The following is a 68,687-nucleotide window of genomic DNA, read 5'->3' as shown; positions in this document are numbered from 1 at the left end:
CGCAGAAGGCAGAAGGCCAGGAATGTGCCGGGTGGGCTACGAAAAGGGGGCAAAAAACTGGCTGGTGACCTGGGGGCTGCGTGAACTCGCCGGCCTGTCAAAGTTATCTCAGGAAGTTTTACGTTGGCGGGGCCTTTTCTCTAGTGGCCCCCGGGCAGGGCCCAAGCAGAGTTTTGGGTGGCCCCAGCACACCCAGGGCCCCCCCCCCACAGTCCCAACCCCACAGCTCACCGTCTCCTGAGCGAAGAAAGGAAGCGTCCTGTTTCAACTGAGAAAGCACCTTCTCTGCCTTTCTGGAATTAAAGCGCGGCCACATGGGGGCTTTCTGACGCGCCCCAACAGGCACCCACGGGCGCACCAACCCCTCTGGCTACTTCCGGGTAAGGCGGCCTCCACCCTGAAGGCCAGCAGAAGCATCCCGGCCACACTGGGCCCAACGGGGGTCGCATCTGCTCTCCGCTTGGATGTTTGGAACCAGCAGGACAGCGCAAGCCTCTGCCCACGAGCTCAGCCTGGCTCAGCCGCCGCCCGGCCTCACCGGAGCTTTGCCCAGGCCACGTCCTTCCCGGGGCCATGCGGCCTCCCTTGGCTTTTGAAGGGCAGGATTGTGGTTGCCTTTGGGGGGGGGGGGTGTTTGTGTGTGTCTTATTGGGGTATTTCAGTTGTGGATGCTGTTTACCTGTTACCTGCTCTGGGATCCCTAGGGCAGAAAAATGGCTTATACTTTTCAAAACAAACTCCTGGAAGAGGCCAGGTCAGGAATGAGCATAATCCGTGGCACCGGATTCATGAAGCGCTGTCTGTTAAGGGGCTGCCTGGCCACCCAGCTAGTGAGCCCCGGGACTGATGTTTGCCCTCCACGGGCAGCTGCATGCCCCGGTCCAAGGGGCGCAACCCAGCCCCCGCTTTGGCAGATGAGGCACGGCTCGGCCACCAGCCCGAAATGACCCCAGGTGGCCACGTGTGCCGGCAAGGAGGGTCTTGCTCACTTATCAAGGAGGAGAAGGGTTGATGCAGATTAAAACTGGTTGTCGAGCATTTAAAGTGATGGTCTTGGCAGGTCTGAATGCCCCGATCTTGGCTGCTCAACCCCCGGTTGTTCCAAGAATGGCACTCAGCTCTTGACCCGAAGAGACACTTCGCTTGCGGGGGGCAGCCCCCCTTCTCTCCAGGCACACGCACGGCATCTCTGGAACGCTGCGCGCAGAGGAACCACGCCACTCAGTAAAGGGCGCCGAAAATTAATCTCTGCTGGACTTCTTCCTTCCTTCCTTCTTCTCAAAGCATCCTTTATCAGCTTAGCTTTTTGAAGCATCCGCCTGGCAGCTACAAACTGGGACAGCTGAGCCGGGAGAGGGGCTTTGCAGGCGCTTGGGGGTCGCGAGCCACTTCTCCCACCCCTGGGCCCCTCCGAGGCAGAGGTGCAGGGATGCCCCCCCTGCAAAAGAAGAGAGGAAGCCGACGGCAAAGGGAAGTGTGTGCAGGCAGGGGTCCAGAGGAGGAGGACTCCCGGGCCGCATGCTGAGGAGGGCTTTGGGGGCGGCGGCTGCTTTTCAGCATCCACCCCAAGGATAATTGGGGAGATGACGGGGATGAGATTTAGGGGGCGGCGTCATCCACCGTCGCGCGGCCCCTGCTCGCCTTGCAGGAGCGCATTCCGTCCAGGCAGCCGCTGAATCAACCACTGGATTTTGCTCCCCGTATGCTTTAATTAATTCATTCGTTAATTTGATGGATGTAGCAGGCCACAATTGGTCTCTCTGCACGGCTCACAATAAGCTTTAAGAGGCTGTTTAAAACATACAGGCGAAATGGAGTGCGGTGGATTTAGCACGAGTCGCTTCACGCCCCTGATTTCTCCCTGCCGCCCAACCCACGGGCCGTGCTTGCGGGGGCAGGCGGGCGGGCGTGTTTCGGATGGGGCGCCGTCTGTGCCGAGTCCACCAGAGCACAGGGGGCAGAGGCCTGCCCTGCCAAGCTTGCACACGAAGCGTTGACACCAGTGGGCAGGGGTGGGCAGGTGGCAGAGGAAGAGGACGCGAGGAAGGGAAACCGAGAAATGTCTGCAGTTGCTTCAGGTACGTGGACTTGGCTTTGCTGGGTCATCCTTCCCAAACATGCATTTTTAAGAGATGTGGAAAGTGGGGGAAACCAGTTGGTGTGGGCACCGTGTTACTAAATCTGAACTGAATGACCACACTGGAGACTTTCAAAACATGAGGAGGGGAGAAAGATGCATTTGCTGTCGGGGCCTCGGAACCTCAGGCCTGGGCTTGCCCAGGATCCAAAGTTCCCCAGAGGGCCATGATCCCTCCTCCGCTGGCTGAGTGCTTCCCTGGCCTTTGCGAAACCCACGCGCCCAGGCTGTAAGGCGAAGTGCCTCTCTTACGGCAGGGGGAGTGGTCCGCTAAACTAGGCTGGCGTGTTGGCTCCGCCCCTTACCTTTGGCCCCACCCACCACAGAAGGGCAGCCCCGTTCCCAAATGGGATTTGACCCTTGGCTAAAGATGCTCCCTAGCCCCTGGTACAGCCTCCAACCAGGGCTGGTGAGCAAGATGAGGATGCCTGGGCGAGCTTGCAGTTAGGTACCCCCAGGTGCTCCTCTTGGGAAAAAGGTAAATGCAGAAAAGAAGGGAATATCGCGGCTGTTTACCCAGTGAGTGCAAGGAGGGGGAGGTATTTTTTTCTTAAATCTGAGACTGGATCATTTCCCCCCTTTGGCATCCAAAATGCCGTATTTTAAAAACCTGATTTTACCAAGCGATCACCAGATCACCCTGGAATCTAATTTTTCAGATCAGCCTTTGAATATTAACCACTCCCCTTCTTGAGGATTCCTTCTGGAGCAGGTTCTGCTGTGTCCTCCGAGGTTCCCAGGCAGCCCCAGCTGCCCCCCCCCCGTGCAATTCATGAAGGAGCCCGAAGAACAGAGCGACAGGGGCCACCTGGGTGGGTGAGTCCTGCTGGCCCCAACACCCCACCTTCTCTGCCAGCTTCTGCTGTCTCTAAGGCTTTGGGGTTTGCTTACCTTTCTGCAAAATGGGTGCATGTTGAAAAGGAAACACAAGCACATTTTATGGCTGGGAAGGAATGGAGGCGTTTGCACCTCTGTTTGGTGCACCCCCAGTGACGCTCAGTTCGCAGCTTGGCATCTGCGCCCAAATTAAAATATACACAGTCTCGCCTTTCCATCTTCTCTGTCACCGATTTCTTTTGGCAGCTTCTCTCTCTGTTACCAGCTGCACTTTGCTGCTTTTGACAGCTGAAATTTAGAAAGAGGTTGACCAGGTGAGACTGCATTTCTCAGAGAGCCTGAAGGCGCACCGGCATGCCTCTGGAAGGCCACCAAACGTTGCTCGCACCAAGGGGCCACTGGGACACTTCCACCGGGCTGTGGCACGGACTGGCATTATGAAACCAGTCTCCGGGACTGGACGGCACCATGACAACCCACCGGGGGTAGGACAACCCCACAGCAATCCATGGGTTGGCTGGGTGATTTCTTCCCCCAAGAATGCTGTGGGACATGCTCTGGATTCTCCCGATGTGACCAATGACCATGCGTGACCACTGACCACTATGGGGGGTGCCACATTGTTAATGGACACAGAAATCCGGGACTTACCGCATTTTACATGCTCACACACAGAGAGCGCTGGAACCTGTTTCGGTGCTTGGAGAATCAGTTTGGGCTTGGAAGTAGAACGAACCTGGAATCAATAAAATAACTGTTTCAAAAGATGAATATTAAACTAAAATATTCTCTAGGCATTTAGTGCTTATATCGGCATGCAAGTAATTATGCACACACACTCGAAGAATTAGGAGGAGATAAATTTGACAGTTCTGGCAGTTAATTTCAGATTAGGAGAATTTATTCTAAATTACGCTTTTACGCACTCCCCCTCACGTAGAGGCAAAACACATCCGGGACGCCCTGCAGCCATTGGGGGCGATCGACACGCAAGCCTCGCAACAGTGGGGTGCAGTATTTGTGCATGCCATTCAGCCTGGATTCTGGTCATGCTTCCCCAACCTGGCGCCCTTCAGGCATGTGGGCTGCAGCTCTCAGCCATCCAGAGGGCACCGGGTTGGGGAAGAGCATCCTGGGTGATCTCAGAGCGCCTCCCAGCGGGGCAGCCCTGCCTTCGGGCCCCGGAGGGTCTTTTCCTCAAACAATTCCTTTCCATAATAAGCAACTCTGTGCGTGCCCTCGGCAGAGCAATGCTTGTTCCCCGGCTGCTGCCTTCATCATTAAGCCAGGGAGGAAAGGTAATTACAGAACACTTCTTGGGTAATTGTTTAGTTCTATTTTGGAGGCTTCCGTTTGACACTGCAGCAAGCGCAAGGCAGTGACACCATTTATCATGTTGGAGTCGGGGCTCAGCGCTGCTTTTTAATCAGGAGCGGTTTGGCCTTTTCGGTGACAGGAGAACACGGCTAACGAGGTGGCCTTGGAGGGAATAAAGCCCACTGCCAGGAATAATGGGCCTGCGTAACTGAAATGGAACACAGGGATTCTGGGAGGGATTCCTTGCATCTTTCTCGCCCCACCCTGCCCCGGGCTTTTCGGGAGAAGTCGCCGGATCACAGACGTGCCTTCGTGCCTGCAGGATGCGCAGCAGAGGGGATGCTGCGAATTAAAGCCCAGCCACCCGCTCTTGGTGGCTCATGGGGGCCCCGCTCTGGCTGTTTTCCCGCAGGGGTGGAATCGCTGGTGGGCGTTCGGTGGCTGCCCAAGGACGAGGGCCCCGTCTCCATGTTCCGGGGCAAGGTGTTTTCCCATTCACTCCCTGCGCGACGTGACGGGGCAGGCCCTTCCCAAATCCAGTGGCGCCTCTTGCTGGCCCTTCTGGACATGGGACTGGAGGGGACGAACATGACCTTGAGAAAAGAGGCGGCGCCACGGGGCTTGCTCCTCCAGGGAAAGCGCACTGGGGAGGGAGGCGTGCCGCCTGTGTGAGAGACTGTGGGTGCGTTCATGCCACAGCTTGAGCCCAGGGTGGCACGGCCTCCGGCAGGGGTCCGCAGGTACCCCCTCACCCTCTCCCCCTCCCTCCTCCAGCCAGTATTCCAGGGACACCCGGGGGCGCTGAGGGGAGCAGGCCACGGCAGCGGCAATGGGCAGTGGCCGAAGGCCCCCCCGTGGGATCGCGGGTCCAGGCCCTTCCTTCCTGCCAGCAGCCCTGGTGCGGCGCGGGGGGGGGGGGCTGTGCTGGGCTTCCCAGGTGCAATGACGTAGCTCGTGCCCCTTCCCCCCACTCAGCTGCCCCCCACCCTGACTGGCAGGGCTCTTGCTTGATGCTCCAGCAGCAGGATCAGCCCCCTCCCAGCCGGACTCCTGAGGAGAGCTGGGCTGGGCAGGGCTGAGTCGGCCTCTCCGCGCCCGCGCACTGGGGTGCTGAGGACAGAGTCACCTCTCCGCCAGAAGAGCGAGGACTCCTCCAGTGGGGCCGGCGGACCCCTCCCGCTCCCAGCGCCCCTCTGCCCCACGCGGCAAGCTGGGCTTCCGGCAGCCGAGGGGCCGGGCAGCCGGGCTGCTCCCTGCGCCGCAGCCGCTCTGGGGCTCGGCTGCGGTTCAGGGCGCGACCCGCGTTCAGATGACACGCTGCAGCTGGGAGGTCTCCAAAGCGCGGCCCGCGGGGTGCTTGGCAGCCACACGGAGGGGGCGAGGGGGCTTCGCGTGCCATGCCGAGCCCCTCCCCGGGCCCCAGAGGGGCCTCCCGGGACGCCCGCAGCCGGTCCCTGCCTCTCCCGCAGCCTCGCCGGCCCCCCGAGAGCGCCGCGAAGGGAGAGCGGGGCAGCCCCTTCCGCGCACCTCGGGCCCTCGGACGGGGCGGGGCGCGCAGGCGTCGGGACGGATTTCCACGAGCAGCGGTGCCATCTGCGTGGGGGCGCCGTTCCCAGGCTGCCTCCCTGTAGGAGTGCGGGACTGCAGTTCCCATCACCCCCAGCCGGCACGGCCGCAGCGCGCTGCGGGACGGAGCTTCGCGGAGCGAGAGCAGGCAGCGAGCACTAGAGGGCGCCATTGGCTCTGCATCGGGAGACCCGCAGGGCGCCGCTTCCGCTCCGGCGCCGCTTCTCCGAGTCGCGCGTGCAGATTTAAAGACGCCCCCCCCGCCCCCACCACCTTTTTTTTAAGCGGAGCGGACCGCTTCACTTCTGGCTCCGTAGAGCCGCTGAGGCGGAGGGTTGCCAGCCACAGCATCCCTGCTAGATGGCGAGCAGCCTCAGCTGCAATGCTTCCAGCAACGGAGAACCCCACAGCTGCTGAGCCTTCGCATCCCGCTGGCAAGTAGCTAGTCCTCATTGACGGGAGCCTTCTCCTAACCCTGCACTAGACTCGGCCTCTCTGCAACTTCCAGCCCTTGGTTCCAGGCAGCGAAAAGTTTAAAACTACCTCGCGGTGGGCGGTGGAAGGGGTGTTGCAAACAGTCTCCAAGCAGGGCGCTCTGTGGTGGTCATGGCTGTTTTTAAGGAGACAGGAATTCCTGCCGGAGGTCAGCTGCAGAAATCGCGCACACGCACCCACAAGCCTAAGAGGCAGGAGCAAGCCACTGGATCCCAGTGTCCCTGCAGCTCCTGGCTTGCACGTTCATCGTGAAATATTATCACCACTAGTTGCTGCTGTGAAAGGTGGCTTTGCAAGAAACGAGCTGATCCAGCAGCACAGCCCAGTGCGTATTTTGGTCCGGAAAAAGTCCTGGTTGCAGCACAACTTGGCCCCCCTGCTTGGAGGGATGCTGGACAGTGCAAGCGCTTTAGAAACAGAAACAGAGAAGCAGAGCAAGTCAGGAGGGGCCTCCTGGGCCATCTAGTCTGACCCCTGGCTCCAGCTGGCTCCGCTCACGACATGCCCACCATGTGGACGTCCAGCCTGTCCTTGAACACCCGCACCGATGGGGCCTCAACCACCTCCCGTGGAAGCCCATTCCACCCCTCGGGGTCCTGACTGTCAGGAAGTGCTTCCTGGCACCCAAACTGAACCTGGGCTCCCTGAGCTTGGCTCCGTTGGAGCGCATCCTGCCTTCCTCTGCAGGGGAGAACAGGTCTCTACCCACCTCCATGTGATATCTCCTCATGTACCTGCATGTCGCCAACGGATCCCCTCAGAGTCTCCTCCTCTCCAGGCTGAAGAGGCCCAGTTCCCTCAGTCTCGCCTCATACGGCCTCCCCTGCAAACTGGCCTCCATCCTGGCTTTAGAGAGAGACGAACGAAGAAGAACACGTGGTCACTCAGCCTCCACATTCGGCAGGCTGCTGGCTGCTCCTCGCCGTGCAGAGTGAGGTAATCATGAGCTCAGCTGCCCTGGACTGAACTCATTCTGACAGCTTTGGGTTTGCGTGGAGGCTCAGCAGCCCCGTCTATGTGGCCGTATCACACACAGCACGGCACCCATGCCAGCCCCCCCCCCCCATTTTCCAGGGGTGATTTCTGGGCTTGTGGGCTGCAGAGTTCTACAGTCAACTTCTGCTTTGGTTTTAGTGGCGTGAAAAACCCATCACTGAAATCTGATTCCATTTATATTCCAGCCTTGAGTAGCATATTTCTCCGGAAAATCCATCTGCCTTCTGTTTTGGCATATTGACAGCTGCTTGCTGTACTTTAGAGTTCTGGGTTGGGTTTGGTTGGCACGTGTGCATGCATAGAAACGTATGTTTGTCTCTCAGCCGTGGTGACACCCTGAATTTTGTGGTTTCGACTCCATCGACTGTGTGTCATCAGCCTAAATTGGGTTTCACTTTTGAATGAAGACAGCCAGATACAATGCCTTTAAATTCCATGAACATGGAGACCTATTGCATAAAGGTCAAAAGACTGCAAGAGCATGGGAAGACATGGGAGTCATCGCGGGAAGCAGGAATGTTCCAGCAAAAGGCACATTTCTCAATTTTCTGCCATTACTTCAAGATCAGGAAGCCTCGATATTCACCCGCCTCCTCTGCTCTGGGGTCTGGTCTGTCTGTCTGTCTGTCGTAATTTGGGACTCAAGTGTATTTGTTCTTGGCATTTCTCTCCACAGGAGGGCTGAAATTAGAAAGCAAGCAAATGAGCGACGAGATTTTAATTGCAATTATTTCCCATTCTTCAGCCTTCTGCTTCATTTGGATGAAATGAGAGGGGAATTCTTACGAAGGGGAGGAAGTAAAAGATAACCCACAGGAAATAAGGAACTGGTCCAGTTATAGCATTAAGGGTGGGCGATTAAATTCAGCGAGGAAGGTCTTTTGTATCTGCTCTGTCCAGAAGGGCTTGAGCTCGAGGAATTGTGTGCTCGAGAAGACGAAGACGTGCCTCAGGGGGCAGCTGCGCACGGTCCCGGGGGCTGCTGGCTGTAGCCCAGCTGCTGAGCCCTTCCGACCACCGGTGGGCAGGCACTCCTCACGGTCTCAAGAAAAGGTCTTTTCTGCCAAATCACCAAGGCTCCCCTGGGGGGTCTCCGTGCCCCTCAGTCTCCCTCTTCACGGGGTTCAGGCCCCCAACTTCAAGCTGCCGCTCCCTGCAGCTGCCCTGCGTGGAGTCGCGAGCTGCCCTGGGAACGGTCCCATGGGGCTCCACACAGGAAAAGTCCTACACTCCCCAGCATCCCCAGCCTGCAATGCAGGACTTTCTTCTGTCTAAAATTGCACAAGATTGCAGCCTGATGAATAAGCACAAGTCCCAAATGGGGTCAGAGAGGAATTGATCATCTGGCGAGGACTCATGAAACAACCCCACCCTTGTGCCACTTCCAGGCACCCTTCCGCACAGGACTGAGCTTGCAAAGGTCCAGCTCCGAGTTGCCTGCACCTTCCAGTCATCAGGCAGCCCTTTTGCACTATGGGACGCCCCCCAATTCACTTTCGCAGTCCGTGAAGTCCTGGCTTTGAAAGGAGGCCTCCAGCCGCATGATGAACTTGGGCCACCCTTCTGGCCTCTACTTTTTCTCCTGCCCATTTTTTGGGGTCGTGAGCTTGTCCTGGATTTGGAGCAGTTTTATTCAGGCATCCCCTTCACTTCCTCTGCTTTTTGTTTTAAAGCTCCCTTGATTTTCTTTGGTGAGAGGGCAGATGCCAAATCCTTGATTATTCGTAATACACTAATTCCGCCACCGAATGTTGCTATCCAGATTTGATCTGGAGACACTGTAAACAAACAAACAAACAGGATCCTTGTTGAACGGTTTCTGAGTCAATCATGGGAACTCATCGTTTGCCAGGCCCAATGTCTGGGGGGTTTGAAAAACCCCCAATTTCAACCAGAGCTCCCCTACCCCAGAACTAGGAGTTAGGAGACCGCGTCCGCGATTCCCTCGCACACGCGTCTAATTTCCGCTGAAGCCGGGCACGGGGCGAGGAGACGCTGCTCCTCCGCTGCTCTTCTCGCCAGCAGACGAGCTCGTCTTCCCCACCACCAAAGCCAACAGGGATCTCTTGAGAAGCGAGGAGGAGAAGCCGCAGCCGCTGCTCGCCCGGGAAGCAGGAGCAGGCGACTCGGGCGCTGCCAGTCGCACCTCCCGCGGCAACCCGGGGACAAGCGCGGGTCCGGGGGGCTTCCGCTCAGCACGGCTGCTCGCACCAGGGACGCCCTCTCGCCGGATCGGGCCCGCGCCCATTAGCAGGCCGGGGGGGGGGGCGTGCGCGTCGCGCGAGCTGCGTCTCCGGCCAGGCCTTCCCGAGGCGGCCTTCGCGGGGCTCCTGCGCCCAGCCGAGTCCACCGGGGCGTGGGGCTCGCCCCGGGCCCGAGAGGAGGGGAGGCTCCCCCGCACTGGGGCGCTTCGGGCCAGCGGGGGCTTCCGGCTCCAGAAGGCCGGGAAAGCGCCGCGGGGACTCCGGGGATGGGGCGTGTTTGGGGACCAGCGCTCCGGCGCCGAACGACGGTCTTGTTCGGAGTACGGCCCCACTGTTCCTAGACAGCGCTGGCTGGGCATGATGGGAGCGGTAGTCCAACGCATCCGGTGGACGCCGGCTGGCGAAGGCCGTCTGTCGTGCGGCCGCGCGCCCGGGGCTGCCCGGTTGCCAAAGCCCCGCGCCCTGCGGCCCCGCTTTGGAGTTCAGGGCGCCGGGACGCGCCTGCAGGCAGCGGCCCCCTCGGCACCTTCGGCGCGGGAGCCGCGTGGGGGCTTCCCGCTGCCCTCTGGGCGAAGGCGGCTCGCCAGCGCAGGAGAGGCACTCTGCACGTGGGCAGAGGGGCCCCGGGGGAACTGCCGGGGTCTCGCACCGCCTCCCCGGCCTCTTTCGGGCGGCGCGCTACAGGTCGCTCGGCGAAGGGCTGCGCTTGGCGCTCCCCGCGCGGCGACGAGGCGGACGGGCCAGCCCGGCTGGGGCCGCGGGGGGGCGGGGCGCCCCGTGCAGGGCGCGTCACCGGCGGCCCCCTCCAATCAGCGCGCCCGCGGGCGGAGCCGGATCCGGCGCGGGGAAACGGGAGAGGGCGGCCAGCCCGAGCCGGGCAGCTCCCGCAGCGCGGCCGGGGCGGGCTGCAGTCGCGCGGGGCGGCCGGTTCGGTGCCAGCCGGGCGCGCGTCGGGCAGCGGCGGCTGGCGCCCAGCCGAAGGGAGCGCCGAGCGGGCGCCTCCTGCGGGCAGGGGGCGGCTCCGGGCGCTCCGCCCGCCTCGCTCCGCCTTCGCCGGAGCCCCGCGCGGAGCCCGAGTGCGCCGGCCCTGCGGTGGGAGCCGCTGGCCGCCCGACGCGGGTGCGGGCGCCGCCGTCCCCCTCCGGGTTGATGGACGGTGAGTAACGCGCTCCGGCGCCGCGGAGGTGGGCGGTGCGGCGGGAGGCGCTGCCGGGCCCGGGCCCGCCCCTGGAACTTTCCGGGCCGGAGTCGTTCCGCGGCGCCGTCCCCGCTCGGCGGCCCCCAGGCGTGCCGGGCGCCTCCCCTCTCCCCGGCGGCGCCTCTGCGGCCGGCAGGGGCGGGTCCCGCGCACCTTCCTCTCCCCAGGCGGGCCGCGCCGCGCCCCGCCCCGCCCGGCCGGGACTTGGGGCCGGCGGCGGGCTTCCCTAGGAAGTGCGCCCAAGCGCGCTGCCGAGGCGCGGGGCGGTCGGAATTGACGGCGGGTGGGAAGGGGGCGGGAAGGGGCCGTGCCGTCCCCGCGCCTCTCTCGCTTTCGCGGGACGCAGTCCGCGGCTCGGCGAGCGTCCGCACCGGCCAGCCGCGGGTGTCAGGAAGAGGGAGAGCCACGCGCGGGGAGAGCAGGCGCTCGGCCGGCCGGCGCGCTGCCCCTGCGGCCCGCAGCCCTCCCGATGCTGGCCCTCCCGATGCTGGCCCGCCGCGAGCGTGGCCCGCCGGCGGCCTCCCTGCCCGGGCACCCGAGAAGCCGTTGCGCCCGCGCGCCGCGCTGCCACGGACGTGTCGCGCCAGGAGGCATAACTTCCCGGGCACTGGCTTCCCCGCAGAGCGGAACTGCAGGACCCCCGAAGGAAGCGGCCCCGGGGCTGGAGGCGACCGCGGTACCCTCGCGCCCGGCTCTCGAACATTCCTGCCCGCAGCCGTCCCGACAACAGCCCTGTAAGGTAGGCGCGCGCTCCTCGCTTCCGCTTGAGCCGGGGACACGCCTCCGAGAGGCGCGGGAAGGACTGGCCCGCCGAGCGCAGCCCTGCGCGGTCTGGCCCCGGTGGCCCTGCCGAGGCGGCTCCGTTCCTGCTCCCCGCTGGGAGCCCCGGGCCAGTGCCGCTGCATGGCGCCCCAGGCTCTCCACTGCCAGAGGGAGCCAGCTGGTGCCTCCGGGCCGGGCTCGGTGCTCCCGTGGTCTGCTGCTGCGGGGGGGGGGGGGCAGAGCACCCCATGCCTCATGGGCCCGGGCCCGACCCAAGCCCTCTGGTGGAAAGGAGGCCGCCCTTCGTGGTCTGAGCGCCTGCAGATGCTTGGAGTGGCGCTTGCTGGCTGCAAGGCCGGCCGTCTGGCGCCGCGCTGCTTTGCTGCGTATGCAGAGCCCGGCTGTGCGTTATATTTTGTCCCCCCTCTGTAAGGAGCTTGGGTGGCTGCTTTCCAATCTCATCCTCGCCAGGACCCTGGGAGGGAAGTGAGGCCGAGCGCCAGGGGCTGGCCAGATACACCCGGGGGGCAGCGTGGCTCAGTGGGGACTGGCACCCGGGGGTCCCGAGCCCCAGCCCATCACTCCAGCGGTGGTCTCACATGTTCAGGCAGAGGCAGGCACTCTGCTGTTTGCCGTTTGCGCGCACCGATTGGCTCGTTTGTAATTTCTGTGGCTCCCCTTCAAGGGGTCCCCTGGTGTCCATAAGTCATGAGGGGGGGGCCTGCCTCATCCTGCCGGAAGCCGAGAGCTGCTCAGTCACGGCGCTTGATCCCAAGGGGGGCCTGGAGCAGCCCTTTCTCCGAATAGCTCGGCCCTCCCCTGTCGCCGGGCATTTTCTGGCCCCTCTGAGCTCTCACGACCGACCGACCGTGTGCTTGAAAAGCGTGTGCGCTGTGAGTTCTGCTTGGCACCTGTTTCCTCAGTCCCGCACTTTAGTTTTTCTAATGGTGCTTTAATAGTTTGCTGATCTCCATGCAGATTTATCTTATGCACATTTTAGCTGAAAGGGGCTCTGGCCAGGTTTGGGAATAGTCACGTGGCTGTTCCCTCCTTGGCTGTGGCAGACGTGACGGCAGCGCCTTGAAATTAAAACTGCACCCAAGAATGGGGCAGGCGGAACCGGGTGGGGAAGGGGCCCTTCTGCTTTGTTGGGGTAAAGCGGAACGTGCCAGTGAGCAAGCAAGAGGAGCTCCCCTTCCACTGGGATGCCCATCCGCCTGGTTTGCCTCTCCGTTTTCCTCCTGTGCCAGGTTCAGTTACACCCCTAAGATGTATTTATTTATTTAAGGCATTGATAAACCAGTTAGTTAGCAACAGCTCTCAGAATATGAACTATTAAAAAAAATCTAACAACATGATCTACATAGACTATCTCACAAGGCAGTTAACTTCACTGGGGCACATCATTCACCAAGAGCAATAAATAGTGATAACAATATGTAATACAAGAATAAAACCACAGCAGAGAATACCAGTGGCATATAAATAAAATCAGTATAAAACCAATCATGTTATCACTATCATTAACTTTATAGCATTCGAGCATTAATTAACAATCAAAATGCCAGGAACATAAAAGGGGTTTGCCCCGGTGCCAAAATATAAGATGCGGGTTTTTGTTCCCTTCTTTTTCCCGCCTCACAGTTCCTGGCCCGCACTTTTGGGTATCCCCTCGCAGGCAGGGTGTGCGCCGCTTCAGACTTCGGTACGCTGCCACGCCATGGCAGGCTCTTCTTAAACAAGCGCAAGGGTGCAGCTCTGGCAGGAGAGCGGGGTGGCTTTTCCCAGGAAGGATGAGTCAATGAGACGAGGAGGCTTGCCGAGAAGCAGCTCATCAGGAACCAGTTCTGCTCCTTCCGCAGGCCGGGCATTTCCCTGTGGGCCCCAGAGGTGGCGTAGCGCAGGCTGCAGCCGTTGCCCCGAGGAAGGACCTCGCCTTCACTGGGGGGGGGGGGTCTTGAGCCCTTTGGGGGCCTGGGAGGATCCCGGAGCTGGAGGGAGCCGCTCAGCCTGTGGAGACCCAAGCTCTGCTCAGTGCACGAGCCCCATTTAAAGCGCCCCTGACAGATGGCTGCCCATCATCTGCCCGAATGGCTCCAGGGGTGGGGAGCCCCCGCCTCCGTAGGCAGCCGCTTCCACGGAACGACTGCTGTGGCCACACGGAATGTTTTCCTGATGTTCAGCTGAAGCTTTCCGGTAACTTAAGCCTGTTATTTTGTTTCCTGGATGAAAGAGAACAGGTTGTGTTCCCTTTGTGAGTGTGATCATACCTCGTCTTCCCAAGGCTAACCTTGCCCAGTTCCTTCACTGCATGAGACAAGACTTGGCTTCTGGCCTCCTTCGCCAGACCCGTTGCAGTTTCGCTGACCCCCCCTTGGAGCGCGGGGTCTGATACTTGGGGGGGGGGGCATGCAGCTTCCACCTCAGCTTTGCACCTCACCTGGGCCGTCATCTGAGTGGATGGTGTGTCTCGGTGTCCCGCAGCAGCAGGGGTTGGGCCTGGCGGCCTTCGCGGCCCCTTCCCGCTCTGCTATCCTGTGATTCTAGGAAAGCGCTTCGCCTGCCGGCTGCTTAGAGATTCCTCTGTGGTGGGAGATGGAGAGGAACTCCCTGCTCCTTCCCTTGCAGGGCTTAATCATTCCGTCCAGCACTTGACATGTTTGTGTGATGTTTGCTGAGTGTCTGAAGTGCTTCACGCACGTGACGGGATCCTGGAGGGGGGGGGGGGGTGGCCGTGTCCATGTGGGTCTGGCTGCGGACGGATGTGTGGAGCCTCTGCCACGTTCCGTTCTCCTCTGCCAGTTTCTTATCAGCGGCCTCTGGCTGGGGGGGGGGCATGGGCACCCCGCGTCCCCTGGTTGCTGCTTGCGCTGCCTTTCGGTGCTTAACCTTTTGGCCTCACTTCACAATACGGCTGCAGTTGTGCCTTCCCCCTGCCCTGGGGGGGGGGCTGGGGGGGGCCTGCGTGGGGATTCCAGGGGAGGGGGCAGTGAGGGGGACGGGGGAGCGCTGGCGGAGCAGAGGTCACACGGCGTGAGTTTGCTGCTTTGCGTGGCGGAGACAGAGGACAGGTCCCTGGCTTGGCGCAAGGAGCGTGCCATCTAAATTTAGAGTGCAGCGGAAGGCGAAAGAGGCAAGGAGACAACGGCTGGGTGCAGCGCGCTGCTCACATTTGGTGCGGCTGAAGATCGCCTTGAGGAAGGCGGCCTTGTGAAGTGCTTCGCGTTCCCAGAGTGCCGAGCGCCAGGTTGACAAAAGAAGCTCGTTCCAAAGTGCGTTGCCAGCGGGCAGTATCTGCTCTTCGGAGGAAGATGCGAGGCCCCGACCACGGCGAGCCCCTTGCCAAAGGCGAAGGCCACCGTGTCTTCGCAGGCCAGCCGCTGTGCGACTGAGCCTGCCGCCTGCAGTTGCAGCGGCCCTCGCCCTGAGCGCCTCCTCTGCACTAATCTCCCACTAAATGCCTCCTTTGCGTGGCCAGGGAAGGCGCCGGAGCCGGAGTGGGCAGGCCGAGGGGGGCAATGCTGACGGCCACGCACCTTCCACGTAAATCAACAAGCGAGGGTTGCGCCATAGCTGTGGCTCTTCCTGAAATTTTGCAGCGACACAAAGTGTGTCGAAACGCGTCCACGGTCAGTATTTTTCAAACAACTGCAAGAAAACTGGTTTTTCCAGACCAGCCTTCCCCAAACATGTCCGCTCTGCTCCAAACATGTTGGACTACAAGTCCCACCATCCAAAGGTGCAGGGAGTTGGAGTCCAACTTACGGAGGGCACCACGTTAGGGAAGACTGGATGAAACCCACCGATTAAATGACTAATTGCTCAGTGCATGCACTGCGGAGGAATCTGAATATGAGCTCTCCGGTGGTTTAATGAATATGACTCAATTGATTTAAATTCTGTGCACCATGCATACATTCGTTTTTGTGTATGCAACGGTGGAACGGTTGCCAGAAAGATGCAGTTCAAGTCAACATTTTTTAAATATTTCTGAACAAATTTCTGTGGGTTTTGGATATGAAATGCTCAATTTAGCTCAGAATCTATTTTTGATCGTTTGTTTTCAAAGCCATATTGTGAAACTGTAGCATTATAAAACTTAATAAACAAGTACAGAATGGAAGGACACAGAGTTTCACGTGGCCAAAATGTTGCTGGCCTGTAGCTCCTACAAGAGATTTGTTGCCTTAAATGGGAGAGTAACCTAATATCCGCTTGCATATTGAAATAATTTGCATTATTGCAAACTGAAAGGAGAAGCCTGCAGAGCTATTTAGCATATTTTTTTCCTACAAAAAGAAAATTTGGCAAAAATACCTCTGAGCACTGTTTGGGGATTAATGCTCCATCCTGACTGGCCAGATGGAGACATCTTATGCTGTAAATTTCCAGTAATTCACATTGATTAGCAGCATTTGCTAATTAATATATTTGATTCATACCCTGCCTTTCACCACGTAAATGGAGCCCACAGCGCTGAACAATCCTAGGAAATAACATGTTTTGCAATAAAAATTTTGTTAAATGCGCAATGCGCACCGTGCAGCAGCACCAACTGCGCTTACATGCCACAGGCCCGCTGGAATAAAAGCTCGGCAGAGCGGGAGCCAATCTTGCGTCGCATGTGCCCAGAATGTTCGAGGGTCTGGAGCCCATGTTCTGCAAGGAAAAGTGGGAGGGGTGGGCCCCAAAGACCCCCCAAACACATTAGCATAAGGCATGTACTTCCAGTAACTCTGTGTGTTCCCCCCAACTTGGAATAGGAGAGAAAACTGTACAAATGCCAGAGCACAAATGCGGGGGGGGGGCGTGGCCGAGGGGGGCATAGCCATCGAGGGAAGACCCCCCGGCTGGATTTGGCTTCCTGGCCTGAGGCCCTGAATCTGGGAGGATGTAGAGCAAATTTGATGTTGCACAGAGGATAGGGCCAGAATGAGCGGGAGCAGGGGACCAAAAAGAGGGTGGTGGGATTCTGGCTGAACTTGAAGGAGGGTCAAGGCCCCCTTGGTGCGAGCTGCAGACTGCCGGGTGAGGGCCATCGGAGGTCTTTATCCGCAGCAGAGGGTCCCTGTCGCTCAGCAGCAGCCCATCCAGGGGGCCTTCTGCCTTGGCAGGGGGCTGGGCCAGCTGATCCTGGGGGGGACCTTCTAGCTGCATGACGTCTTAGAAATACTTCTAGTATCTCAAATGGGCCTGGAATATCATGGCACATTTCACTGGAGCAGTTAAGTGACTGCCGAGCCACCAAAGAGGTGCATTTGCAACCCCACGGTGCCCGGGTTGCGGGGGCGGGTTGCATTTTTCAGCAGCTCAGCCGCTAAACACATCCTGTGTGCTTGAGAATCCGGGTCTGCAGGGCAGCGTCCCTTCCGTGCAAGAGCAATGGGCCGGCTGGAGATGTTTTGATGCCAATGAGAGACGACAGAAACATTCCAGAACACGGCTTATTCATTCATTTGTTCCCCGCAGGATTGCCAGAACCCCAAGACAATTTATGCAATTCAGCTTGCAAATAAATTATATAGATTGGCACTTTGGAGCAGCTCTGCCTTGGGATGCTGGATTGGCAGCCTTCGTAGGCAGGAAAAGGCAGTAAACTGGGGGCGACCTCAGTGGTTGTTCAAAGATCTCGGGCTCGTTTGTCCCTCTCCTTTCGTTAAATACCTCCGTACCTTCAAATGTGTTGCTTGTTTGACTGATCTGAGACTTTGGACATTTCTTGCCAGACCACCGTTTTCTTGCAATAATCTCCGTGTTTCTCACCAGTTAAGGCGACAGGTCGGATCCTTTGCCAGTCCTGGGCTGTCGTTAATGAAGCAGGCCCCAGAGAACCCGAGGGTTCGGCTGCCATCAGGCCCGAGGCGTCCCTCAGGGCTGGCTGGCACAAAGGCCCGTACGCCAGAGGCAGCCTTGTTTGGACTTTGCTGGTCGCCTGCCCAGGCCTGCTGGTTTGACTCTCTGCCCGGGGCTGGGCGGGAGGGCAGGGGCTGCGGGCACCGGGCAAGCTATGGGAGAAGGCCGGGACTTGGCTTCCAGCCGGAGGGACTGTGTTTGCAGAGCGGTTTTCCACAGAGTTTCGGGCAGGTGCCAGGGAGGACGGCCTGTTTGCCATCTGTCGCCCAGGGCCACGGGGCCTCTCCTCCAGCCTCAGATTTGTGTAGCCCAGCGGTGGCCAAACTTGTTGGCAAGCATGCCCCGAGCGGACTCCGGCGGGCGAGCTCACGCTCCCCCCGGCCCTGCTGGACTGTGGCTGCCGCTGTGCTCTGACGTGGCTTTGTGCTTGGCCTGCAGAGCTGCAAGAAGGGCCGGCAGGCGGGAGTGAGGCTGGCTCTGGACACGGGCGGGCCCACCGCGGCCCCTCCAGGTGGGCCCCCGGCCTCACTGGCTCGGGCTGCTCACGGCACCGTTTCTGAGAGTGGGCTGCCGGTGGCACGCGGGAGGTTGCCCAGGACTGAGTTGTTTTGTAGCTCACCCCCTGGTGATTCTGGATTCACCCAGGGCTAAATCCTGCTCCACTCAGAGGATGCTCTGCGAAATAGGCGGATGTTGAACGTCAGGACGATGGCTTTCCACGCAGAAGGTCCTGGGGCCAAACCCAGGCAATTCTGGTGACAGAAGAGCTCAGCTAGCAGGGCGGGGAGAGATTTCTGCCAAAGAGACTGCAGGACTGGTCAGAGTAGCTGAGCTGCACGCCAACTGGCGTAATTTGCAGGGCGCGAGGCCTCGTCCTGCGTGATGGGGATGGTGGCATCTGCTGAGCAGGCCTCGCCCTCCTTTCCTCAGCTCCTGAGATTTCTCTGACCACTGCCTTCGAAGCTGTTTTAGCAGTCAAGGGCTAGAAACTTGCTTTTTGTTTGAAATAACAAAAAGAGAAAAGTGAGATGCTGGGGCTGCTGCTGCGGCTATCCAAGTCTGCTCTTTGCTGACTTTGCTGCAGAACTCAGCTCTGTCCACCACTGACCGTTGGGCGGCTTCTCATGCACACTGCCAGTCTTGGAGCCTGGGAGTGTCGCACCTGCAGGACAGGCCCTGGACTGGTGTGGCGGCAAAGCCCGCCGGCCGCTCCGCTTGCTTCTGCCTAGGGCAGCAACCAGAGAAGGACCTCCCTGTCACGCAAGAGGGGCTGCATTTCTGAAAGGTGGGACAGGAACTCCGTCTGGCTGCGGCAGTTTTATTATGCACACCTTCTGTGTGACTCAGAGGATGCTGGGCGTCCTTGGCCTTGATGAAGGCTTTTCCGGTGACATGTAATCTGGGCTTGATGTTTTCACAAATCAAATGAGAGGGGCTTTTTGCGGTGAAGGATGCCTTGGCTTGGCCGTGGGTTCTGCTGTGGGGGCTTCGTAATGCCTCGGCGCCCAGTCCCGCTGACATACCTAGAAGGTGTGAACAGCCTTCTGCACGCACGGGTGCGCACACGCACGGGTGCCCGCGCACCCCCTGCCGCGTCACAGCCGTAGCGCGCTTCGGTGCCTCCTGCGCCTGCCACGGCTTTGTGTTCGACTGAAGGGGAAGGGGGCTCACTTCACGGCAGTCGCCGCGCCCTGTCCGGACTTCCGGCCCTCTTTGCAGAGGAGACTGGCCAGAGGGGCTCTCCTCAGGCGTAACGTTTGCTTATCTTGCAAGAGCAGGACGTGGGAGCCGTTCATGCCGTGACCGAGAACTGGAAGCAGCACACGGGGGCAGATCGTAAATGTTCGGGAATTGGGAGTAAGCAGTGAAGCGGCCACGTGTGCTGATGGCACCCAATTATTTAGGGGGGTTAAACCAGAAGGCACCTGGGGGGAGCTCTGAAGGGATCTTCCTGGGCTGGGAGAAGGGGCGCGAAAATTGCAGATTTGGCTCAGTGTAAGCCGGTGCAAACAGTGCGGCTGGGGTCACAAAGCCCAGCTTCGAGTACAGTCTGGTGGGACCTGGGCTAGCAGTGCCTGATGAGAAAGGGACCTGGGGTGGCGGTGGAAATGCCGGCCCAGTGCTCAGCTGCCGTGAGGAAGGCAGAGTCCATGCCGGGAACCATTAGGAACAGAGCAGAAAGCAGAACCACCAGGATCTTTCTGCCCTGACACGCGTCGTCGGTGTGAGCACACTTGGAATATTTTGCCTGGCTGCCTTACCAGCTGGAGGAAGAGCAGGGAAGAGCAGCAGAAATGATCGAGCTGCGTCACAAGGGACACTGTGGCAGCCGCGTTGCTTGGCTTGCGGGAAAACATGGGGAAGGGGAGGCAGGGTCAGCGTGTGGGCAGCTAGGCCTGGCGTGAAGCAAGGGAGGTGGGGTCCGTCTTCCTCCCTCTCCCAAACTGCAGCGCTGCCTCGGCTCACGAACGCCTCGGCTCATGACCAAATCGGGTCGCGGACAAAAATCATGGAAGTCTTGACTTGGGCTGCGACCTCCCGAGTGGGGAGATGGCCAGGATCGCAGCCGTGCTCGTGCGCTGCACCCGCCTTTCCTGCCGGAACGTGCCCGCGATCACGCACGTCTTCCCTGCACGAGCGCGGCTGCGATCCCGGCCATCTCCCCACTCAGGTTGCGGCGGGTGGGGGCGGGGAGTTGGCTGCGATCGTGCTGGTTGGGGGGGGTGGCCGAGATCGTGCCCGTCTTACCTGCAGGAGCGCCCCCCCCACCAGGGTTTCTTTGAGAAGCACCCCCCAACATAAGTGTCACCAACAGAGTGTTGAATTTGATGAACAATAGCGTGGTCTCATTTCTGGAGGGTTATGCAGCGCAGGAAAAATCAAGTGCCTATAGACAGATTTTTCACCAAAATTGACCCTGCAGCTAAGAGACAAAGAGGAGAGGAAACCCCTGAAAGAGCTCCCCCCAATGTCCTCATGGAGGGGGACTCTCCCTCCAAACAATAACCTCCCCTCCCCCACCCAGGTTAGTGTTCTCCACTGTCCTGTCCAGTACTTTGTCACTTGGTTCCAAATTTTTCGGATTAAAAAAATTAGTTACAGACTGGATTAACCTTATATACATTGAACCTTATGGGGAAATTTGACTTAACTCGCAACCAGTTTGGGTCACAACCAGAGTCGTGGAACAGATTAAGTTCGTAAGCCAGGGCGCCACTGCACCTGGTTGAGCGGGGCTTGTCCCGTGAGACTGATTAGTTGGAGAAGGAGGCTGGATGAAGGAGCTGCTCCTTCTCGGACTGCACAACCAAGCTCTGGAGTTCATCCTCGTGATGGCTCCCACCTTGGGGGGCTTCAAAACGGGGTTGGACACATTCCTAGAGGAGAAGGCATTCCTTGGCTATCCGTCCGGCATTGGGCAGCGTCCCTCTGAATACCGGGGAGTTTGGAGAGAAGGATGATGGTGGGCTTACATTCTGCTTTTCGGATCTTTCAGGCTGGTCGCCCAATGTATGAACTGGGCTTCCTGGACTCTTGCTGGGCTCTTCGGATGTTCTTACGTAGCTCAGCCACAGAACAGTGGCCCTTTCCCCTTCCCGCTGGGCTACGGCGTTCCCCGTCCCAGGGAGCGCCACCCTCTGGGCTGTTCTCCTGCACAGGCAAATTCTCCTATCCATTAAGCACATGAATTAGATCAGGGGAGCTCGTGTAACACGGGGGCCAGGGAAGTCCTGGGTTCAAATCCTGGTTTTGGCATGAACTCCCTGGCTGCCCTTAGGCCAGCTGGTCCCCCTTGTCCTCAGTCCTCCAGGCCCTGCAAAAGGGAGAATGATTCTGAGAGGCCTGATGTGATGGTGGCAAGGAATAAATGAAATTAAAATGCACACTAAGTGGGCTGGAAACTGGAAAATTCGAGGCAAACACTGTTTGCCCTTGTCTTGCCCAGTTCTCTGCAAAGCAGCTGCACTCAGTTCTGATTTTAGCTAAATTGGATGGCTCAGATCCAGACGCTTGGCCTTCCTGAGCCTTGGGGCCTTCCTATATGAGAACAAGCCGGCCTGGCTCCAGCTATCCCTACTTGGGTTTTCCACCAAAGAGAGTTTCCTGCCAAAGCGGCAGGCACACTGGGACATTTCTTCTGATTGGCGGCCGCTGACATGTGATCAGGCCATATGCAGCCCTTCCCTTCTCTCCTTGAGAAAATCAGCATTTTGTCCTAAGTGCAAAGCTTTGGAAGCTGCCCAGAGTCTGCTCTGATGGATTGCTTTGGAAGTCTTTTCAGAGAGGAGGGCGATCGCTCGAACGTTCGTCTGTCCCCACGGCTGCAAGAAATTAGCAAGGAAATTCATCACGCGGGACTTAATGAACCAGAGTTAATGAAATCATCCAGAGAAAACTTGAACAGTATGATTAAACCAGCACATGGGGATCCGGCACCGTCAGGCTGCTGCGTCTCCCCCTGGAGGGGGCTCCCCGGCTTCCGCATGCCTGTGGAGCGCCTAGTGGGAAGCTGGGTGTCTGCGGGCCTGCGCGAAGAGCGACTCTGCCCCTCGCAGGGCCTCTTGTGAGGGCGGACGTCCCCACCTGGTCCCCTCGCATAACGCCCGCCGACGGCTCCGGTGCTCCCGTGGCCGGCCGCTCCGCAGCAGAGCCGTGGCCGAGGCTGCCCTCGGGCAGCGGCTCTTAGGTGAGGTGCAGTCGGAAAGCATCCGGGGAGCGCGCGTGCCCCGTCCTTGGCCTGGCGAGATGGGAAGCAAGGGCTGGTCCTGCCGCTCACGCGGCTCGTTTGCCCTTGGATGGAGCCGATTGGGGCTCACAGAGACTTCGTATGGAATAGGGTACTGTTGGGCCCCGATTCCCATCAGCCCCAGCCTGGCTGCTCGGCAAGGACAGTGGAAGTCGCAGCCCAACAGCATCGGAAGTGTGCAGGTTCTCTGCTCCTGATGAGGCTGGGATCCACGGCTGCTTCCACGGGGCTGAGATGCACCTCCGTGATTGTGCCGGGTGCATGGACCAGGGACCTGCTCGGGGTGCAGACCCGCCTGGCTCCCGGATGCGGGAAAGCTCCCTTGGCTCACGGGCACACATGGTTTCTCGTGAGAAGGCCTGCGTGGCGCTACCAAGACCCACGGTGCGGCTCCCAGTCTGGCGCGATCGCTTCTTCTTTAGGAGTCCAGCCAGCAGAAATGGCCGATCCTCGTCCCCGCTGGGGGGAGGATGCACCGAGACGCGGATGCATGTTGCGGGAGGGAGGTCCTTGGATGGCCCCTTTGCTGGTGGCGTGGCGGGAGCTCTCTAGGGAGGCCGTCGTGCAGCGCAAGAGGGCGGGAGTGGCGTCTGGGGGGCCCTGCACCCAGCCCCCAACATCGTCCGGCCGGGAGTGATGTGGACGCTCTTCAAGGGAATTACGGAAGCATGGCGTGAGCTCTCCCTTCTCACACCGCAGCCCGGCTCCGATGAGAGCAGGGCTGCTTGTGGCGGCCGCTCAGAAAGTGCGCCCGGTGGTTGTGCGAGCACACCGAGCTCCTTCGCGCTGAGTCGAGGGCCCTGGTCAAATGGCTGGATGGCGAGTTTCAGAAAAGGGTCTTGCAATGCCTGGGACCCTCCCCATGTGGCAACTCCACCTGGATCCGCATTTCAGCATGAGCAGGAGTGCGACGTTTGCTGACTTGAGGTGGAAGAAGCCTCTCCACTTTCTGTAATCACACGTGACCAAAACCATTCTTCAGCTAATTTTTATGGTCAGCCCCCTGTGTTGGTAAGGGTCTCTGCTAAAAAGTAGAAAGTACTGATAATAAACACAGTAAAAGTACAAAGCTATTGCATCATGGCCTCGCACGAGCATGGCTTGTTAAGTGTCAGTTTGTGTAAAGATGTGGCCACCAGGCTGCTGGCGGGTGTTGCCCATTGTGGCCAGCGCTCCGTGCTCTGGGCTTGTGGCTGAAGGTGCAAAGCCTCGTCCGAAGGATCTGTCCGCACAAGTGCTGATGGACACAAACGCAGCAGTGACCGGCGTTCAGAGTCTCCCGTCGTCCCCGGAAGAGCAGTCCAGCCACGCAGAAAGCACTTTGTATTCTGTGCTCAGTGGAGCCCAGATGGCTTCTGCTACAGTAATTTTCTCCATTGTCCAACCACTCTCCCTCCTTTCTTTCCCTTCCATAATTCAGGGCAGTAAATTGTGGAAACGTTTTCTGAAGGGGATGGAGGGCCTTTTCTCAGCATCCATTAGTTCCTGCACATCTTGTTTTGCTGGCAGCTACGCTTGCATATAATTTAATCCCTCCATGCTTTCTTCCTCGCTTCCCTCTGGGCCTGAATTCAGTCACCCAGTTCACTTCCGAGAAAGTTTTTGGCCTCTTTTTTCAGTGTTAGGAGGTCATGTATTTGAATTACATAATGGGAATATAATTGGAACCACGCTTGAGCTTTGCGGAAGACACGCAGGGAAGATAAGACGAGCCGGATCACGTGGAGGCCAGCTTTTCATTTCTGTGGAAGCCAATCAGATGCCTCTGGGAAGTTCCCAAGAGAAACACCCGCACCGTGGCACCGGCGACCGGCACACTGAAGTCAAACGCAGGACCCCAGTCGACTCGCGGAGGAGCAAGAGTTCAAAATAGAAGAGGCATCCGTAGGAAAGCTTATGAGGGGTTTCTGAACGAGAAAGCGAGCGATGGCAGGCCAGTGTCCTTGAATGGCCGCTCGGCATCATTTTGGTCTTGTCCTCCAAGATGCAGAGTGCATGGTTTATAGCATCCCCTTCAGTCTTCCCAGGGTGATGAGAGGTCCTGCAGATGCTTGTGTGAACCAGATCTTCTGCAGAACCCCGTCCCAGAAATGGACGTAGAACGTTGCTCGGTGGGAGCAAGCTGAAAGCTGCTTCTGGAGTGCATTGCGCCAGTGCAACCATCTAACACAGATTTTAAGTTCAGAGAAAATGAACGATGGAGATCGCAGCCCGAGGAAACAGCAGATTTAGGTTGCAGTTCTGTGCCCATTGAGACAGGAGAGCCTGCAGCTCCCGAGAGCTCTCCACCCAGCCAGGCTGGGGACGAGAGAAGCTTTTTTGGTTGAAAGATGCCGGATGGAGCCAGTGGGCGCCAGTGGGAAGGGCTGCTGCTGCCCAAGATTCACCGAGGGACTGGTGTCTGCCTCGCTTCAGATGTGGAGAAAATCGGAATGTAAACATACCTTTTCTGTCGTGTCTGTGACAAAAGTTAGTGGGTAGTGGTTGATAAAGGAAGGTCGAAGCTTGCCTTTATTCCCAGCTGTGCAAATACTGGATCGCTGCAAAGGCCAAAGGTACGTGGTGTTACCCGCGCCAGGGGGCTTTCCATATCCTCACATGTGCTGGAAAAGTGCATATTCAAGGTTGCAGTTGCTACATTTTATGCATTTAATCAGCTAGGAGGAAAGCCAGGTTTCTCATTTAAAAAAAAAAATCCTTAATCAGTTAATAGCTGGCCAAAAATAGGCAAGGTGGCATCTTGCAATGATCCAGCATTTGCTTAAAATCCACGAATGCTCCTTTTCTGGTTGAATTCGAGGCACGGCCGTGTTTCAGCTGTAGGCGTTGGGGTCACTCTCGTGCTGAGCTTCAGAACCACGGGCCACCATGGAGCCCCCGCCTGACCTGACTCAGGGTTCTGATCCGTGCTTGGTTCTCTCCCGAGACAGAAGGGAGAGGGGCTGCCTCTTGAAATCTCACCAACGTGTGCAGATAATGCTGAGTAACAACCGGGGCCAATAACAAAGACCACCATTTCTAGGGTTGGTGGGTTCTAGCGTTTCAGGAAGTGTTCTGAGCTGCACAGAGCACTTCATTGGGCATCGAATGCTCCCGTGATCCAGAGACCCACATCGGGACTGCTTTAGCCCCGGGAAGGCGGGCATGCAGGGCGGGCGACACTCCTCGGCTCTCTGCCTTCCCCTCGTTCCGTGCCTCGCACGCGCTGGCTTCAGATCTTCGATTGTGCACTAGCCGGAGCTTCGGGGGCAGCCCGTTTCCGCACTTCTGGAGGTAGCCGGCCGTTCAGGTGTGTCACAGCAGGGCTCTGGGCGTGGGTTGAATCACGGAGGCACGTGCGGGGGGCTGGGGCCCGCACCGCGGCTGCACCCCGAGAACAGCGGCTCCTCACCGGCCGGGGGCGCGCGGTGCAGGCGGAGCACGGGCTTCCCGCATCTCCTTTGACTGCTGGTTGCCAGGGCATTCGGTGCTCGTTGCTAAGGGCATGTTGGCTGAATGGCATCGTGTTGCCAGGCCTTTAGGACACTGTTGAGTCAGAGAAGAGGAACAGAAAAGATCGGGGGCTGGAGCAGCCCCTCTCTGTGCAGGGAGCCTTCAGCTTGGAAGGAAGGCCAGGAAGTGGGTCATAGAGGGGCGTACAAATTTATTTATTTATTTATATTGCGATTTATACCCTGCCTTTTTCCTACAAAGGGCTCAAGGCAGCTCACATCATTCTCCTCCTCCATCTTATCCCCACAACAACAACCCTGTGAGGTAGGCTGGGCTGAGAGTCTGTGACTGGCCCAAAGCCACCCAGTTGGCTCCATGGCTGAACTGGGACTTGAACCCAGATTGTCTGAGTCCCAGTCCCATGCTCCAACCACTACACCACACTGGCTCTCTAGTGCACAGAGTGGGAGAAAGGGGAGAGGGAGACCACTTCCCCCCCTCCCATAACGCTCAAACCCGAGGAGTCACCCCAGGCAGGTGGGAGGTTTAGGAGGACAAGAGGAAGCCCTCCTGCTCCCAGCAGGCAGCTGAACCAGGACATTTGCCGCCCTGGGAACTGGCGATGGCCGCCGGTCCGGCTGGCTTTTAACGGGGATTGGGCAGAGGCCGTCCGCGGCTACTGGCCTTGTGGGCTGTGGGCCACTTCCTGCACTGGGGCGGCCCGCCTGCGCCCACCAGTTGCTGAGGCGCTGGGCAGGAGGAGGTCTCGCCCCCCCGCGGGAGGGACCCTGTGGGCGGCTGGCCAGCCCTTGTGCACGGAGAGCTGGCCTACGCTCTGATGCAGTGGCGCTTTTCTTGCCTTCTTGCCTGGAGAACCACCTGAGGTTCGAGCTTTGGAAGGTCCTTGAGGAACAACAAGCAGAGGGATTTGCAGCAGGAGCAGCCGAACGAGCGGCCGACTGGGTGCCCCGGCTGCTTCTCTGCAACTTCGGTCGGAGGTGCCGGGCACTTTGCCCTTCCTCCTGTTCCTTTGTAAACGCCAAGAGAACGACAAGCAAAAGACGCCGCCAGGCTAGGGATCGCGTGGGCGCGCGAGCTTCATTCTGCAAATTGGACGCGAGCACAAGCGGCAGGAGGCTGCACACCCCTGGAAGGGTCCATTCGCACGTGGCCTCAGCAGCCCGTCTGGCGTGAAGGTCGAACGCGGTGTTAGGTCCCCGACATGCTGCTTTTGCAAGCCAAGCATGTTTCCTCCCAACACTTCACTCCTGGCCGTTTTGCGGTGGGAGGAATGTCCGTGTGCGCCTGGGCGCTGCGTTTTGCGGGTGGGCTCCCCATGGAGGGGACTGGCGCTGTAGGTAAGGGTGCGACCTGGGCATGCTGGGAGTCGCCGTGCCTTTATCTGTCCACATACATGCGGTGGCTTCTTAGAAGGCCCTGCTGGGCGCATGGAACTGATCACCCACGTCTTTCCCAGGGTGCCAGTGCTGCGCATGGTCATCCCTTCCCACAGCCCTTGGGATCCTTGCGAGAGCGGGCGCGGTGTGGTGGCCCAGCGCATGGGCCTGGGCGTCCGGGAGCCACGGGTTCAGGTCCCCACACAGCCCAGGAGCTGACGCAGTGACTCTCAGCCCAACCCACCTCACAGGGCTGTTGTTGTGGGGGTAAGATTAAGCGGAGGCGGAGAAATAGGTGAGCTGCCTTGAGTTCCTTGAAAGCAAAAAAGGTGGCTCTCAATATAATAAATAAATAATGCAATGCAATGATAATAATATTAGTAATACTTATATACCGCTTGCGCTCTCTCTCCCCCATCTCCCTCCCTCTATAAATATTAACAACCATATTTAAATAGACTATTAAAGTAGCTTCAGTTACAAGGATCATACATATACATTTAAAATATATTATTAAAATGATTGCAAACTCAATAACAATCTAATATAATGCAAGAAACAGTAAGATGAAGTAGTGTATCAATAATTACAATTATTTAGCAGATCTTGAAGAAGGAATACACAATTGCTTATGGGCTAAAGAATCTATTTAAAAAACTCTAATACCAAATAATAGTCATATACTTAGAGATTGTTAATAAAAATTTGGTATTCAGTGAGAAGAAGATTCAGTCCTCCAGTCTGATGTCTCCAATAGAAGGATGATATGAAAAATATTTAGGGAAAAACAATGATCTTTCACGGATGGAGACATGGTTGATCAACAAGAATGAATCAAGCTTTGGCAAGAATTAAAAGATAAAGGAAAAATACAGAATGGCCTCTTTACTATCAACTGCTTTCAAGACTGAAAAGGGAAACCTAAACAGAAAAATGTGCAGTGAGAGATTTGATGGCTTTTGAAATGATGATTAGACACCAAAATGGCCACCTATTGGAATGCAATAATTCCTGCAGTTTGATACTGCAGCTCAACAAGTTAAAACACGTATGTTAAGTTGAATGCAGAATTTTGAAAAAGAAAAGCTTTTCTGCTGATGGAATGTCTTATGGACGATGGAGATAAAATTTGCAGCCAGTCAAGCATTAAGAAAAAACTGGTGTATGATTTATTTGTGGTAAATTGCCCCATAAGATATACAGAAAATGAATAAAAATTATAATGGAAAATGTTGAAGAAGTGGGTGGACTTTTTACCATATGTAGTGGACATGTGATAAAATTAAAAGATTTTGGAAACAGCTGCACATGAAAATGCAGAAAATTATTTTTCATGCATGCTGAGAATGTGCTATTGAATATTGTATCAGAGACTCTTCCAAAGAACATGCTAGAGTTATTTAAATATATGATAACAGTGACGAGAGCTAGAATTGCGTCAAAGTGGAAAGCAGAAGGTTGCCCAATGACTGAAGACCGGAAAAATAAGCCAGCTAAGTATGCAATAACAGCAAAATTAACCAATTGTATAAATAGCAGATGTGCCAAAGAATTTAATGAAAACTGGAAAGCTTATTATAAGCAATTTAATTAATATTCAAGAAGATAGAACTCATATTATTAGAGAGCTTCATCTCATGGTTAAAGCTTATGATGTTATGTATAATTAGTTTGAAGAGACTGGGCAATTAGTTGGTTTAAAGAAATATACACTAGAACAGTTTGTTTACAAGTCTTAATTAGGAACTGATTGACTTAATGGTGAACAGAAGAAATGTTTGTTTTTGTTTTTTGCTTTTTTGTGAATTTTTTAGATGCCGAAATTGTACATTATATTTGTGTAGTATCCCTTGGTGTTCTTTTTCTTACATTTTCATTTTTTACTTTTCTGTGTCTTACTTCATTATGAAAACAAGAAAAATAAAAATACAATTATGTATAAGCCGTGAAAGACTTGTAAATGATAGAAAATTACTGATCTTTATTACATATCTGTGCTGCCCGGTAGCAAAAGCTCTCTGGGCAGTTCAGAAAAAATCCATTATGATGATACATCATATAAAATCTGAATCAAAGCAGAGTAAAAGCTAGCCAGCAGGATGTAGGTACGGAAGCACAAGGCATTTAAAGAGAAACGGTGGGTCCAAAATAAGCCTGAGAAAATGGGAAGTCCTACATCTTGTGCCAGAGCAACTGCAGTGGAGGGGACGAGGCGACCTTCTCCACGTCTGTCCAGAGACAGTATATACACGTCTTAAGGAAGTGAATAAAGAATAAGAACTGCCCGGGGGCCGCCACCACGAAGCTCGTCTCTGTGGGAGCTTGGCCACGCTTGGGGGCGCCCTGCGTAGCCTTGCGCAGGCGGGCTCCCCATTCCTGCGCTGCTTATGCCGAAGAGGGAATTTTAGCAAGCTTTGCTTTCCTCGCGATCGACGGTGCCTCCTGCCAAAGCAGCTTCTGGACAGAATCGTTAAAGGGTGTGGGTCCTGCGTTACTTCCTTAGCTTATTCTTTCTGTACATGGGCAGGTTCTACATTCATGTTTGTGAATCTTGTCCATCAGCCAGCACTCCAAGCAACATAGAATTATTTATTTTCTCCTCCTTCCCTTTTAAAAATTGGCCCCGGGCTGGGCTGGAGCATTGAAGGGGGTCCTCGGGTGGATCTCAGAAGGTGGCAGGCAGAAAGCGCAGCTGGCCAGCTGGATATCGGGAGAGGCTTCCGGACTGTTGGAGCAGCACGGCTGTGGAGCCCTCGGCCACGCTCTCCGTCCGGAGGCCTTCAAGATGCAGCTGGACAGCCACCTGCGGATGCTTGTGTTTGGAGTCCTGCATTGATCCGGGGCTGGACCGGAGGGCCTGAGGGTTTTTCCAGCTTTACTAGTCCATGACCACTTCCAGGCTGACAAAAGACAAGAGGCAAACTTCGCACGCTGCTGGAGAAAATAGCATAATTGCTCTGCCGGAGCAATGCAATTTTCCGGCATTGTTCTGTGTGTAGCAGCATCTTGTCGGAAACAATACGCAGCTCTGTCTCTGAAGGAGGGGTTCCTCTGTCTTTTCGGAGAGGATGTTTGTCAACAAATTACCCCTCTTTTCTTCCTTGCCCTTTGTCCGCCTGTCTGCTTTCTTTGTAGCTCTTGCCGAGTTTCCATTCCAAAGAAATTCCGGTGGGGGCTGAAGGCTGTTTTCCCAAACAACCAACGAGGCAGTGAGGTGGCATCTTGGCTGTATCCCTACAGGCTTTGGGGTCTTAAAAAGGAGTGAACACCTTGCAGGAGGAAAGGGCCGGGCTTTCTCCCTGACCCACTGATTTTCAGTGTGCAGGATGATGATAAGAAGAAGGGGGGGGCTGTTCCATCTGAAAACCCCTCCAGCGCCGTCTGAACTGCAGGTCCCATCGCTCTGTGCAAGGGCCACACCCGTCGTGACAGATGCAGCCAAATTCCTTCGTGATCAGAAGCGAGCTGGGCTGGCAGAAGAGACCCTCTGCCCTGCGGCCCGGGGAGGGACCTGCAGCGCCGAGCGGGGGACCGGCTGGCTCCTCTTCATGCCCGTCGCTTGTCTGGCAGGAATTGGACTCGCCTCGTGTCCGTTCCTGTGCCAAGCCAAGCAGCGGTCTCGATGCGCGTGGTGCTCGGAAGCGGCTTCCTGCGCAGAATTTAGCGTCTCCTGGCTGGGAAGCGAGTGGAGAGCGCTGCGGCCCCCGAGGCTACAGACCTCCTTTGACTGCCTCTGGAGGTGGGCGTGCGGGGTGCGGGGAGGTGCTGCTTCCGGCCGGGCTGGCCTTCGCTGCCCCGCGTGGTTTCCTTCCTGGATGATGTGGTGGCATCGGGGGAAAGCCAGGCTAATGGACATGCCAAGCCCTTGCGCCTGGGCGAAGCCCCGGGCAGAGAGGAAGGTTGCTGAGCGGCGGGGCGGAGGGCAGGCCTCTCTCGTCGGCTTGTGCGCCCGGCGTGGCCTCGTGGCCTGAGCTGCCGGCTCCAGGATGCGTCCGGGCAAGGGGGCCTCGGCCTTCCGTGGCTCCTCCCGGCCTCTTTGTGGGGGAGCTGCAGGGAACCCGACCGGGTGGGCGGCATGTACTCGGGCACGTGCAGCGCAGGCCGGTGGCGTGAATTTGGGCGAGCGTCCGCCACGTCATGTGCTCCTGGCTCCTCTGCCGAGGGCTGGGGAGAAGAGACCCTTGGCGGAAATATGGGTCCTAGTGCGCCACCCACATCTTTGTACCACATGGGGCTCAGCCCCTTGGGTCCCTAGTTATTCCTGCACTACTGCAGGGTAGAGAAGAAGACGATGTTTCCGTGCAGGCACCGCCCGCCTCCTCCAGTCTGCGATCTTTCCTCCTCCTCCTCCTCTCTCTCACCGCAGCCCCAAGGCAATCCTTTCCTTCCCAGTCCCCCTGCCCTTCGTCCAAAGCCTCCTTCCTCTACCTCCTCCCGCTGCCTGCGCTTTGTGCGCCCCTTTATTTTGTTTTGAATGGAATCTATGGGCGTAATGATGATTGAGGAACGAATATGATTAATTGAAGGGAAACTGCTTTAATTCGGAGGCAGGACCTGGATGAAAACTGGGAAATTAATGGAGAGCGCCCTCAGGAATTGTGCTTAGCTTGCTTCTGCCTTCGTGCACAGTCAAATGTTCAGAACTCTGTTCCGGTAGAGTAGTTGCCATTTTGAGGTTTCTTTCTGTTTGCCTTCAGCATTTTGATGGAAGACGATTCGCTGGTCTTCAATCAAAATTATTCCGTGTCCTATACTGTGGGTCAGGGTGCAAATTAGTGGGTAGATTTCTTTCATTTGACGAACTAATTGTTAGCTTTGCCTCCTTCACAATTGAAGAAATATGGGCATGTTCAGCCTTGAGAAGACCGAGGAGGCACATGACACCCCTCTAGAAATGCCCCAAAGGCTGTCCCAGAGAGGAAGGTCAAGGACTCTTCTTGCCGACACCAGAGTGAAGGACACGGAATAATCAAGTCAAGTTGCAAGATTCAGGCTGGACATCAGGAAAAGTTTCCTCGCAGTCAGAGCAATACGGCAGTGGGACCAGCTGCCTGGGGAGGTGGGCGGCTCTCCCTCACTGGGGACGTTCAAGGAGAAACTGGGCAGCCCTCTGGGCGGGAGGGTGCGACTTGGTGTCCTGCAACAGCAGGGGGTGGACCCGAGGGCCTTCCTGGCCCCTTCCCACTCTACTGCTCTATGATTCTATGAAATCCTAGTACGCCTTTCTGAGTTTGCATATGTAGATCTCACTCGGCATATCGGAGATATTATGCAAGGTTGCTCCCCGTGGGCCTGAGCCCCAGACCCCTTTCAGCGCTTAGCAAACTAGCCGGGAAACGCTCTGCTTCTTTGTCCCCGCAGGATGAGGCTCCGCTGCCTCCTGCTGGCCGCGCTGTGGCTCTGCACCGGTGACCTGGGCAGCCCCTCCGGTGAGTGACCTGCACGTTTTCTCCTGGGCAGGAGGGCTTCCATGGGAGCACATGGAGGGTGTGGGGGGAATGGGGGTCCGAAGGCCCACCTGGGGTGCCGCCAAGTGCTGGGAGGGGCTCGGTGGAAGTTCAGCCCTTTCGGAAGCAGGTGCCTTCGTTGTTTTGCTTTGGATCCCTGTTAGTGCCTGGGGGCTGTTGGAGAGATCAAGCCCCGATCCCTCGGACCCTCCCACGCTGACTGGTCATTAGCGTTCCTGTGACAGCTCAGTTACTAAGAGGCAAGCATGCTAAAGTTTAGCAAATTAAAACAATAAACATCCAGACAGTAAAACATTAGGAGCTCCATCTTTTAAAGGCTATTTTTTAAAAAAGATGCACCCCTTGGGCACATCGAGGAAATTGCTTTTGTTTGGCTCATGGCTGAATTCCTTGAACGGCTCGTGCATGCACCTCCACCCCCGGCTTATTCCGCGAAGAGCTGGCTGCTCCACGGGGGGAAGCGGGCTGGGGCTTGCGGCGGGCCCTTCTCAGGCAGGCAAGTCCTGGCGCATGCAAGGAGCCACTCGCTCAGGCGGCAGGCACATGCTCGCCAGCCCTGGGCTTGGGGCGCATTGCGCACGCAGGTGGCGTTGGCGTGATCTGCCAATGGGGTTGCTGGGTTTTGGGGGCTCCGCCCCCTGCGGAAGGATCGACCTGGGGAGACGCAGTGTGGTCAGCCTGATGCTCCCATCCTGAGCAGCCCCTGGGGGGCTACAAAGGGCCACGGGTGTGGTGGTGCCCCCCTTGCGGTGGCGCCACCCAGGCACGCAGGCAGCGGTGAGACTCCCCGGAGGAATTGGGTGAAAGCACGGCCCCTGCCCACGCCGTCGGCTCCCGGCCTGCAACGAGGTGGGGAGTTTTGAGGGGCCGCTTGTGCTGCTGCTCCCGGGCCAGCAGAGCAGATGATGGCACAGAGGTGGCAAAAGCGATGTGCTCTTTCGCCCCAAAAACATCATCCCCTTCAGATCAGTTAGGCAAGATTGGGGTGGGGAGGCGAGAGGGCAGTGGCGAGAAAGCAAAAGCACCTCCTCGGATGCGTGTCTCGGAGCTCAGCTCGAAGAGCTTCTGACCCTGAGGTGGCACCTCGTCGGGAAACCTCAGAGGGGTGCTTTGGGCCCTGGGCAGCGCACGAGGCCGCCATGGCCGGCGGATGCTGCTGGCAATCATCCTGCCACACCTGCTTGACGGGTCGCGCAAGCAGCAAGAGGACGGTCCGGCGGAATGCGATGGCCGGGGCGTGAGCCCCTCCCCAGAGCACCCCCAGGAGAGATGCGACGCGCCGCCTGTCTTGCAGCGGTCCTTGTGCAAAGGCGGGAGGTCCTGAAGGTCCTGCTGAGACACCGGTGCTGGGAAGACGCTGCAGGCCCTGCGGCTCCCACCCGTTTCCCGGCAGGCTTGGGAAGGGCTGCGAGCTGCCCTGAGCGGACAAGATCCTCAGAAAGCCTGGGGGAAGGCGGGTGGCCAAAACCCCTGCCTGAGCACGGACGAGGGATGCATCGGCAGCCTTGGGAGAGGGGGGCCTCCGGAGCAGGGGCTGCAACTGGGGAAGCCTCGTGCGGGGTTGCAGGGTCTGTGCCTCTGCAAGGAGCATGCGCATCTGGCCAGAGCACAGGGAGAGAGAATTCCCAAAGCCCACGGGGACCCCTGCCCAGCCCGGATCGCCTCTGATACTGGATCACATCCCCTGGGGGGACCCAGCAAGCAGAGGCTAACCGCTCGCCGCTCTCCCACACGGGAGAAAGCACGGCTGGCTGGTGCCGGTGGGCCAGAATCGCTGCGGCATGATCGGGCCCTCCTGGCCCGGTTACACGGTCCCCTCTCTGCATTCCGGGCCAAGGCTTCGGTTCTCACCGTGCCGGGGCTGCGCCTTTGCCGGCCTCCTGCTCTCGCCCTCCGGGGCCGGCCCCACTCCGCCGCCGAGCCCTTCCGGGTTTGCCTAGCACGGTGAGTCCACCTGGGCAGGGACTGAGCGCCACGCCAGCACCATTCCAGGCCCAGCGGCCCTTCAAGGGCTGTGCAGGCCTGCCAGCGCCCTCTCCTTTGGCAGAAAACCTGGGCTGGAGGAAGCCCTTTGTGCTGCCGAGGGGGCGCTGCAGAGGCCACGGTGGGCCGAGGGAGCAAGAAGGAGGACGCCGAGCACTTGGGCTCGGATAGGACGGGGCCCGGGGACCGATGGCGACGCGCCCGGCCCACGGGATGGCGCCTCCACAGAAGGATCTTGGGGGAGACTCGAGCATCACTTGGCGTGTGTGCGGCCTCCGTGCCCAGGCAACCTCTGGCACTTTCGGGGCGGTTTCCGAGGGACCCCCCGTTTCTCTCTTCCCCTTCCTCTGGGGTGGGGGAGCCCTCTGTGCCGAACCAGCAGATTGGTCCAGGAATGCAGCGCATCCGGACGCGGCTGCGCTCGGGCAAGAGGGCCTGCAGCCCCCTGCGTGCCTGAATTCCGTTACCTGGGCTCTGTCCGCAGGTGATAGCCAGCCGATAGGTAATGAAGCAGGGCCTGCCAGGGGGATCCACTCCCACACCCCGCCACTGGCTGCCCCATCGGCCCTGGAGCCAGGCTCCGGGTCCTTTGGGGGCCGAGCACCCCAGCAGTTCAGCCAGCTGCCCCTGGGGTTCAGTCGTGGGGTCGTTTTGGAGCTAAGCAGCACAGGGGCGCAGCTTGCTTGCTTGCTTGCTTGCTTGCTTGCTTGCTTGCTTGCTTGCTTGCTCGCTTGCTCAGTCCTCTGGATTAATGCACTGACGGGTGACAAAAGGCCCCGGCTCCTTCCATCTGTCTGTCCTTCCACCCTGGGCTGGCAGGCACAATGGTTAGACTCACCCGCTGTGTTAACAAAGCTAGCAGCAGCTTTCGCCTTGGCTTTGGGCCATGTGCAGCTCCAGACTAAGGGATGCTCTGCTTCTTTCGTCCTGTGGTGGCCGGTTTCATTATTTCTCATCTCTGCAGCCCTTTAGAAATGGCTGGAAGCTGATGTTGTGGGGGCAAAGATGAGCGACGCACATTGAGAAGGCTGTTCCGAGACTTCTGAAGTGTGCTTGTCTGATTGAATGGTTTTGCTTTTCCAAGCTTCACAAGGATACTCAACAAGCCGCAAGAGTGCTGATTTTTTAAACATGGACAGGGAGAGAGGGGAAATCTTTGGGTTAAACCTAAGGGGGTCTTAATGCATTTGGCCGAGAAAAGCACAAAGAGACACATAAAAATAAGCTCAATGTAAATGAATAAAATTCTCCAGCAGCTGAGCAGCTGTTTATTTCTGCGGTCATGAAAAGGCCTCCTTCGGCCATGTCTGGCTGGGGAATGACGAGAGTTGGAGGCCCCCGCACCTGGAGGGCACCAGGTTGGGAAAGGCTGCTTCAGAAACCGCAGCCGCCTTTCCGGACCTTCCCGGGGGGTAACCGCCTGTGTGTGTCCCAGGCAGCATTCACGGCTTGTCCACACGTCCTTCAGGATGCCCGGCTTAATGTGCCAAGGACGGGGCAGGGGGCCGCGCAGAGGGGACGTTGTGGCCGGGCCGAGCCGCACGCCCCGCGCTCCACCTGCGGCAGATGGAGAGGCTGCAGGCATCGCCCGGGAGCGCAGTGCCTGGCGGCCGCGGGACCTTCTGTCCAAGGTCTGTTGTCCGCAAAGCTACTGTCACTTCCGCCCTGCGGACTCTGCAGGAAATCCTGTGACGTTCCGTGAACCTTAATGCCAGGAAAACGTGTGTGGGATGGCAGCCTGCACCTCGGACAGACACGTTGTGTCCTTCAGGGAACTGGGTTTCGCCGGGGGATAGGCCAGGTGTGCCCCCTGGGCCAGGTGCCCCACGGCACGTGCTGGGCCCAGTGCCACGCAGCTCTCCAGCCCCAACTCTCCAAAGCTGCTGTGTCCGAGGAGGCATCTCAGTGACCTCGGCTGTCAATTCCCTGCGCTTTATTCCCACCGCTCCTGCTTCTCGCTGGACCGTGGCATCCCGTTCCTCCTCCTCCCTCCAGCCCTGCGAGGGAGGCCAGTCTGCCTGCTGGCGCCAGTGCTGTCGTGCGGCTTTCAGCCCAAGAGACAAGTCCCGTCCTGGAGGTGTGCGTGGGGGCTGCGTTCAAGGCAGGGGGCAGAGGCAGAAGAGGCGGGGCCAGAAGGACGAGGCGCGCAAATGGACCCCTGCCGGCAGCTCCGTCTCCGGAGCGCTGCACCCTTTTCTTGAAACGGGAGGGAGCCGGGGGCCCCCAGACAGGCTGTGCTGGGGGGCACTGGCACAAGGTCCTCTGGGGTGGCAAGAGCGGCCCCCGGAGGGCCAGGGTGGCCGCTGGGGCCAAGGCTCCCCCCCCCCCCCGGCTTGCACGCTTCATGCCCTGCCCTGCAGCGCTCAACGAGGTTTCCGAAAAGCCGTTTGAATTTTAAAGCACCGTCCAAGAAAACATTGCTCTGAACATGAGAGCTGCAAGAGCGGTTCCTCAGCCGGCCAGAACTGTGCTGGCAGTGGTCAAACCCACGAGCCGTTAGGAGCCAGCGTGAGGCGAGGCGAGGCGATTCCTTGGGCGCCAGCACGGCATCGTGGGGAGAGCTGCCTCCGCAGAGAGGGCAGGTGCGGGTGGGGCGGCCTGGCGGCACCGGGCGGTCCGTCCGTCCGTCCGTCCTGCCGCTCCCGCGAACGAGGGCGCTGACGGCCGCTTTGCCCCCAGAGCACTGCGAGGACTGGGGCGTGGGCACCAGGAAGCGCCAGCTGGTCTACAGCGGGGAGCCCGCCCGCATCCGGTGCCCGCTCCTGGAGGCCCTGCTGAAGTGCAACTACAGCATGGCCCACGCCGCCGGCCTGACCCTCATCTGGTACTGGGTCGGGAGGGGCCAGGACCTGGAGGAGCCCATCAACTTCCGCCTGCCCGACAACCGCGTCAGCAAGGAGAAGGACGCCCTCTGGTTCCGGCCGGCCTTCCTCAACGACACGGGGAACTACACCTGCATGCTCAGGTAACCGCTGGGCACGTGTGCCGGGGGAGCAGTGGGGGCGGGTTCCAGGTGTCTTTATGATTCTGTTCAAGGACGGGCTGGACAGGCGCATGGTGGGCATGTCATGAGCTGGGGTCAGACTAGATGGCCCAGGAGGCCCCTTCTGGCTCGCTCTGTTTCTGTGTCTGCTGAGCTTTCCTTGTTTGTTGTCTGTTCGGATCGAGTTCGTTCATTTTCCCGATGTTGGTGGCAAAAGCAGCTGGTTGTCTGCTCCTCACCGAGGGTCCCTGAGGCAACAGGGTCCTTGCTCAGTGTGGGGGCTTCTATCCCCAGCAGTACTTTGTGGGGCCCCCTTCGTTTCTCCCTTCATGCAAAGTGAATGGAGAGGAGACCGTCATGACGGCATGCGATGCAAATCAGTCGACTGAAACGGCTGAAGGTGCGTGGGAAACGCACAGGGGAAATCTGAAGGAAATGAAAGTGTTTAATGCAGAATCAGTTCATTCTGAGTCATTTAAATTCATATGCATTAAATCTTCTAATATTTAATAACACTGTGATTATATACGGTGCTTTATGTAGGTTAACCACAGTGAGCTTGTGGTGAGGAAGCGTAGGATTAAAACCAAACAAACTGGCTACTGAGTGGATTAAAAATAAGCAGTAAATAAATCAAACCCCCAAATCTTTCATATTTATTTTTTCTCGGGAAATAAATGAATTCACATCCCTAGTAGTCAGAGACATTTGAAAAGAGAGATGCTCAGAAATCTTGACATCTTTATACCAAGTGGGAAATGACAGGTTTTGCACGCCTGCTGAGCATGTTTGCCGAGAGGAAAAGCAGCGAGGGAGCCGGTGCCGCTTCTGTGAGCCAAAGGGGAGCTCGGTTTTGGCGGAGGACAAAAATACATGGGGGGGGGCAAATCCTGCAGGGGCCCCTGTTCCAAGGAGGAGGGGGCCAAGAAGAAGGTCGCCTGGGGCTGGCACCTGACGCAGGAACGTTTGTGCCGCAGAGAAGGAAGAGCAGGGAATTGAGTACCACGGACTTGGTTTATTTATCGATTCAATTTCTGTGCCTCGCAGCAGCCGGAGCGCTCTCGCTAACCAGGCGGCCCCTTGGCTGTGGGTTCCGGAACTGGGCCCGGGCTTGGCGGGCAGCTGTGGTGGAGCCCGTGCGTGGCATGCAGAGGGTGCCGGGTTCACACGGGCTTCTCGTGTTCTTCCGGACTCCTCGTTCCACCAGGGAACCGGAGGGATGGGCGGCCTGAGCGGGTCGCGAAGGGCAAGGCTGTGGTGAGCGCAGTGCTCTGCCGCGGCTGTGGGCGCCTCCCCTACAGTGGGCCAGGTTGTGGGACCGGGTCCCGCCAGGCAGGAGGGGGACACCGCCAGGCACAGCTCCTTGCGGTGTTGACGCTCTCCCTCGCCCGCATTTGGAGCCCTTCCCCACCTCGTCTCCGCTCCCACTTCTTCTGCATCTCCTGGCACTTCCTTTCTTTGCCTCTCAGATTAGAGCTGTGCAGTCAGTAGTATCGGAAGACCCTTCGGGAAACTGAGGCCTGTCCGCCCGTCACGCGGCCTCTCGCTGCGCTCGCCGTGCCCCAGGGCAGGTTTTCAGCCCTCCTCCCCAGCCTCTCCACAAGGCTGCCCCACTTCTTCCCCCCTTCATGTGATCAGGGGCTGCCGAGCACCGGGGGGGGGGGCACAATGGTGGTCCTTGCAGTTCAGCAGCCCCACAGAAGCACCGAGGGAGGGGTCTGGCAGCGCTCCCCATCGGCTGCTAGTCTGTGGCCTGCGCCTCCGAACATGGGGACGTTCCTTGGGGGTGGGGGGGTCATATCCTTCAGAAGACCTCTGGCACGGATTTTGCAGGCTCACTGCGCATGGCGGGAGGGAAGCAAGCCCCTCTTTCCCTTTGCATTAACTTGCGGCGCATTGTTTGCGTGGGTCGTCTTGGTCGTGCCTTCTGAGCACGAGTCTCTCTCCTGCACGGTGGTCACCTCTCTCCACGCTTCTCCCTGCAGGAACGCCACGTACTGCAGCAAATTCGCCTTCCCCCTGGAGGTCATCAGCAAGGACCCCGGGCTCTGCCTCAGCCGCGCCATCAGGCCGGAAGAGGTGCTCTTGTACGAGGACTTCACCAACCTGAACCTCACCTGCCCGGATGTGGACGGATTTTATCCTGCCACCACCAAGCCGGACGTCCGCTGGTATAAGGTAGGGACAGGGAGGTCGGAGGCCTCCTTTTGGAGAAAGCAGAGCCGGTTGACCGTCTTCGGCCGCACTGAGGGGAGCCGCCAGTGGACGCGGCCATGTTGGAGCCGCTCCCGCGAGCTCCGCCGGCACCACCTGGGCTCCCTGCGTGCGTCGTGCGTGCCTCGGCTGGTCCCGCTGGCCCGGCACCGCCGCTGGGGTTGGCCCCGGCTCTCCCAGGGGCCCGTGCTCAGTGCATCCATCTCTCCGAGCCAAAAGACCTCTTAGCTGGCGGCGCAGGGGGCTGAACCAGCGACCTTTTGCGTGCAAACGCCACAGGGCTCCAGCCGGGTGTTCGGAGGAGTCGGGGCTTGGCAGAGCTCTCAGTCGCCCCGAAGTCGCCCTTCCTGCTCACCAGCTGAATTGTGGAAGCGGGAGAGAAGTGGGCCTCTTGAAATGGGCATCAGGCCATGTGCATCAGTCGGTTTCGAATCCTACCTCTGGGGCCCCAGTCTGTGTTTCCTGGGTGCGGAATTCCGATAAACGACACGTCAAGGCAGCCCTGTTCCTCCCTGGTGCCGTCAGCCTCTGAAGGAGGGGAGCCCCGCCACCCCCAGCTCCCCAGGCGAATACTTGCCGTGCTCAGACGCCGCCGTCACTGTCGGCACGCAGCTCATGGCTCAGGCGGAGTAGAGGGGCCTCTGTCTCTCTGATCAATGCCCCCTTTCTTCGGAGCAAGTAGAATGGCCTTGCTTGACTGAAGGGCCTCTCCCATTAACATTCAAATCTTGGCAATCAGTTAGCACAAGGAAACCCAGTTCTCCCTGGAAATAATTTTTGCAGATGGTGGCTCATTTGTCCTACTAATCAAAGTCGCACCAGAAATAGTATATGGCCCCCATCTTTTGTCGGTGCCCGGAGGAAATGTGACTTGGAAAGGCGGCTCGGCGACAACCGCGGCCGCAGCGTGCGCACAGCAGCGTGTGCGGCAGCGAGGATGCCGGCCGCGCCGCTCTGCCCTCCCTAGTGCCCCTCTTGAGAAACCCTCGGAAGCGGCGCCTGGGAGGGCGCTGCCGGGCTTGGCCGTCAAAGACAGGCGTGCTGGGCTTTGCTGCGTCAGGGACTGCGCAGCGGCTGCAGCCCAAGCCAGGGCGTGGGTCCCCCGGCCCAGGGCTGCCCGCCTTGCCTGGCATTAGCCCCCCAGGGCTTTGGGCAGGCGCTGCTCCCGTTCCTGTGCGGGGCGCCCGAGGGCTGAATCCGGCCCTTCTGGGCGCCAGCACGCACTGGACGCCACCACCCAGCTGCGGCCTCTCCACCACCCATCCTCTCTGCGGCAGCCTGGTGCAAGACGGGCAGGCCAGCCTGAGAGCGCCGGTGTGCTGAGCTGAGCTGTCCTTCCCATCGGGGGATGATGGGCATTGCAGCCCCGCACGCCTGCAGGGCACCTGTTGGGCAAAAGTGGCCTCGCGCTGCCTGGAGGGTCCAGGCGGCCACGGTGCGGGCAGGGGGCAGGGCCTCCCGGGCTTCGCTCCCCCGGGGAGATTTGCTCATGTGTCGTTCGCACGTGTGTGCCACGCCTGTCAGCCCAAGGCTCTCGTGGCGATGCCTGCGCACCCGGGCCCCCCTTGCCTGCCTCGCGCGCGGAGGGGCGCGTGCTTCCCTGCTGGTGTGCTTCCTCTAGAACTGCACCCTGGTGCAGAATTTCTTCGAGCGAGAGCCCAACGGCATCAACCTCACCTTCATCATCGTCCGCGAGGCGTATAACGACGACTACACGTGTGTCGTGACCTACAGGGAGAACGGCCGGCAGTTCACGCTCACCAGGACTTTGAGGGTGAAGGTGGTAGGTAAGGAGGGGAAGGGGCCGGGGCATGGGCTGGGGTCTCCTCCAGAGGCAGTTGCTTGACTCCCCCAAGAAGCTGCCTCGCCCGCGTCACCGACGGTCGACCCGGAGGCCTTCTCTGCCGAGCTGCGGTTCCCCAACTCATCCTTTCACATGGCGCGTGGCTGGTGCTCCGCCACGGGGGGCATCGCATCCTGTCCGTGCTGAAGGGCGGGCGCATCACCCGGTCTCAGGTGGACCCAGAGGTGCAGAGGGCTGCGGGGACCCCGGTCAGCAGACCACTTCCAGCAGAGGTCTTCTGCACCGGGAGCAGGCCTCCTGCAGGGCCCCGTCCAGGCCCAAGCAAGCCGCTCCGGAGGGCTTTGAATCCTGCTGCAGCGGACGCTCTGCTCTGCGGCTGGGAAGAGCCATTCCCGCCACCCTCCGCGAGGACTGCCGCTGAGCTCTGCGGGGAGGGGGCCTTCTGAGAGCCAGGGCAGAGGACGGGAGCCCAGACTCCACTGCACCTCTAGGGGGAGCAAGCAGACCCCTCCAGGGCTTTTGGGGGACTGTCAGCCTGTTTGCTCAGATCCCAATGGGGTAGCCCAAAGCCACTGGGCGCTGCCCCTCAGGGAGGAGGCCTGATCTACTCCGTGGTTCGCCAGCATCATGAAACACCGAAAGCCTTCCTTGACTTCCTCACCTGCCCTCCAGATGTGTTGGACGGCAACTCCCATGTTCCCCAGCCATGCCAAGATATCTGTCTTACGGCATGCTGAATGTATGCATTCTTGCTTGGTAAATTGGAAAGCGTTTTAACTGTGGATAGAAGGAAAAGGGTGAGAATATTCTTAGTGCAGTAAGATCAGAACCGGGGGTGTTGTTGGTTTGTTTGTTCACTTAATTAATCTCTGTGCTGCCCACTGGCCAAAACTCTCTGGGTGGTTTTCAACAGCCCATTAAAATGCATAATAAAATACAAAGCACATTAAAGCATCTTAAACTGAATTTGAAATTCATATAAAAATTAACACGGCTCACTCAAAGTAAATCTTGTCACCTTTTCAAGTAGCTAACGAAGCCCCGGGAAACTCATTAAATGCCCTGCGGCAGCACCCACAAGAGAGCTAAGGTTGGTGCCAGGCAGGCCTGTAGAGGGAGCATGTTATACAACTGAGGAGCCACTGCTGAAAAGGCCCTGCTCCTTGGTGCCGCCATCTGAGCCTCCCTCGCTCTTAATCGCAGTGCCGGGGCATCGGCGAAATGGGGGCGCAAGAGGGAGAGCGCCTCATGTTTGCATTCGTGTGACACTGAGCTGCCAGGCCGGGGTTATAGGTTCTCTCCCAGCCCAGTGCCTGGTTCCATCTCAGAGATGTTTCTCAGGGACCAGATTCTGCCTCAGTGGTAGGTGGGGACCAGTGCAAAGCAGGCAGGGCCAGAAACACCTGTCTGGGCCAGGCCAAAGCCCCCTCTGCCAACAGCTGGGCCGGCAGGTGGGCATGCTGGGCTTTTCGCATTGTGGGGACACTCGCCAACGCCAGGAAACCCCCCAATGGCTGCGAAGGAGTGGGGTGCCAGGATTGGGTCCATGGCTCTCTAGGAAACCCCTGGTTTGGACGTGGCACGAAGTTCTACACGAGTGGAATTGCATCGAAAGCAGCTTCGGTGGCAGGTCACCGAAACCTGGCATGCGACTTTCTTAGAAATCGCCTGAGCTTTGTGAATGCACTAACCGAATGAATGATTAGATGGAGCTGTTGCTCTGTAAAAGTATCGTTGATTGTGGATTTGTAAGTGACACTGAATCAGGGATAAGTTTTTGTATGTGCAAGCTGTGGAAGCTGGCGCAGTTCGGAGCTTGTTTAGGCAGCAAGAAGTGCAATTCCCAGCATGCCCCACCCAGGGTGCCCAAATTGCTCCCCAAGGCACTTTGCTTCAGGCTGTTGCTTCACTGCATAGTCTTGGCCAGGCCTCAGCCTCAGTTTCCCCTTCCGTAAACTGGGCACCGCACTTGGAATGACTGGCCCAGCTGACTGTATTGGGTTGCAGTGGGGTAGAGGCAGGAAAAGATGCTGTGCACAATTCAAACCACTGTGCCTGTGAGTACTGCAAACTTGAGCGCTGAGAATGCTGTTTTGGGGAGGTCAAGGGTCGGAGGCGTTGCCCTCTCTTCAAGGGGAGGCAGGCTGAATGGCGGGAAAAGCCCCGAGGTCCTTCCGTGCCGGCAGTCAGAGACCGGGCTCATGGGCGCTCTTGCGCGCACCCTGTCGGATGGTGCGGCCTGGAGGATGTGCCTTCCCTCACACTTCTCATGGGGCCTGTTTGGGGTCTAGAGCCCTGCTGATTTTCCCTCCTTATGTTTCGGATTACAACTCCCATCAGCCCCAGCTAGCAGAGAAGGATGGTGGGAGTTATAGCTGAAACCATCTGGTGGTAGAGCATGTCCGTAGGCATCTGGGGGCTATGGCTGGGGCTGGGGGTCTTGAGATCTGCAGAAGGCCAAGCGGGACAGATGCACCACGGATCCCCGTCGCCTGATTCTCTCCTCTCTCTCGGCAGGATCTCCGTATGACTCGAAGGTTCCGTTTATTAAAGTTCCGAACGAACGAGTCGTCTATGAGCTCAAACCAGGTAATGTGCCACCAGCAGCTGCCTCTTCTGAATTCAGAATCAGCTGATCCAGATCAGAACCCTGGTTTCCAAGAATGCGCGGATGCTGAGGCTGCTGGGCAGCTTCGGGGAGAGTTCTCTGAGCACCTTGAGTAGGGCCGTGCCTGTTAAGGTCGTGCGAGCGCCTTTTCCCAGGGCCTGGGCAGTGTTCCATCCTGCCCAGTGTTGTGGGCTCTGGCTGGCAGCAGCAGCTTGCCACGCTCCCCACCCCCGGTGCCTCCTGCCTGGAGGCAGAGTCTCATTTCGGGGGTCTTCTGATCGCCACCTGTTTGAGAAACTGGAGGGACAATTCCACTGGGTTTCTTCAGTGGAAGAGAAATGCTCAAGACCTTCTCACAGGGAGAGCTCCCCATTGCCAGGGCTGAACCCTTGCTTTCTTTGTAGGTGTTCTGGATACTTTTGCACCCCCTTTGCAGGGGGGGGGGCACCAGCCCCCATTTGTCACCCACTACAGTGAAGGCATGGGGGGGTGTCCAGCTCGGGAGTAAACACAGCTCTGGCTGAGCCAAGACCTCCTTCCAGTCTGCAATTTCCTGCAAGTTTTCATGCCCCATGAAAGGGGCTTCCCATTTTCTGCCTCATTCCCAGGGGGCTTTATAAATTGTTTCTGTGGGGTCTCTGTGAGCTTTCCTGGTCACCAGCAATCAGTGTGAGATGCTGTTCCCCCTCCCTGGAGCTGCAGGATGGGTCCCCCAGTCCCAGGGCTCCTGAGACCGTTTGGGGTCCATTCTCTCTTGCCCTGTGACTTCTCCTCCTGCTTCATCCCCCGAGGAGGAGGAGGAGGAGGAAGAAGACTCAGGAGGGGAGAAGTAGCAGCAGCACGCGGACCAAAACCAGAAATAAACAGGAATGTGGTGGAGCAGCGATCCATTCCCAGGATCCCCTGGAAAGTGCAGCCGCCCCTTGTGGGCAGGGGGCCAGTGGCAGGCGCAGCCGGTGAATCGGGCCCATTGGGAAGGTTCCCCAAGCTGTGCTGAGTGAGCGAGAGGCGAAGGCATGGAGAAGGCAGAGCCTTCGACCTGCAGCCCGTCGGGTCGTCTCACGAAGCTGTCCAGGTCCGGGGAGATCAAAGGACGGGCTCCACGGAGCGCAGATGGAGCCATGGCGTTCGTGGCTTCCAGGCGAAGTGCTGTCCACCCTCCGGGTGACTTTCGGGGTGGGGAGCTCTGTGGCTGCTAGCCCTGGTGGCTGCAGACGGCCTCCAGCGGATGCCCGTCCTTGGAGACGTGGGCAGAGCCGCCCTCGCCCGGCCGTCCCGCTTCTGGACTCCACCTTGCAGCTCCCGGTGAGCCGCTGTGGGAGCCGCCCGGGGACTGGCGGCCCTTGCCCTGGCCCAGCAGGGCACTTCCGATGCCCCCCCAGGTGGGCCCATGGCTGGCCGGAAGGGCTGCTGTTGCTGAGGCTGGTCCTGGGATTGTGCCCGCCAGGAGAAGAGCTGGTCCTGCGCTGCGAGGTCTACTTCACGTTCCTGAAGGACTCTCTGCAGGACGTCTGGTGGACCATCAACGGGAAGCTCAGAGACGAGTTCCCGGTGCTCACGTTCAACACCTCCTATAAGTAAGAGCCGCATTTCTCCTTGTGGGCTAAAACGGGGAGGTGGGCGCCCCGTGCGGGGCGAAGGGCGCCGTGAACGCCAGGAGGAAGTGCAGTGGGGCTCAGTGGGGCAGCGCGGGAGCCCGGATGTGCCGCGGTGGGGGGGCTCTGTGCTTGGGCGCGCCTGCCCTTGCCAGCAGGACGCGGGGGGAGCAGCCCGCAGCTGGGGGAGTGGGGCAGGGGAGCTCCTGCGTCCTTTTGTCGCGCCACGTGGCGCACGCCGCCCTTCCCCTGGCACAGTGCTCAGAGTGGCCAGGAATGCGCACAACTGAACCCTTCGGGACCGGCTCACCTCGTCACTCACGCCCCCGCCGGCCCCTTGGGTCTTCCGGAGGAGCTCTCGGGCCTGTGTGCCCCGAGGGCCCCCCGGCGGCCCCTGCCCCTCGCACTGGGCTACCCAGGCCGCCGTGCCTGCCCTCTGGAGAGCCCTTCCGAGCCGCCATGGGGGCCTTCATCCTCGGCTTGCTGAGCTCTGCCAAAGACCCCGCAGGGTGAGCCGGCCAGCGTCACTCTGGCCCGGCCAGTGGAGATCTCCTGTGCGCCGCTTCTCTGTGTTAACGCTTTTTATCACTTCAGTAAATTGCTTTTATAGCACGCTGGAAAGCAGTATATCCATTTTCGCAATAACTAAATGCTCGGGAAGACTCAAGGGCAGGAAGGCGGCGTTCAGATAATCTGCTTCCAAGACACGCAGGAATCTGTTGGTCGCCAGCAGGCCAGGAGCTGGAGCTCCTGTCCAGCGGGGGCCACGTTTCCTGCGCAGGCACCCCCACCGCCTGGCGGCAGCATCGTCTGCCTGCGGAGGTTGGGGCGCTCCTCAGACTGGCCTCGTGTGGCGCATGTTGCGGCAGCCCAAAGGAGATGTGGCGAAGGCTCGTCTGAGCCCTCTCTGGGTAGCCTTTTGCTTACCCTTGGCTCTCGGTGCGCACAGGGGCGCACAGAGAAACACGCTCATTTGCAATCGAGCATCGCAGTGCACTCCAGGCGGATTCCCTCGTGGTGTTCTGTTGGCAGCCGTTTCTTTGCCCCCTCTTCCCTCCAGGGAGACGCCCCTGGTGCTCGGAAGCACGAGAATCGAAAACACGCTGATCCTGCCGAAGGTCACCGAGCAGGACCTGAAGCACAACTTTACGTGCCACGCACATAACAATAACGGGACCGTTTCTCAGCAGGCGCTTGTGAAAATGAAAGGTGAGGAAGCGCCCGGGCAGCGCTGGCCACGCGACTCTTGCAAAATGTTGGCATTTGGGGGACGGTGACGCTTCCGCTCTCGCAGGAGTGGGGATCTCTCGGCCCCTGTTCCCAGCACTTCATCTCCTCGCACACCGGCCTCTGGGTGAATCACACACGCCGCCTGGGGGAATGAGCCAGCCGGCTGTCGGCGTGGCGCCTCCTCCGTTTGCTTGCCCAGCATCTGCGCTCGGATGATGCCCGGGCATCCCTAGACGGGACCCTCGGGAGCAAAGGGAATTGCCGTGGCAAGACCTGGGCTGGATTTGGGCCTGGGCTCAGGAGAAGGATTTCAGCCAGGTGCCGGTGCAGCACACCTAGGAATGACACAGTCCCTGCCCTGGGATGCCTCTAACTCCACCCAACTTGTAGGAATAGACACCTGGTCCTTCAACCCCCACCCCTCATCTCCCTCTTTCCCTTTCCTTCTTCCCTTTATTTTGGAGGGTGGAGGCCACCCAGTGGCTGAAGCTCTTGAGGCCGCTTCTGGGGTATTTGAAATAGACACGTCTGGCCCAACTAACCAGCCCTGGCCTTGCTGATTCTGAAGGTTCTCGTTCTGCATTTTTACTCATGTGCTGCTTTCGTTACCGCGCCCGTGAGCCGCTCCTCTTCCTTGCTCCCCGCAGCTCCACTGCCGAGGTACACGGTGGAGCTGGTCTGTGGCCTGGGAGCCACGGTTCTCCTCGTGGTCGCCCTGACGGTCGTCTACCACGTCTACTGGCTTGAACTGGTCCTCTTCTACCGGGCTCGTTTTGGGACGGACGAATCCATCCTCGGTAAGTGGCTGGGGCACTGTGTGTCCTTGCTGTGCACGGCCTTGGCCCCTCTCCGCCCTCACGGGCTCGCTGCCCCTTAATTATGGGAGCGGCTTGCTTCCAAGAAGCCCCAGCATCCCCTCCCCCACGCCAGGAAAGCTGCCCCAGTTCAGCTTGCATGCTGGTCCCATCGTGTAGCTCAGCCCTGCGTTTCTGCGCCCTGCTCTTCCAGGTGGGCAGGCGGAATGTCTGCGCTTCCCGTGGGAAACGGCTCAGGTGCCCATTCCTTTTCCAGCCCGACCGCGGCGGTCCTCTTCTTTCTGGCCTGCCACTTCCGCAGCTTCGCCGCCCTCCTCTGCCTTCACCCTCCTGAATCTCTCTTGCCTCGGCCTCGTGCGTTGCGATGTTTCTTTTGTTCCACATCCTCTCCTGGCTCCTGTCGCCTTAGAGCAGTGGTGGAGAACCTGTGGCACGTGGGCCACAGCGGGCACGCAGAGCCCTCTCTGTCGGCACGCGAGCCCGGTCGCCCCAGCATCGCCCCAGCAACCGAGCATCGGATGACAGCACACATAGGGGCCACGCGCATGCTCGGAAAGGAGTAGTGGTGTCAGGCGATGACCTTATGAGCCACGACTCATGAACTGCGACTCGTCCGAGCTTTTGCATGGCCAGTCAGTGCGCTGCCAAGGTTATATATATTTGTCTGGACCAGCTGCGAGGTGTTTTTTCTAAACTAAAACCTCAGTTTTCAGGTTTGATTGCAGTGTTGGCCCTTTGTGATAAATATGTGGGTTTGAGGTTCCAGTGTGGGCACTCGGTCTCTGAAAGGCTCGCCACCCCTGCCTTAGAGGATGCTGGGCTCGCCTGTAGCGTTGGGCCTGCGTTGCCTCCCGCCCCCGCTCTGGCTTCACCCTCCCCTCCTTCCCCTCGGCCAGCCTCCGGTCCCCTGGCCTGCCTCACACGCCACCCTTCTTGCCCCCCCCGCCACTGGAACGCCCCTCCCCAGCGGCCCCCCGGCTCCTCCTGGAGCAGCACCTCCCTCCCCTTCGCCGTGCTTCCCCGTTGCTGTCGCCGTCCGCGCCACAGTCGTGTGGGCAGCAATGCCGCCTCTTGGAGCTCTTGATATTCCAAATGCTGCCTGTTTCCCGAGCCTTGTTTACGAAGGCTTTGAAGGATTAACTGTGGCTGCAGAGCTGCCCCTTCTGTGAAGATTGTATTTAAATTGTTTTGCTGGTGGCTTTTATTGTTTCGTGAACTTCGTTGGGAAGATGTATTATTAATAACGACACGTTCTCCGTAGAGGTGCCTTTGCTGATGCGCTGTTCTGTTGTGCCATCAAGCCAGCTCCGATTTGTGGGGACCTGCCAATGAGCCCCCCCTCCCCCCGCAAGTATCTTGTCCTTGACAGCCCTGCCCAGCCCTTGACAGCTCCGAGCTGCGGCTCCCTTGGCAGAGTCGATCCACCTCCTCGCCGGGCCTCCTCCGCTGCTGGTGCCACAGCGTCGGAATCCACACTCGCGAGACAACGCGCAGGGAAGCCGCAGCCGTGCCGTATCCGTTGCTCTTTAACGCACGGGCTGCCTTTCTGTGCTGCCTCTCTGAGGCTCACCAAACTGGTTTCAAAAGGCTCCAGGAGTATAAAACAGAGCCAAACCGAAGCGCAGTAAAGCATTCAGAGGCAACCGGGGAGGCATCCCGGTGCTCCGAGGCAGGTCTGCAGGATGAGCCGGCTTGGCGGCACGTGGCGCCAGTGCTGAGGGACATGCGCAGCTCCACATCGCAATCCACTTTCCGCTCTTTCGCACGACGGCTTCCGGCAAGGGAGAACTTCGGTCCAGGTCCCCTTCTGACTTCCCGCATCTCCTCCCTATCCCATCGGAGCCGGGGCCTCCCTCCAAAGCAGAGGTTCTCCGCAGAAGGAAGGCTGCAGGGGGCCCTTGGGAGCCAGAGAGCTCGGGCTGGCCTCCTGCTTGGGGGCTGGAAAGCCCCGGCACCGTCTGGACGCCTCGTTGATCCCCGTCCTGAGGGCCGTGTGCTTGTTACGCTGCCCCGGGAGGTGGGACCGGCGAGGCAGAGAAGGCTCTGTCGCCTTTGCTGCTTGGCCCGGGGCCCCGGCGGTTTGCTTTCCTCCCGGAGCAGGGGCTGATTAGGCGAACCGAATGTACCCGACTCATGGGAGCGCTTTTGTTCTCTCGCCCTCTCCGTGGGTCTCTCCAACCGGGGCTGTCAGACGGGAAGGAGTATGACATTTATATTTCCTACGCGAGGAACGCCGAGGAAGAAGAGTTCGTGCTGCTGACATTGCGAGGGGTTCTGGAGAGCGAGTTCGGCTACAAGCTGTGCATTTTCGACAGGGACAGCCTCCCGGGGGGAAGTGAGTATCTCAAACATGCCGCCGTGGCCAGCTTTCCCCCTCCCTCCCCCCTCTCGCTCTTGCACGCCCCCCCCCCCACAGCCCACGTGCTTGCATAGCTGGCTGGGGATGCCTGAGCTCGTGATCCAACAGATTGGTGCGCACAAGGTGGGGGAAACGATGTGACAGCAGGCGAAACGAACCAAGCCAGTTCCGAGCGAAGGCGGAGCGGCAGGACCTTGGCTGCCCAGCATTTCGGAAAGTCTTTTAAACCCCACAGGGGCTGGTTTTCTCCTCCCTTGAGCTTGTGATGGGCTGGTGCTTTCTCCTTACACTTGTCCCCCTGGCAAAATGTCTGACGGCACTCACAGGAGCTTCCTTACAGGGGATCAGCTCCGCTGCGGTGGCAGATCTGTGGCTGATTTATGGAAAGAGGTCCTGGCTGGTGTTGGGGTCGGGGAGGCAGGCGGGGGCCCAAGGCTGCACCGTGCCCCCCTTTGTTCCACATTTTGTTCTTTGCCCCCACACATCTCTCTCTCTATTTACCGCATGAAAACAATGCTTTGTGACCCTCTGGCTCTTGCGGGACGTCTCGGGGGGTAGCTAGTCCCCAGTCAGGACATGGAGAGCATCGCTGTTGCTGCAGAAAGTCTCAGCAAAGTGCCAGGAGCACTGATTCTGCAAAGCGGACCACGGGGGTTAGGATAAACAAATGCTTCCTGTCGCTCACAAATTGTCCTGCTTAAACTCATTTTGTTTCTGCAGTTCTTGGTATTATTGTACTTAGCGCAGTGATGGCAAGGAAAGGCGTCTGGGCGTGGGGTGGTTGAGGAGCGGGCTTGTGAGCGGGAAGGGCCGGGGGCAAGGCGGCCGCCCTTCGCTTCGTGTGCTCGGTCTCGGGGTCTTGGCAGGGCCCTGGAAAGCGGGTCGTATCGCAGAGGCTGCTGGAGGAAATTCGCCCGCGGGGGGCTGCCTGGAGGCCCAGGGAAGGGGCTCGCTGGGGCTGCCCAGCTCCCGACGGACCGTGCTTAAGGTGCGGTGCTGTGTGAGTCGCGGCAGAGCGAAGGCCTGGCTCAGCCCTATACCCGGCTTGGCTCAGCCCTACAGCTCCCGGCGTGGCCACAGGAGCCGCAGGCCTCTGGCCCGTCTAAACCCACCGTTCTGCAGTGCAACGGGCTCCGTGCCGTGTGTTCCCCGCCTCCCTTCGGGATGCAGCAGAAAGCGGCCACGTCGTGGCCCCTGTGCTGCGGGAAGCCGCATGCCAGAATGAGAGGCGAGGGGGCTGAGCCAAGCCAGGCACGAATTTGGGCGGCAGAGCCGTCGCCGCTGCCGGCGAGTGTCCCCTTCCTCCTGGTTCGAGCCTGGATGCTGCTCAGGCAGGAGCCGCCTCCCCGCCGTTCGCTCCGCTCCTTCTGTTCCGCCGCCGTTTTGGACCAGCCGGGAAGACAGCCGTGCTCCGTCCTCGGATGGCTCCCCGGCTGCAGCGCTGCCTCCCTTCGGAGTTGTGCTGGGCTCTTCCCCTGGCCTGAAGGGTCCCGGACCCTGCCTGGCCCCCACGGGAGCTCACGTCCAGGGGCTCCTCGCTCACCATAAGCGTGTGGCCTTGCACTGCATTTATTGTGCAGGCCAGCCGGGGGGAGCGTGCGGTGCCGTCCCGATGAGCTCACCCTCCACGAGCCCATTCAAGCAGTGCTGTGGCGCGATGGGAATTGCAGTCCACACATGGAATAGGCAGGCAGCTCTTTTCCAAGTTGCCCCTTTCAGCACTTGCTTGGAAGCTTCCTGAACTCTCTTCTGGCCGGCTGTTCCCCTTCACTTTATACCGTGGGGTGCGCATGAATGCGCCTCCACCACTGAGTTTCCAGCCTGAATCCTCCCGGCTTCACGGTGCATTCGGCAGATACGCTTACCTGCGACCTGCATGCTGGTTCGGCTTTGGACAGACGGTCCTCCTTTAATTATTTTTGGGGCTGGGGGCTTGAGCTGCATCGAGAGAGAGCTCCCGCACCCCCGTTTCCGGCTTTTCTCACAGCCACATGGGCAAGCTTCTGGGAGACTTTTCCCCAGGAGCCCCCCAGGAGCCCCCCTCCGTGGCAGGCCCCTCGAAGGCTTTCTGGCTGGAGCGCCCCTGCAGCTGGGCAGATGAGGACCAGGCGGACGTCCTGCTGGCCTTCCGTGCAGTGATGGGATCGGCCGGGAAAGCCCAGCGAGGGGAAGGGGGGCCGGTGAGCAGAGCGTCAGGCAGGCCAAGGAGCAGCCCCCTTCGTGGAGCCGGCCTGAACTTGTCTTCACAGGCTGTGCTGAACTTAAGGGGACCGACCCCTGGCTGGAACTGGGCAAATGACGTGGAAAGGAGTGGCGCTCGCTCAGGGGCGCCCCAGCCTGCGATCGGCCTCGCTCCTGGGGGTTTCCCAGGCTCTCCCTGGGCTGCCGGCGCTTCCCAGCCTGCCGCCCCGGTGTGCAGTGCGCTGCCTGGCCGCCCTCCGTCCTGCCACGCGCAGCCCCCTCCAGCTTTTGGCATGCAGGGGCGCCCTCGTCCCTCTCCCTCTACTGCCGCGTTCATCCCCAGAGGGGGCTAATCTGCTTAGGCAAACACGGCAAGACACGAAATAGCTGTCAGATCATCACCGGCGTCTTGGAGAGCCTCCGTCTCCCTCGCAGGTGGAAGACTAAGCCCCCCAGACGCGCCTGCGGCAGGAGAAGGATTACCGCGCGGCTCCTCCGACATCGGGAGGGTTTCTCCATCCCCGCGTTTCTCTACCCCACCGATTTCCTTGACAGGCGCAGCCCCTCCTTGGCTCGGAAGAGCCTCGCAGAGCCCCACGGTTTATCTTCCTGCAGCTAGCAGGAGCATTTCCAGATGTGGAGTCACGTCCTGGAGGGAGCAGATGGCTAAGACGCAGGCTTTCAGGCAGACTCCGCGTTTGAGTCCCTGCGCTCAGCGGCCGGCGGGACCGGCGGCCCCTTCCCACCCTCCTGCTCTAGGATTCTGTGGCAGCCGCAGCGTTTCTGCTTCTTGCTAGGAAAACGTCCACGCTCTGGCCCAGCCCACCGGCAGTTTGTGCCACCCGGCGCCCTTGCGGGCATTTCCCGGCTCACACCTTCTCCTCGCTGGGAGCTGAGCTGTGAACAGGCCCCACTGCAGCACCCTTTTAACTGGAGACGGGCAGGTGCTTCGCCGGTGTGTCCTTGGCCGCGCCACCTGGCTGCACCTCCCAGGTCAAGCACCAGCCCGCGTGAGTGGGATGCCCGTGCGAGTTCTCCACTGGATAGAGGTTTGTCCCAAGGCCCCGTTGGGTGGATCTGGGAAGGGTTTCTGAGAGGAGATTGCGGGAAGCTGCATCACAGGAGACCTGCCCCCTCTGGCCCATTTCTGTCCTCAGGATCACGGCCGTGGGAAGGAGGGCAACGGGGGCGTGGCTGAGACCCACGCTTTCCCAAAACGTGGTCTCCTGCGCCTGCCAGGCCCGGCCCGGCCCTTCTCAGTCCCCCGGACACATCCCAGGGAGGGGCGGAGTGGCGCTTGTCCCGTCTCCCCCGCCCCCCGTGCCCCACGTCTCCCCAGGAACGCCGGAGGGCAAGTCACTGGAAGGGCTGCCTTCGCCCCCGACAGCTCGCCTGCCCTTTCGGGCCAGCCAGCGCGGGACTCCCCCGGACTCCCCCGAAGGACGCGCACTGCAGTCCCGGCGCAGCCTGCGTGGGTCGTGCCGTGCTGCCTGCAGGGGGGCGGGCGTAGCCTTCCTGGGCCCCCTCCCAGTTTCTCCCCAGTGGCAGGAGTGACATCGAGCAGAAGCGGGGAAATGCCACAGCCCCCTTTCTCCAGCTCCTTCATAACTCGGAGACATCCGACGGGTGGGAGATGCACCTCAGACAAAGAGTGGACTTGCCCATGTAGCACACGGAGAGACGGTGCAGTTTGATGCCGCCAAATGCAGGGAGGGACAGCCGGTCGTGTCAAGGGGAGTAGAAGAGAACGAGATTAGTCCGGGAAAGAAGTTGGCTTCTGGTGGCTGCTGCGCACAGTGGCCGTCAATGGTGTTTGTGGCTGGAGGACGCATGGCCAGCGGTTCTGGGGTGCGTGCGTGTGCCCGGGGCGTCTGTGCTTGGGTCCTGCGCTGAGCTTCCTGGTGTTCTGCTTCCAGGAGGAAAGGCGGATGGATCCCTGAGGCTGGGCAGGCCTGGGCGCCATCCAGTCCAGCCCGCTGCTCATGCGGGGGACAACTCACACGCAGGACGAGAGGACAACTGCCCCCTCCTGGTTGTGTTCCCAGTGGCTGGCACACTGCCTCGGATACTGAAGCAGCATATTGTCATGAGGACTAGTAGCTTGCTTATCCTTCTGAAAATGACGCTTCTCTGTATTTGGATTTCTCCAGCAGCAGCCGCAGAGAAGGAGAAGGCAGGCTGGCTGGCTATGAACGTAGTGGGTTTTAGTTGTTCGTTCCCTCACTTGTAGCACGTATTAGTCACCTTTCCAGATTCCCAAAGGCAGTGTGGGGCAGACGTGTGTCTAAGCCAGCAGGGGGGGTTGGGGGCATAATCCACCCACGTGGCTGGCGCAGGGGCTGCCGTGCTGGCCGGCTGCACCTTCCAGGGTGAATGGCGGTTTCCCCAGGGGATGGCGATTTGCACTGTCAGGCGATGCCCAGCGCAAAGTTGCCCGCCCCCTTGGCCGGAAGGCGTGCAGGAGGGGGGAAACGTGTGAACGATCGAAGAATAAACCTCTAAGGTTGGGGGGGGCATTAAAAACATGCAAGCCACCCTAAGAAATTAACGCCTGTGAAATGAATGCGTTGAAAAGCCAGAGAATGAAGCGTGTAAAAGCCCCGGTGGGTCAGAGAGTCGCGGCTTCGCTTGGATGGCTGCATCCTGCAGGATGGCACCGCGGGCGCCTGGCGACTCTCTGGCGCGGCTCTTCCCCAAAAGGAGGGGCTGGCAGGAGCTGGGGGGGCAGGACGGCTGGGGAGAAGGGGGCCCCGGGGGCACTCCAGCCAGCCCGTGGGAGTCCGGCTGAGCTGCCCACCGGCTCCTCGGCTTCCACGGCCTTGTGGGCTGCGCCGGAAAGCCGTGCCGAGGCCCCGGGCCGCAGCCCCCCGCCTGCCCCCCGGAGGCCCGCCCTGACCTGCCCGTGTGTTCTCTCCCCCAGTTGTCACGGACGAGACGCTGAGCTTCATCCAGCGGAGCCGCCGCCTCCTGGTCGTGCTGAGCCCCAACTACGTGCTGCAGGGCACGCAGGCGCTGCTGGAGCTCAGGGCCGGCCTGGCGGACATGGCCTCCCGGGGCACCATCCGCGTGATCCTGGTCCAGTACAAGGCCGTCGGGAAGAGCCGGGTCAAAGAGCTCCGCCGGGCCAGGGCCGCCCTCACCGTCATTAAGTGGCGGGGCGAGGCCTCGGCTCACCCGCGCGGGCGGTTCTGGAAGCAGCTGCTGGTGGAGCTGCCCGTGAGGAGCAGGGCCTGGGGCCCCGCGCAGCAGGCGCCCTCTCCCTGCCGCCCCTGAGGAGCGCCTGAGCAGTGGGCGCCCCCAGCGGCCGCTCGAAGGAAGGGTTCCCGCTGGAGCACCGGCAGATGCCTGCGCCGCCTGCCCTGCAGCCGAGCGCCCCTCGCGTGGCCTCGCCTCCGGGGGCAACTCCACGTTTCCCGGCTTGTGGCGCCCCCGCTGGGTAGCCCTCCCACGAAGGCGGGACCTCGTCTGTGCCGTGCGGTGTGAGGGACTTCAGGAAGGAGGGCTTGGGGTCCCGGTTGGGCATCGGTGGTCCGGAGGGCCTGGGCCGCGCCGCCGTCCTTGCGGTCCGGCCGCCCTGTGGGGCGCATCGTTTGTCTGTCTGGGGCAAGCTGAGCCCTCGTGCACCCCAGCCAGCACCACGAGCCGCCCTCTCCGCTTCCCACCCCAACGGGGCTTTTAATATTATTCTTGTTATTTATTTCATTTCTGTGCCACCCCGTCACGACACTCCCAACCCCAGAATTAAAGTGGGCAGCTCTTTCTGAGCGGGTCCGGGAACACCTGGGCTGTGGACAGTGTCCACGGGACAGAGTGCCGGCGCCCGCCATAAGTGTCCCGCGTGTGGGCAGGCGCAGGCGGCATGGGAGGCAGGCGCCCGCTCTGGCAGCGCCACCAGCCGGCCCAGATCCCCCTCAGGGAGTGCCGTTTGTGCCTTGCGTCTCGCTTCCTCGTCTCCAGAGGTGCGTGCAATTTCGGCCCCGATTCAGGTCGGCTCGGGGGGGATTTGGCCATTTCGGAACGCTGGAGTGCCACTGCTGGCACACGGCTCCAGGCCCCCCTCCCGTCAGCCCCTGCCGGCGAGTGGCCGTCCTTCCGAGGGCCCTGCCATGCTCTCCGCGCCCGGCCCTTCGCCTGGGGAGACGCTTAGTGGCCGCAGCTGCCCCAGGAGGGGGGCTTGTCGCCATGAGGCAAAGCGGCTGGGCTGCGAGCTCGGCTCCTGGTCGCCCCTCGGACGTGGGGGAGCTGCAGAGATCCACGTCTGAAGAGCTCCCCTCCACCCCTCCCATTGCATGCCTGCTCACTGGTCCACCCTCACCCCCAAGGCCGCCTGGGGGAGGCAACAGGCATGGCCAGTCTCTGGGCAGGGGGGTGAAGGCCACCCTCCAGGGAGTGCCGTTGAATGCTGCAGTGCAAGGGGCTCCCGGGGGGTCCCGGAGCAAATCCAGCCGCCCGAGGGACACCCTCCGCCCCTGCCCCCTGCTGCTGACACCGAGTGGGGCGGAGGCAGGCACGAGAAAGGGCTCCGGACGGGTTTCACCCTCCCCTCCCTCCTCCCCGAGGGCCGGGGACAGAGGGGCCGTCCGGCAGGCCCAAGCCCCCACTGGCTTTCCACTCTGGGGCACAGGCCAGCAGTGGGCAAGCGGCTTGGCCCTCTCCCCCCTCAGTGTGAGTCCTTGGCCGAGCCCATTGCCACTGCCCAGGGAATAAAGTGGGGGCGCCTGGGCCTGCCGGCCTCTCCGGAAAGGGCCCCGGGGCGGCGCTGTGCAGTCTGCTCTCGGGTCCGGTGCAGCGCATCTGCAGCTCCCCCGACGTGGCTGCCCTGGCCTGACTCCTCTTGCCCCGGCCGGGACGGGGCCTCGGCAAGGCTGCGGCCCTTGGCCACTCGGGCAGCCGGGCAAGGGGGATGAGGCCTCCCACGGCCCCGCTCAGGCCCAGGGACCCGGTCCATCCTGCTCTCCTCAGGCTTGGAGGCGAAGCGGCACCCGCAGGAAACCCGGTCGGGCATCAGAGGCCAGAGTTGCGTTTCCCGCAGCCGAGCCTTTGCGGGCCCCTTTGGAAGTGCCGTCCGCGTGCCCGTCTGCGGGCATTCGCGCTGTGCCTGCAGGAGCCGCCTGGGGCCGCTCGGCGCAGGATTTGGCCGGGGGGCGACTTGGCTCCCCCCGCCCCCTTCCCGAGGGGGCCGCTGCGGAAGTGGGGCCGACCCTCCCCTCCCGGTCACCAGCTCACATCCCTTTTGGTTTGTTCTCCCCTCCCCCACCCTCCCTTTGTGCATTTCCTTCTTTATTCCCTGAAGCGACATTGTTGCCATTTTTTTGTTCTGCATTTCAATAAAACACTTATTTTGATATTTTGCCTCGCTGTGTTTCAGCTCGTTTCCCATTTCCATGCAGTGCATGTGTGCTTTATTTCCCCATTCATTCCTCCTTGCAAACGCCGCCCGTCCCTGCCCAGAACCCTCCCGCCACACGCCCCGCTGAACCGGGCGAGAGCAAGGCGTCTGCCCGGCATGTGCATGCGCACGCGCCACCGTGGCTGGTGCTCCCGGGCTGCGCTCACGCTGGCCCAGGGCACAGGTGTCTCGGCTCCTCCCGGGCCAGCTCTGCCTGCCGCAACCGCCCCTGCCCTGCGCCACCCAGGCGGAGACGTGGGGCGGGCAGCCCACCCGAGACGCACCTGCCGTGTGGACGGCCCGCCCACGGGGCAGCTCTGCCAGGCACAGGCCTTCCCCTTCTCCAGCAGGAATTGGTGGGGGCCCAGTGGTTCCAGCGCATGGTGTGCCCCCCCATGTCATTTGACCCAGAGAGGGCTGGGTGGCGCTCGCTCGGGCGCCCTTGTCCTGCTCGGCTGCTTGCTGGGTTGGCACGGCCATTCCCGCCCCCCCGCCGCCCCCGGTGGAAGGGCTCCAGGAGCGGGTGCCTCGTGGTGCCACCTTGGCTCAGTTCCCGTGATCTGCTCCTCCTGCTGCGCACACGGGACCTCGGCACGCGGCCCGCCTGCTCTGACGCATGGGCTGAGGCCGGAGCGCCAGCTCGCTCCCGCAGGCCTGGCCTCGCATGGCAACCAGGCCAGCGGAAGGCAGAGTCGCCGCCCCGGGGGAGGCTCGGCTCTTGAGACCGGCTGCAGAGCGTGTTTGACTCAAGGTGGGATCCTGCGCACAGTCGCTTGGAGGTCTGTCCCAGCAGGCTGCGCTCCAGGATGAGTGCGGAGGGGACCGCAGCCGGAGGCTGGGCTGTTTGAGCGATAGTCCAAATCCCGGACAGAACGATGCACCGGCAACTCCCTCTTGGTTCCCATTGATCCATAGCAATTTGCCCAGGAGTCGTCAGAGCTCCTCTCTCATGGCCTTCTAGCAAACTTGTCTCATCCAACAGGAATGATGCCTCCCGGGAGGCTGGAATCACATCTGGGCACATCTGCCTTGCCTCTGCAGCGGCTGCAGGAGCGCCAGCGCTGTTGGCTCTGCCTCTGGCGACTGGGCAACTGCGATCGGAGCAGCATGCCCGACTCCGGGGGATGCCTGGATGCTCCGGGATTCGTGCACAGGCACATCAGTGGCTTCAGATTACATGTGAGCAAGGGAAGGCGCAATTTCTGCTGAGGAGGGCAAATGTGGCGATCCCTTGGAACGACCGGCCAGTTCGATACTGCGAAAAGTTCTTAGCTGGTCCCCAGTGTAGCAAGAGGTGTGCTAACACCCAAGCACCACCCAGCAGCTCCACCTGTGTCTGGTCGTGCCCCCTCAGATGGCACACGCCACCCAATCCCTCTCCAAGCAAGAGCTTTTTGCAAAAAAGATCCTGGCAGAGCCCTTCCTGAGGTCCGAGGAGGTGCAGCCCTGGCAAGGACGGACGGGCGTCCTGGGAACGGGGTGAGATTCCTGCCTGGCAGGTGGAGGCCAGTTTCGGGCATGCCGTTCTGGGGCCTGCTCCCGTGAAGGATCTTGCAGGAACTGAAGAGGTGCAGCTGGAATAGTCAAGGAGTTGAAGCGGTTCCCCCGGGGGAAGGTGGCAGCCTCTGGGGTGTTTAGCTCTGTGAAGGGAGCAAGAGACACTGCAGAAACGCACGGGACCGTGCCCGGCACAGGGAGTGGGGAGGGAGCCTTCCTGCCCCTCCCACAATGCCAGAGCCCGGTGGAGCTGGTCCCCCCAAGAGCGGGCTGGAGGCAGGCCCAGGACAGCTGGAAGAGGCGCCTTCCCCGGCACGGAGCGGAACTGCAGCCCCACAGCCAAAGCTGCAGGGGTGGACCGCTGGGGGAGCGCGTTCCTGAGGAGAGGGCTCCCCTGGCCCCAGCACTGAGGGAGCAGACCGGGGCAGCGGGCCAGGCGGGGGCAGGAGGCTGGGCTGGAAGGAGCCAGGGCTGGCCCGCCTCGGGCTCTTCGTGTGCTTGCGTGAACGTGGCCTCTGCCCAGCCGGTGCCCTGCGGCAGCCACGCCTTCTCCCCCTCTCCCGGCCCTGCCTGCCGCTGCCTCTCCACAGGCCCCGGGAGCGCCTGCCGTGCCTTGCCAGGCGCTTGCATGCTCTAAACATGTTTGGCACACGTTCTGGTGCTCGGCAACGCCAGAAGAGCCGTGCGGGTCAGGCCAAGGCCCACTTCCCAGAGAGGCTTCTGGGAAGGGCCCGTGCAGGGCTCACGCAAACAGCACTCTCCCTCCCATCCTCCCCAGCAACTGGTGTGCAGAGGCATACTGCCTCCGCTACCAGAGATGACTCGCAGCAGTCCTGGCTAGCGACCACCGGCCCCACTAACCGCCTGCATCGCTCCTCGTAAAGCCACCCGGTTCAGCCACGTGCTGCTTGCGTCCTCGCTTCTCTCTGTCCTGAGTCTCCCCTTGGAGTCTCCCTGGGGTTACCCACCTGGGCTGCAGGTGAGAGCCCCAGTCGCCCCACTGCAGGCATCCTTTCAGGCACCTTCACCGTCTCCCCCTCCCCTTCCTTCCTTGCCCTGTTGGGAAACTCGAAGCCCCAACGGCTGTACGGATCCTTTCCTGGTGGAGGGAGGGCGATCTCCCGCACAGCGCTGGCCGACTGGAGATGCAGGTGCTTGGAACGCTGCCGCTGGAGCCGGAGCCGCTCCCGCTGGCACCCCGAGCAGGCCCTGCAGCTGCCCTGGCTGTGGCGCGGTGCCCCTGCTGCCACTGCTCTTTCCGCGGAGTGGCACCCACGCCACGCCGGCTGCCTCTTCCACACTGGCTGTGGAGGAGGAGGGGGGGGTGTCCGGGGCACAAGGAGAGAACGGGAAGGGTCAGCTGCTCGTGCCTGAGCGGCGTGGCACCTGCCGGGAGGTCTGGGGAGGCAGCTCGACCCACAGAGCAGGTGAGGTGCGGCAGGTGTGGCGAGAAGAGTCTCCAGGCCAGCCCTGCTGTGAGCCGAGAAAGTCGGCTGCCTCGGGCTCCGGAGCGGCAGTGGCGGCGAGAGGTCAGAGCCAGCCAGCTGCCCTCGGGCAAGGAAGAGGCTGCGGCCTGGGGGTGGGCACGGAAATGCCCTGTCGGGTGACTTCTGCAAGAGGAATGAAGAGCAGGCCCCCGCCGACGGGCCGCCCTCGAGCCACGAAAGGCTGGCGGCTCCTCCTGGCAGAGCTTGCGCAGCTTGGATGGTCTGTCAGTCGCCCGGCCGTGAATGCACCCCCAAGAGGGGGGCAGAAGTGGCTCCAACGGACTTACAAGAGACCCCACTGTTGATGCAGAGCTGCAGAGCTGAATGGAAACGCGAACCCTCCACCCCCGCAGGGCAGCCAGTGTCTGGTGCGCCCCTCCAGCTCTTGCCCGGGGCAGCTTCCAGGCCGCTGCTCCCCACCCTCGCCTTCGCTTCTGCAAAGCAGAATACCGGGCGGACCCTGCAGAAAGAGGGCGCTCCTTCCTCTGCAAGCCTTCCAAGGCGGACCCTCGGTGGGGAAGGGGGAGCAGCATCTGTCAGCTTGACCAAAGCCGGTGGGAATCACTTCAGACCCTTTCAACTCACTTCTGAGTTCACGTCCCACCTGCTTTGGGCTCCTTCGAACAGGAAATGTGCATTTCCGTGCATATTTTAAGAGCATGCATTTTTCCTACGAAGTGTGACAGTGCCTGGTTTTGGAAAATGTGCAGGTGAAAGCATGCACTTTAAAACGGTGTTTCCACACACTACTGTATGTTCAGGAATTTGGGAATATTTGGTGCAGGGGCAGACAGGGAGGACTGAAATGGACTGAAATTTTTACACATCCCCACTTGAGACTTCACAGGGAGACTTGCATGGCTGTTCGTGCCTGCATAAATCCATCCCTCCGTCTTTTGTCAGCTTTTCGGCACCGGCAAAGGCAGCCCTTTCTGCCAGGGCCGTGAAAGGTTTGCTCACCAGCCCGCTTCTGGGGCACGGTCGGTACAGGGCTGTTTCCCAGGTGTTTCTCTTCGCACCAAGTCATTTTTACTGCAAGTCTTTGCTGTTTAAAATTCATTTTAATGCCGCTTTGATTTTATGATATTTATATGGCATTTTATTGTTCTGTTTTTATGGATTGCTGTAAACTACCCAGAGAGTTTTGGCTCTGGGTTGGGAGAGAAATGAAATGATAAAAATGCGCATCCATCCTTCCATCCCATGAACCTGGAGAATGCGCCCGTGGATGAAAGAGCGAGGCTAGGAGTGGGCTCCTAGTTTTCCAGGTACAGGGATGGGGGCTCTGGATGCAGGAGCTTCACTCAGGGGAAGCCCAGCTGCAGGTGGCACATTCGACAAACTGTACCAGGAAGCTGCTGCTTGTGTGAACAAGCCTGAGCACGTGGCACAGAGCGGAAGATGTATGTATGTATGTATTTATTGAAACCTTTTGTCCCTTGTCTACTTCCAATAGTCCCTGGACAAACTTACACTAACTGGGTGCCACCACAGAGAAGGCTCTTCTCCGGGTAGCCACGCTCCTAATCTGGTCCCAGGGGGGCTCCCGGAGCAGGGCCTCCGCCCCAGGGGCACACAGGGAAGGAGGCGCTCCTTCAGCGACCCCGGACCCAAGCCGCCGAGGGCTTTGCAGGTCGCCACCAGCACCCTAAACTTGGCTGGACAGCAACGGGCAGCCAGTGCAGGCGGTGAAGAGCCATGTTCTATGGGGTGCCAGGAGCCCAAACCGGCGCTGCTGGTGTGGGGCCGGGTGAGGGGCATCCCGGCTGGAGGCAGGCAGAGGTGTGGCAGCACAGCAAGGTGGCCCGCCACGTTGTCAGACCCCAGAGAGCCGCTCCAGGCCAGCGGGGCAAGCCAGGCCTGGGGGCCGGCTGGCCTGAGTGCCAGGCCACCCCGCGTGTCCAGAGCAGCTCGGCAACCACCGCGAGGAGAGAGGACGTGCCCCACACACCCCGCTGCAGAAGGGGCACTTGTGGGGCGGGGCCACTGGAGGAAGTCGACCGCGTCGCCAGGGGCTCTGCCATCCCCTTGCAGTGGCACCGAGAGCCACAGCAGCAGGGTGACCTGGCAGCCCGCTTTCCCGAAGACAGTCCTCTGTTTGAAGGACTGCTATAATGAGACGCTGGAAGGAATCACTACAGTAGCACCAACATTCGCCAGATGCGGTGGCAAATGGGCCACCTGGACACCCACCGTGCAGAGGTGCCTTCCACGTCCACTTAAAGGGTCGTTATTGGTGCGGGTGTTCAAGGACAGGCTGGACGTCCGCATGGCGGGCATGTCGTGAGCGGAGCCGGTTGGTGCCGGTGGTCAGACTAGATGGCCCGGGAGGCCCCTTCTGACTCGCTCTGTTTCTGTGTTTCTATGCTATCCTTTCTCCGTCCGCATCAGTGCATACCAATCGGTGTGTGCAGATGCGATGCAGACGGGCGGCCGTCTGGGGTGCTGTTGTTGCTCTCGCAACACGCAGGCTGCTGCCCGCTGCTGCCCACTGCAGCCGACACGGCCGGGACGCTGCCACGCGGAGGGCGAGTCCCCCGGTCAGGGCACGCACACGCGTGCCGGCGTCCATCTCTCCAGAGGCGCACGGGGTGCCGTCCTGCGTGGCCTCCGCGTGGGGGGCCGGGCTGGGTGGCGACCGGCTGGCGCCTCTGACTGCCGCTCCCTGGCTCCCCGCAGATATCACGGAGGCCGTCTTCGACTTCATCCAGAGGAGCCGCAAGATGATCGTGGTCCTGAGCCCCGACTACCTGCTGGAGAAAAGCATCAGCATGCTGGAGTTCAAGCTGGGCCTTCTGTGCCAGAACAACATCGCCACCAAGCTCGTGGTGGTGGAGTACCGGCCGCTCCCGCGGGCCCACCCCAGCGTCCAGCAGCTGCGGGACTCGGTGGCCTTCGTGGCGTGGCGGGGGGAGCGGTCCAAGCGGCCCGGCTCCAAGTTCTGGAAGGCGCTGCGCCTCGCCCTGCCACTGCGGAGCCTGAGCGCAGCGGGCGGCTCCGCCTGGAACGAGAGCTGCTCCTCACACTCGGACATGAGCTTGGAGCACATCCAGAAGAAGAGGCGGCGCTTGAAAGGGCTGGCCGAGGGGCCGGACCCCCGGCCGAAGGGCCTCCCGGTCCCCAGAGGGCCGCCCCCGCTGCCCCGGTCAAAGGCCAAGGAGCAGCCCACCAAGCCCTTCCTGGCCTGCCGGTGCTGCGTGGCCTACTGCAACAGGAACCACAAGCCCGGGGGCCACGGCCAAGCGGGGGCCACGGCCCCACGGGGGGCGCAGCTCCCCAGGCCGCCTGCGGGGGAGCCACCGGCCGTGCTCCAGAAGCCCCAGCTGCCGGCGCGCGGCCTCTGCCCTTACGCAGACCTGTCCAACAACAACGACTTTTACATCCTGTAGCAGAGCGGGTGCCAGCTCTCGCGACCCCGTTCTGGAAGGAGGGCGGGAAGGCCTCCCCCCGCGGAAGGCCGGGGGCTCTGGGAGCCGGGCAATGAGCGGGACGAGGCAGCGCTGCATGGCGAGGCGCGCTTGCCCGGGCAGGACGGCAGGAGTGGCTGTGCTTGTGCCCCGGGCTGGCAGTGCCTCCTCCAGGGGGTCCCGCGCAGGGAGGGCGGGAGAGCGGGAGGGAGACCCCGCCAGCGGCTGTTTGGCTCTCCTGAAATTGCATTTCGCAGCAGCAGCGATCGCTGGAACGGTGAGCTGGCCGGCGGCAGCTGGAGAGAGTCGGGGAGGGAGGCGCGCGGGGGGCTGGTCCCACGAGTGCAGGCGGGCGCCCTGCCACGGGGAGCGAGCACGGTGCCACTCAGTGGGTGGCGGGCTGTGGCCATGCCGTGGCGGGTGAGGCACAGGGGGGCGCGGGGGCCGCCCCCCGGGCGAGGAACCGCAGCTCAAGGCCGGCGGGCATCCTGAGCGGCAGCACCGGAGCGTGGCCCTTCCTCCGCATTTCTGCCGGAAAGTAGGATCGGGAGCCCATGGTCTTCTGTGAAGCAAGGGCCTGCCAGGGAGCAGAAGGAGGGAAAGGGGGAACAAAGAGGTTTTAAAGATGCCCTTTCTAAAACATTGCATTCAAACACGTTCCGTTTGGGAAGAAATTCCGGACCTTTGCTTTGGCACTGTTGCCACGCGAGGGACCTTTTGATGAACAATTAAAAGACCCCCCCCCCACCACCACCACCACACGCACGCACTTTAAAAGCTAGACGTACGAAGCCAAGCTGGCAAGGCACATGCAGCAGAGCCGTTAGGAATTAAAATGTCTTTTCTGCAAATGAGTTCAGAGCACTTCCGTCTGTGGATTGCGTTCGTCGTGAGCTTCTCCAGCCGGGTGTCTCCCCCGGACACGTGCCGGCTTGGCATGGTGGGGCTGGGCCCACTGCAGTGCCTCGCAGGAGCCCTCCCTGCTGTTGGAATGGGGGGAGCACCAGGGTGCCGGGCAGCCCCCCACCCCACCCCCCTTCTCAGGCACCCGCTGCAATGCATGCCTTACGTGGAGAAGTCCTTTGTGTGTGCGCGTGTGTGTGCGTGTGCACACGCGTGGGGGGGGCGGCTATTGAAAAATAAGTGGCAATTTATGGAAACCAGAAATCCAGAAGGGATATCCATTAGCTGTCCCGCGCGGCTAATGGCTTGAAGGATTTCGGTTTTAATAATCGTGGAGACTCAACACAAAAATAATTAACTTTTAAAAGTCTTAGGAAATGAGCATCACTGAAGCATAAAATTAAAGTTATTTGAAAAGAACAGAAACCGAAAAGGGAGGAGAAGTTTCTGTGCGCTCTGGCTTTAGGCACGGGGCCGTGTGCTCGGGTGCGCGTGTGCGGCTGGGGAGCATGTGGCTTGCGCATGAAACCGGCACGCAGCCACGCAGGATCGGTGCCTCTCGGCATGGCGGGGTCTGCCAGCCTCCCTCACCGTCTGGGAGGGGGGGCAGGGAGAGCGCCCCTTCCCCAAACAGCTGCCGCTCGCTCACCCACCTCTCTTCCCTCCTCAAAGCAAGATGAATGGTTCCCACGCGACAGCCCAAGGCGACGCAGGAGGCCCTGTGAACTGGCAAGGGACTGCAGGCGTTTCCCTAGAGATATATTTATGGACAAGAACGGGGTAGGGCTATATTTAAGCCCATTCCTCATCCATTACGTCCCCCCATGAACAGCATTTTCACAGTTCGGATGCACGTGCGCACTCGAAATAGCTCTCACTTCTGCCCCCAGTGAAAGGCCTTTGCACAGGGCATCCATTCAGTGTGTCGGATCTCTACTCTCTCTGAAAAAGCCCTTTGCAGGGAAGCAGCCGGCCCCCCAGGCCCTGCCAAGCTTGCTGGTCCCTGGCAAAGGCAGAGTCCCCGGCGGGAGCATCTGCCAAGCAGATCTTCCGAGCGAGGGCCACTTCTGGGAGAGAGACACCAGAGGGTCAAAAATATAAAGCAAACCTCTGCCAGCAAGGCCAGGATGTGTCAGCTGGAGCCAGATGTTTTGACGCCATGACTGTAGGTCACGCTAACCATGTACGAAAGTAGCGGAATGCCTTCTACTGTGATGGCTCCCGGGACGGATCCTTGCAAGAAGCTAAAGGTGCAAATTGGGTGCGCGTGATTGCCGGCGCACCCGGTCCCTGGTGCAAGTGGGGCCTGGGGGCTCAGCGGGTGAGATGCTGCGCTGATCGGTCGGTCGCAAGGTGGGCCCCAGCGCCGCGTCACGAACTGAGCCCCCGGTCAGTCATGAACGGCACGCATGCGCAGGGGGAACCTTTACCTGCGGCCTTTTTACCTCCAGTAAAGAGGGTTTCTTAATATGGTGTTGCCTGTCTCTCTCGTGCTCGGACAATGAGCAAGAGGGCCCTTCGTGTTCAGCTAACGCGGTGAGCCAGGCGGGACTCGCCTGACGCTCAGGTCACGCATGGATTTGGCCCTGGAGCAAAGCAGGCGCCCTCCGCTCAAGGAAGCCCGTCCAGTGGCCACGGGGTTTTCCGTGGGACCAGCTCTTGCCCCCGCACCCCAAATCCAGCAAATCCAGCAATGGCACCTAGCCTTCAAGCGGTTTGGTCAGGCCTCTCCGGTTTGCCCGCCTACTCTGTGTAACGGCAGGTGCTCGGCATGTTCTGTGCATGCACCGCCTTGTGACGCTCGAGTCCACCAAGCGATCTTCAGCAAGTTCCACGTGGCAGTAAAAACCAGGAGGACACCAAGCCCGAGCTGCAAAGGGAAGGGTGGGAAGCAGGAAGCCAAGGCGCGGCTCCCGCTGCGAGACCCGTGGTGCGGCCTGGGCTCGGCTGGTGGAAGCATGCGCGCGCTAGAAGGAGACCGGCCACAGCGACAGCTTAATCTTGTGGTTGCCCAGAAAAGGGAGCCGGAGTGAGCGTGCAGGCGCGAGCCCTCTCTGCACCCTCCTGGCCAGAGGGTGATGCCGGGTTTCTGCCCCAAGGAAACCTCTGGCTGGAGTCGCAGGGCGCAAGGCGATTCCCCCGGAAGGGGAAGCAGGAACAGGTTCCCTTTGTCCTAAGATTAAAAGACGTTCAATCAGCAGCACTAAGGCATTTTCCCCTTTTGACGTCAAATGCTATCCTTTTTTCTTGTCGATGTGTATTAAAATATCCGTGCTGCCGTGGTCCCTCTCGGGCGGATTCAAGGCTCGGCGGAAGAGGGGCTCTTTCGCCTGGACAAAGCGGGCCTGGGGGCTTGTTCCGACGGGCTGCCGGCTGCTTCCCGATGGCTGGGCGCTGGGAGGGGAGGCACGCTGCGGTGCGACTGGGGAGGGTGGCCAGGGCCAGATGCTGGGATGCACGGGGAGGGAGGTGTTTCCTGTACAGAACGGGCGACACTGCAAGCTGCAAAGCGCTGTATTGTTACAGGAGGGGGTGGCTTCCAGGCCAAGCAGCCGGCCGAGGGTCCTCTGAGGAGGAGGAATCCTCAGGCACAGACCAGCCCCTGCCCTTGCGCTGTGCCGAGGCCTCGGCAGAGGCGGGGGTCCCTTTTGCACGAGCAGCGCGTGGAGAGAAGGCGTGTTCGCCTTCCCAGAGCCCCTCCTGAAGCGATGGGGTCCACCCATGTTCGTAAGGACAATCCCTGCGGGTAACCACAGGGTTACGTTCGACAAACCGCCCTGTGCATGCTCAGAGATCCATTCTGCGGCCAGTCGTGTCGAGACTTGTGGGCTAGGCAGACGGAGGGTCTGAAAGTACCTCTGCTTGCTTCCCATGCAGACAGTCCTACTGGCAGAAGTGCCCTCCGGGGGGCTTAGACCTTTGCTGTTCGGCTGGAGGCTGCTAAGCAACCCTGGCGGGCTGTCTTACCGGATGCCCCTGAGCGTGTGCAGAGCGCCCTTCCCATGCATCACTGCCAGGGCTATCCCACATGTGGAGACAGAAACAGGGATGGGCTTGTGAGTTACAGAGCAGGGCCTGCGTCTTCCGAGCACCAGCTGGTGCCTGGGATGTCTTTCCTTTTACTGACCACCAGAGGGCACTGGTGCCCCCAAAACAGCCTTCTCCAACCGGGCGCCCTCCAAAAGTGTTGCAAATACTCCGGGCTGCTGGAAGGACAGTCAGGTGGGTCCTGGATCAAATCCAGCCAGAACTCTCCTTGGAAGCAAATACATGCGACTGAAGGTGCCGTAGTCCAGGAAAATCCCGAGGCTGACTCCCTGGAGACCATCACCCCGGAGAAAGTCAAGGGCAGAAGGGGGAAGACCAGGGATGGGGTGGGCCGAATCGCAGAAGGAAGCCGCAACTCGTGCTTGCAGGGGCTGAGCAGGGCTGTCAAGGCCTGGGTGCTCGGAAGGGCTTCGTTCCTGGGGCCTCCTAAGCCGGGGCTGACTTGATGGCCCATAACAGCCACAGAGAAAGGGTGTTGGGCGTTGCAGTCCAACTCATCCGGCAGGCACCCAGTTGCGGGAGGTTGCTTCGGAACGGAGAGCGGCTGAGTCCTGAAGACCCTCGCTGGTCTGCCGGCTGCTCGGACGCTCTGCGAAGCCTGGCCGTCTCCCCGAATGGAGGCTGCGATCCTGAACCCCAGAGGGAGCCCCATTCCCCCAGGCGGTCCTACTTCTGAGTACACCTGTGGGTTTGTGCAAGGCTGCGTAGTCCAGGGCAGGCGGCACTCAACGCTCGTGCCCTTTGGACACCCCAAGCCTCTGCCTGGGGACCAAGC

General features: G+C 60.0%; 1 protein-coding gene across 1 annotated transcript; it reads left to right on the top strand.

Annotated features, from left to right (window-relative positions):
- The first annotated feature begins 11,300 nt into the window (after positions 1 to 11,300).
- Positions 11,301 to 56,518, top strand: LOC123036789 (interleukin 1 receptor accessory protein). The gene is made up of 11 exons (XM_044456227.1): positions 11,301 to 11,489; positions 32,303 to 32,370; positions 37,072 to 37,357; positions 39,361 to 39,553; positions 41,211 to 41,376; positions 43,911 to 43,982; positions 45,449 to 45,578; positions 46,657 to 46,805; positions 47,474 to 47,623; positions 49,833 to 49,976; positions 55,102 to 56,518. Exons 2-11 carry the CDS (start codon positions 32,304 to 32,306, stop codon positions 55,452 to 55,454), a joined length of 1,710 nt encoding a protein of 569 aa, XP_044312162.1. The 5' UTR covers positions 11,301 to 11,489; position 32,303; the 3' UTR covers positions 55,455 to 56,518.
- The last annotated feature ends 12,169 nt before the right edge of the window (positions 56,519 to 68,687 follow it).

This window comes from Varanus komodoensis, unplaced genomic scaffold (genome assembly GCF_004798865.1).
Source record: "Varanus komodoensis strain SLA01 unplaced genomic scaffold, ASM479886v1 scaffold82, whole genome shotgun sequence".
Classification (NCBI taxonomy): domain Eukaryota; kingdom Metazoa; phylum Chordata; class Lepidosauria; order Squamata; family Varanidae; genus Varanus; species Varanus komodoensis.
The sequence above is the reverse complement of the archived record's forward strand: the minus strand, read 5'-3'. Positions and strand labels throughout refer to the sequence as shown.

Excerpts from the sequence above, each read along its gene's own strand:
- LOC123036789 (XM_044456227.1), top strand. The coding sequence starts at position 32,304 with ATGAGGCTCCGCTGCCTCCTGCTGGCCGCGCTGTGGCTCTGCACCGGT. Across the intron at positions 37,358-39,360 it reads AACTACACCTGCATGCTCAG|GAACGCCACGTACTGCAGCA; the intron begins GTAACCGCTGGG and ends TTCTCCCTGCAG. Across the intron at positions 43,983-45,448 it reads CGTCTATGAGCTCAAACCAG|GAGAAGAGCTGGTCCTGCGC; the intron begins GTAATGTGCCAC and ends TGTGCCCGCCAG.